Source organism: Spea bombifrons, chromosome 6 (assembly GCF_027358695.1).
Source record: "Spea bombifrons isolate aSpeBom1 chromosome 6, aSpeBom1.2.pri, whole genome shotgun sequence".
Lineage (NCBI taxonomy): Eukaryota > Metazoa > Chordata > Amphibia > Anura > Pelobatidae > Spea > Spea bombifrons.
Genome location: NC_071092.1, coordinates 25326422 through 25380066, shown reverse-complemented (window position 1 = coordinate 25380066; position 53645 = coordinate 25326422). Strand labels below are relative to the sequence as shown.

The 53645-nt window shown below is 38.7% G+C and overlaps 1 protein-coding gene across 2 annotated transcripts; it reads right to left on the bottom strand.

Moving 5' to 3' along the window:
* Positions 1-21119: 21119 nt before the first annotated feature.
* On the bottom strand, positions 21120-41260 carry IFT27 (intraflagellar transport 27). 2 transcript variants are annotated; one of them, XM_053468686.1, is made up of 7 exons: positions 41077-41260; positions 30469-30548; positions 29156-29215; positions 27472-27531; positions 23285-23402; positions 22557-22666; positions 21120-21397 (listed from the first exon to the last, which is right to left on the bottom strand). In XM_053468686.1, the coding sequence occupies exons 1-7, from the start codon at positions 41108-41110 to the stop codon at positions 21299-21301; spliced, it is 561 nt and encodes a 186-aa protein (XP_053324661.1). In that variant the 5' UTR covers positions 41111-41260; the 3' UTR covers positions 21120-21298. The 2 variants fall into 2 exon arrangements, with proteins under 2 accessions (XP_053324661.1, XP_053324660.1); XM_053468685.1 differs by lacking the exon at positions 41077-41260 and having other exon boundaries at positions 30469-30588.
* Between the last annotated feature and the right edge of the window lie 12385 nt (positions 41261-53645).

The following is a 53645-nucleotide window of genomic DNA, read 5'->3' as shown; positions in this document are numbered from 1 at the left end:
AGACACCAAGAAATCTGAAGCACGGGGAGAAGTCTAGGGATGCACTGGTAAGTCGTGGTAGGGTAAGAGTGGCATATAGGGGGTTAAAAGGAATATCAGGGAGGCAGAGTGGCACATAGGGGTTAAAAGGAATATCAGGGATGCAGAATGGCATATAGGAGGTTAAAATGAATATCAGGGAGGCAGAGTGGCATATAGGGGGTTAAAATGAATATCAGGGTGGCAGAGTGGCATATAGGGGTGTATAAGGCATATCTGGGGGCAGAGTGGCATATAGGAGGGTTAAAAAATATATATCTGGGAGGCAGAGTGGCATATAGGGGGGTATAAGGCATATCAGGGAGGCAGAGTGGCATATAGGGGGTATAAGGCATTTCTGGGGGCAGACTGGCATATAAGGTGGTATACGGCATATCTGGGGGGCAGATGTGCATAACTGGGGGTAGGTTGGCAAATAAAAGGACATAAAAACAAAAAATGCATTTTTCTCAATCATAGTTGTATTAAATATGAAAAAATAGTTTACATGTGAATTAATATTTACTGGTAAAACTTTTTTCTTATAGGGTAGTCTTATATTCAGGCTTTTTCTTTTTTTCCTAAATTAATATTCAAATTTTGGGGGGGTCGTCTTATAATCTTATAATCGAGCAAATACGGTATTTTCAATGGTTCTGCTTGTGGAAGCTGCCATGCTCCCTTGCGATTCGCGCGGCAACAGCTGCTGTACGCCGGGGTTTGTTGTCAGATCCCGGCGCACAACACTGAAGCGGCGCCCACCGCTGTCCGTGACCTCTGAACCCGGAAGAAGACAGAAGAACTGAAGAAGAGGAGCGAAGAGGAGAAAAAGGAGCTGTAAGGAGAAAAGAGGAAAGGTAGGAAAGCATTCAGTGAGAGTGACAGTGACAGTGAGAGTGGATTGGTATGTGTGGATTGGTGTATGTGTGGATTGGTATATGTGTGGATTAGTATATGTGTGTGGATTGGTGTATGTGTGGATTGGTATATGTGTGGATTGGTATATGTGTGGATTAGTATATGTGTGGATTAGTATATGTGTGGATTGGTATGTGTGGATTAGTATATGTGTGGATTAGTATATTTGTGGTTTAGCATATGTGTGGATTGGTATATGTGTGGATTGGTATATGTGTGGATTGGTATATGTGTGGATTAGTGTATGTGTGGATTGGTATATGTGTGGATTGGTATATGTGTGGATTAGTGTATGTGTGGATTGGTATGTGTGGATTGGTAAATGTGGATTGGTAAGTGTGTGAGAGTGATGGGTGTTATGCTGTACCATTTCCAATGTATTTTTCATTATATAATTATGCTCTAAAGTACATCATAACTCCCATCACTCTATACTGGTCCATACAGTGGCAGAGCTGGGAGACAGAGGCCTTGCACCAGAGCCGGCCTTAGTCGTTGTGGCGCCCTGTGTGGACTACTCCTCTGGCGCCCCCCCTCACTACCCCTTCAAACTACCCCCCCTCTCTGCCCCTTCAAACTACCCCCCTCAAACTAGCCCTCCCCTCTGCCCCTTCAAACTACCCCCCCTCTGCCCATTCAAACTACACCCCCTCCTGCCCCTTCAAACTACACCCCCCCTCTGCCCCTTCAAACTACACCCCCCCTCTGCCCCTTCAAACTTCACCCCCCCCATGCCCCTTCAAACTACACCCTAACTACGGTATATTTTCATGAAATGCCCGGTGCTTAATCGTATTATATGTCAGGTCTTTAAAGTTAAATTAAAGAAAAAATAATAACATGTAACAAGTGATAGATGGGTTTCAGTGCAATCTGCAGCATACCCCCTCCCCCACCTGCAGAAGTCTCAAGTAGATAACTGTACACGCCAGACTTCTGTTACTATGTTTACTGCCTTGTGGTTATTGTTAAACGTGGAGATTTCCTCCGAAGTAAAGAGACTGGTGCTGACCTGTCACAAGTATTAAAAGGTAAAGTAGCGTTCAATTGGCGCCTTTTCTACATATATTTTGTTCCTTTAGGATAATATGGGTGCCTACCCTGCAATATATTATGTACTATCACATACGTGGGTTTTCTGTGCAATCTACATGTATGTACCACTACATATATATATATATCTGATACATTCACTGAGGGAAAGGGGCGTTTAGAAAAAATTGGTTTGATGCATTTGAGGAAATAGTGGGAAAATGTATTTACTCTGTATTATATCATGTAAATGGATACATGGTTTGCCTTAAACGGAGTATCTATGAATAGAGTAACTTGCCCTGAAAAAGATATAAATCTACAAAAATTAGCCTAGCTTCCCATGAGGAAAAATGTGTCCAGAGCACTGTTACTCAAAGGGTTAACAGTAAACAAATGAATCCCATGTCACTGGCAGTTTCCTTTAATCACTCATTTACAGTGACATGTCACACACTAAAGGAAATTTGGATTATAGTTCTGGCACAGTTAATGCTCAATCTGTGTAACATTATGGAATGTTTTAGTCCGGACTTGTGAGGCTTCTGTCACAGTTATCATTTGTTTCGATAACAATAACGGATGTTCTTGATTTATATCACTATATAACCAACAACATATTTGCATGCTCTTGCCTGAATTTGCCATTTGTTTCTGTGTTTTATTTCCAAATTTACAGGACTCCATTCAGTAAGCCCAGTGATCCAGAAATAATACAGCTAAAATGGGAAATCTTTGAATTATCGGCTATAATAGGAATAGGTTGCTACCCATGGAGCAACTTGGACTTATTGAAATCGTTCATTCAATTAGACCATTCTGAGTTCATTACAGTGGAGTATTATTGTTATTTATTGTTTTAATATGACTTAGAGAAACAAGAAGTGAGAAGGGCCCTGCTCATATGAGCTTACAATCTAGAGGGAGTTAGGGTGTATTACACAAGAGGTAAAAGTGCTACTGTTAGGGATGGACCAGCCACACTAGTGTTAGTATTGCCAGAAGCCAGGATAGGGGCTGGGAAAGGTAGATGGGGAAAGAGTGTTAAGGTGTAGGTTCATAAGCATTCTTAAAGAAGTGGATCTTGAGAGATTTTTTTGAAGGAGGAAAGACGGATAGGTGGCGAAGGCATTGCAGAGGATGGTGGCAGCACTTGAGATATCTTCCAAGCGTGCAGGCGAACTAGAAATCAAAGCACAGGAAAGGAAGGCATTTGGAAACGAGTGAGGAGATGTAAGTAGGGAAACCACTATGAAGAGCATTTGTAGAGCAGCAAGACAGGTATGATGGAGAGCAGACAGGATTACAATAGTAGAATAAAAAGTGAGTAGTGCGCAATAGAATTATATAAATAATATAAGATGCAAATATACAAGCAAAAAAATGTAATAAATAAATAAATGTGAATGTGCTGCTGGTACACCTCAGAACAAATCCCCACTTTGTTAAAGAAAAACTACAAAAACATATATAGGTGACCGCGCCCCTCACACCAAGTGAGTATAAATAATGCAAATGATACCAATTCAATGTAGCTTCAAGGAAATCCGAGCAGTATGTAAAATTCAATCATAAAACAAAGAGAAAAGAAAAAAACATCATAGTGTAATTCATCAAAATAGTTGTGTGTATATATCTAACAGGCAAAATGGACCCTTACGTTTGGTGGGGCTTATTCAAGCCCATAAACCGCGTAGGGGGGTGAGCGGGAGGGATTGTTCGTCTCCCGAATAAATTTCAGTCTCCACCGTAGAATTATTCAAAACTTCGTGATCTCGGAAGAAGAGCGAGAAATCGAGGTAACTACTCCCAAATTCTTCAAAGCACAGATCCGGAGGCGAGGGTGAGATAAAGATGAATACTTTAATATATAAAATAAATAAATAATCGAACTAGCGGCAGTTTTCAAAATCACGGCGTCCCGCGTTCATCCACTGCTGCACAGCCGAATGTATATCCGCAAATAAAAGTCACGTCCTCCTTCTCCTCTGTCACAACGTGCAACGTACGACGCGTTTCGTGCTATACTTCCTCAGGTACGTTGGTGGATCCCTTTCTGTGCTCCTTTATAGCCGTCTTTAATTGATTAGATCAATGGTAAATTGTCCACATAGATTTGTCAATTGTCCATAATTGGGTTCTTCATTATAGTTAAAGTATATGCATTTAATAAATTAATTAAACAGGATCACAATATAGAATCATATTAAAATAGTCCTTAGATATATTCAAAACAATCCTTAATTATATTTGAAATAGTTCTTAATTGTATTTTAAAATATAGGTCTTTATCATTAATACTATAAGGGGATAAATTAGTTAATATATATTATCATAAGTAGTAAATCTATAAGATAACAACTATATAATAGATCATATGTAAATATACAGGATAAGAATATAAATGAATAAATATTCGCGTAATTCGCATATGTGGTATAAAATTATTATCACCATCCACATTAATTGGCCATGTAGTTAGGGGGCTATTTAAACTTCTTGCCTTAAAAATACATTGTCTCCTGAAATGGATTTATAAAAATATAGTAAGAATTCGATAAAGAAAGTACTAATATACCGATAAAAAAACGATAAGAAAAAGGCCTCAAAATCATTTATACACTAGATAAAACAATTTTTATAAAATACATTATAAAATATATATATATATATATATATATATATATATAAAACCAAAGTATTGATATATATATCATAATAAATAATTAAAAAATAACAGTTTAGAGAAAATGACAAAGTTCAAAGTCATTATTCAATCCGTTCGGTATAAGAGTTTTTAAATTATAAATCCATTTCATTTCAGCCTTACCTAACTGGTCTAGAAGGTTGCCCCCTCTCCAAAAGCTATTTATTCTTGCAATCCCTAAAAATTCGAGACATTTTGCATCTTTATTATGATGTGTTAAAAAATGTAAGGGTACACTATGGTTTAATGCTCCTTTTTTAATGTTTCTCATATGTTCTTCTATTCGGATGTGTAATTGTCTCGTAGTGCGTCCTACATACTGTAGTCCGCAAGGACATGTTAGCATGTAGATCACATTTTTTGAATGGCAAGTTAATTGTTGTTTGATGCAGTACTGCTTCTTTGTTACAAATGAAGAGAAAACCTTAACTTTGTTTCTACTGCTTTCTTTAATGGTTCTACATGCTAGGCAGAGACCGCATTTCTGAAAGGCATTGTCTCCCTCCTGTATTTTTTGGTTTGAGATTTTTAAATAACTTCTAACCAGCTGATTTTTAAGTTTTGGTGCACCTCTAAATACTATTTTTGGATGTTGTCCCAAAAGTTCTTCCAGGTATGGGTCTGTTTTTAGTAAATGCCAGTGCCGATTAATTACCCTTTTTATTTCCATCCCTGCTCCATTATAATTAAGGATTAGAGGGATGTTGGTTGGTGTCTGATTTATTAGTTTTTTAGTTGCATTTGTCTGTGTGTATATCATATTTAACCGTTCCTTTTCTGCTACTTCTTGTATAGTTTTTTCTAGACTTTCAGGACTGTAACGTTTTTCTTCAAATAAGTTTTTAAGTTGTTTGGCTTGTCTCTCAAATTGTTTTTTTTCTGTGCAGTTCTTTCTCATCCTTAAAAACTGGCCCTTAGGAATATTTTCCAACCAAGGTAAATAATGACAACTATCTTTTAAAATATAACTATTTACATCCACTGATTTAAAATAAGTTTTCGTTTTTAAGACAGAGTCTTCTATATATATTGTCAAATCCAAAAAATTAACCTCTGAGGTGCTATATTGTGTAGTTAATTGTATCCCCCATTGGTTATCATTAAGTCTAATTAAAAATTTGTCCAAATCAGTTGGAGAACCGTTCCAGATAAAAAACAGGTCATCTATATAGCGTTTATAGATTACTAAATTACCTTCTGGACCTAAATGTTGATGCACAAAAAGGTTTTCCCATGAAGACATAAATAAATTGGCATAACTCGGGGCAAATTTTGTGCCCATGGCTGTGCCTCTTATTTGCAGATAAAATTGGTTGTCAAACCAAAAATAGTTATGAGTTAAAATTAAATTAATCCCCTCAATAATAAAATCAATTTGTTCTTTTTGAAGATCATTTCCTAAAGTCAGTAAATTTCTTGCAGCCTCGCATCCTTTTTCATGTTCAATAATGGTGTAAAGGCTGCTGACATCACAAGTTACTAAAATGTAATCTGGATGCCACTGTACCTTATCCAGTGACCGTAACATATCTCCTGTGTCTTTTAGGTAAGATTGCTGTTTGGTTACTATAGGCTGTAATAAAATGTCAATGTACTCGGAGAGTCTGGAGGTAATAGAGTTAATACCTGATACTATAGGTCTGCCTGGTGGGTTTTTAGTATCTTTATGTATTTTTGGCAATAAGTAGAAGATTGGAATCATTGGATTATCTATTAATATATAGTTATATTCCTTCTTCGTAAGTATACCCAAAAGCAGACCTTTATCCAATAATTTTGTAAGTTCTCCTTTAAATTTACTTGTGGGATCCATACTTAGTTTTTGATATATCTTTGTATCTTCTAATTGTCTCATTGCCTCTTCTATATATTTTTCTCTCTTTAAAATAACGATCCCTCCTCCTTTATCAGCTGGTTTTATTACTATAGAGTCATCATTACTCAAATCTTTAATAGCTTTTTTCTCCCCAATAGTTAAATTAGAGGTATATTTGTGTTTCTTCTCCAATTTTTCTATATCTAACATCACTTTATCCAAAAAAACCTCCATCCCTGGGGATTTCTGTGTTTTAGGATAAAAATTGGATTTGGTCTTCAAATGGGTATGTTTAAAATTTGATTCATATGTGTCTTGTATGTTATCTGCAGGAAACTTTAAAAAGTGTTTTTTTAGACATAAACTTCGAATATATTTATTAATATCAACAAAAATATCAAACTGATCTAATTTAGTTGTTGGAGCAAACTTGAGGCCTTTATTTAATACATTTATATGATCATTAGTAAGTATTTTATTGCTTAAATTAAAAATCCCTGTTGTTTCTACCTTTGGTTTATTCTTTTCGGGAATCTTAATTCCTCTTCCCCTTTTTCCCCTTCTTCTGTAAACCTGTGTCTTTTGTTGGGGATAGGGGGAGTATTTCTCCAGCTCCAATCCTGATCTAAAAAAGTCCTCTGCCTAACCCTTCTAATTGGTGTATCAACCTCAGATCCAGATATCGACGGTCTTACAGGTGACTTTCGCATTACAGGCCGTTTTTCTATGTGATGATGGTAATTAGTTTCATTTTGCTTTTTATCATTATATTCTACTTTACGTTTATTGGGGGGACTATTCCTGTCATATTTTTCTTGGGGTCTGTACTCTTTTGAATATTGGGACTTTTGTTTATACGGGTATGTTCTATTCCTAGTATAATTATTAACCCCATAGGGTCTTTGAGTATATGTAGTATTAGATATTTTTTCAATTTGTCTATCAAAATTATTTCTAGTTTTTTCAAATCCAAAATTTCTCACTCTATCATAATGATAGTCATTTTGATCTCGTATATATTTTTTCTTTTTTATAACTCCTATTTCTTGATCTACTTGTGTTACTTTCTCTTTAATTTTTATTGAAAGTTCCTCAAAGTCCTTGGTTCCTACGAACGGAGAAATTTTTTCTTGCATAGTATTAATTTCTTGATCTAAGATGGTTAGCATATCCGTTCTGTGTTGGATAATCAGTTGCATAAGTGCAATTGTTGATTTCTCTAGAATTAAATTCCACTGATTCATAAAGTGTGTATTGTCTTTTTCAAAGGTGGGGGTTTTGTGTAAACGTAGCCCCCTCGGTGTAATCCCTTCTTTCATATATTTTTCCATTACTGCTACCTCCCATCTTATTTTTGTTTCTTTAATTAGTAAAGTTTCTAAATTTTTCATTGTGATATCTAAATTGTCAGACGTGTTTTCATTTTTATCAAAATCTTGAAAGATATTGTGAACTTTATGTGCAAAATCCTTTCTAAAGTCGAAGAGTGACATATTAGGGATTGCTGCTACTTCTCAATAATAGGGGAAAGTGACAAACTAGAATAAAAAGTGAGTAGTGCGCAATAGAATTATATAAATAATATAAGATGCAAATATACAAGCAAAAAAATGTAATAAATAAATAAATGTGAATGTGCTGCTGGTACACCTCAGAACAAATCCCCACTTTGTTAAAGAAAAACTACAAAAACATATATAGGTGACCGCGCCCCTCACACCAAGTGAGTATAAATAATGCAAATGATACCAATTCAATGTAGCTTCAAGGAAATCCGAGCAGTATGTAAAATTCAATCATAAAACAAAGAGAAAAGAAAAAAACATCATAGTGTAATTCATCAAAATAGTTGTGTGTATATATCTAACAGGCAAAATGGACCCTTACGTTTGGTGGGGCTTATTCAAGCCCATAAACCGCGTAGGGGGGTGAGCGGGAGGGATTGTTCGTCTCCCGAATAAATTTCAGTCTCCACCGTAGAATTATTCAAAACTTCGTGATCTCGGAAGAAGAGCGAGAAATCGAGGTAACTACTCCCAAATTCTTCAAAGCACAGATCCGGAGGCGAGGGTGAGATAAAGATGAATACTTTAATATATAAAATAAATAAATAATCGAACTAGCGGCAGTTTTCAAAATCACGGCGTCCCGCGTTCATCCACTGCTGCACAGCCGAATGTATATCCGCAAATAAAAGTCACGTCCTCCTTCTCCTCTGTCACAACGTGCAACGTACGACGCGTTTCGTGCTATACTTCCTCAGGTACGTTGGTGGATCCCTTTCTGTGCTCCTTTATAGCCGTCTTTAATTGATTAGATCAATGGTAAATTGTCCACATAGATTTGTCAATTGTCCATAATTGGGTTCTTCATTATAGTTAAAGTATATGCATTTAATAAATTAATTAAACAGGATCACAATATAGAATCATATTAAAATAGTCCTTAGATATATTCAAAACAATCCTTAATTATATTTGAAATAGTTCTTAATTGTATTTTAAAATATAGGTCTTTATCATTAATACTATAAGGGGATAAATTAGTTAATATATATTATCATAAGTAGTAAATCTATAAGATAACAACTATATAATAGATCATATGTAAATATACAGGATAAGAATATAAATGAATAAATATTCGCGTAATTCGCATATGTGGTATAAAATTATTATCACCATCCACATTAATTGGCCATGTAGTTAGGGGGCTATTTAAACTTCTTGCCTTAAAAATACATTGTCTCCTGAAATGGATTTATAAAAATATAGTAAGAATTCGATAAAGAAAGTACTAATATACCGATAAAAAAACGATAAGAAAAAGGCCTCAAAATCATTTATACACTAGATAAAACAATTTTTATAAAATACATTATAAAATATATATATATATATATATATATATATATATAAAACCAAAGTATTGATATATATATCATAATAAATAATTAAAAAATAACAGTTTAGAGAAAATGACAAAGTTCAAAGTCATTATTCAATCCGTTCGGTATAAGAGTTTTTAAATTATAAATCCATTTCATTTCAGCCTTACCTAACTGGTCTAGAAGGTTGCCCCCTCTCCAAAAGCTATTTATTCTTGCAATCCCTAAAAATTCGAGACATTTTGCATCTTTATTATGATGTGTTAAAAAATGTAAGGGTACACTATGGTTTAATGCTCCTTTTTTAATGTTTCTCATATGTTCTTCTATTCGGATGTGTAATTGTCTCGTAGTGCGTCCTACATACTGTAGTCCGCAAGGACATGTTAGCATGTAGATCACATTTTTTGAATGGCAAGTTAATTGTTGTTTGATGCAGTACTGCTTCTTTGTTACAAATGAAGAGAAAACCTTAACTTTGTTTCTACTGCTTTCTTTAATGGTTCTACATGCTAGGCAGAGACCGCATTTCTGAAAGGCATTGTCTCCCTCCTGTATTTTTTGGTTTGAGATTTTTAAATAACTTCTAACCAGCTGATTTTTAAGTTTTGGTGCACCTCTAAATACTATTTTTGGATGTTGTCCCAAAAGTTCTTCCAGGTATGGGTCTGTTTTTAGTAAATGCCAGTGCCGATTAATTACCCTTTTTATTTCCATCCCTGCTCCATTATAATTAAGGATTAGAGGGATGTTGGTTGGTGTCTGATTTATTAGTTTTTTAGTTGCATTTGTCTGTGTGTATATCATATTTAACCGTTCCTTTTCTGCTACTTCTTGTATAGTTTTTTCTAGACTTTCAGGACTGTAACGTTTTTCTTCAAATAAGTTTTTAAGTTGTTTGGCTTGTCTCTCAAATTGTTTTTTTTCTGTGCAGTTCTTTCTCATCCTTAAAAACTGGCCCTTAGGAATATTTTCCAACCAAGGTAAATAATGACAACTATCTTTTAAAATATAACTATTTACATCCACTGATTTAAATGTATCAATGTATTAAATAAAGGCCTCAAGTTTGCTCCAACAACTAAATTAGATCAGTTTGATATTTTTGTTGATATTAATAAATATATTCGAAGTTTATGTCTAAAAAAACACTTTTTAAAGTTTCCTGCAGATAACATACAAGACACATATGAATCAAATTTTAAACATACCCATTTGAAGACCAAATCCAATTTTTATCCTAAAACACAGAAATCCCCAGGGATGGAGGTTTTTTTGGATAAAGTGATGTTAGATATAGAAAAATTGGAGAAGAAACACAAATATACCTCTAATTTAACTATTGGGGAGAAAAAAGCTATTAAAGATTTGAGTAATGATGACTCTATAGTAATAAAACCAGCTGATAAAGGAGGAGGGATCGTTATTTTAAAGAGAGAAAAATATATAGAAGAGGCAATGAGACAATTAGAAGATACAAAGATATATCAAAAACTAAGTATGGATCCCACAAGTAAATTTAAAGGAGAACTTACAAAATTATTGGATAAAGGTCTGCTTTTGGGTATACTTACGAAGAAGGAATATAACTATATATTAATAGATAATCCAATGATTCCAATCTTCTACTTATTGCCAAAAATACATAAAGATACTAAAAACCCACCAGGCAGACCTATAGTATCAGGTATTAACTCTATTACCTCCAGACTCTCCGAGTACATTGACATTTTATTACAGCCTATAGTAACCAAACAGCAATCTTACCTAAAAGACACAGGAGATATGTTACGGTCACTGGATAAGGTACAGTGGCATCCAGATTACATTTTAGTAACTTGTGATGTCAGCAGCCTTTACACCATTATTGAACATGAAAAAGGATGCGAGGCTGCAAGAAATTTACTGACTTTAGGAAATGATCTTCAAAAAGAACAAATTGATTTTATTATTGAGGGGATTAATTTAATTTTAACTCATAACTATTTTTGGTTTGACAACCAATTTTATCTGCAAATAAGAGGCACAGCCATGGGCACAAAATTTGCCCCGAGTTATGCCAATTTATTTATGTCTTCATGGGAAAACCTTTTTGTGCATCAACATTTAGGTCCAGAAGGTAATTTAGTAATCTATAAACGCTATATAGATGACCTGTTTTTTATCTGGAACGGTTCTCCAACTGATTTGGACAAATTTTTAATTAGACTTAATGATAACCAATGGGGGATACAATTAACTACACAATATAGCACCTCAGAGGTTAATTTTTTGGATTTGACAATATATATAGAAGACTCTGTCTTAAAAACGAAAACTTATTTTAAATCAGTGGATGTAAATAGTTATATTTTAAAAGATAGTTGTCATTATTTACCTTGGTTGGAAAATATTCCTAAGGGCCAGTTTTTAAGGATGAGAAAGAACTGCACAGAAAAAAAACAATTTGAGAGACAAGCCAAACAACTTAAAAACTTATTTGAAGAAAAACGTTACAGTCCTGAAAGTCTAGAAAAAACTATACAAGAAGTAGCAGAAAAGGAACGGTTAAATATGATATACACACAGACAAATGCAACTAAAAAACTAATAAATCAGACACCAACCAACATCCCTCTAATCCTTAATTATAATGGAGCAGGGATGGAAATAAAAAGGGTAATTAATCGGCACTGGCATTTACTAAAAACAGACCCATACCTGGAAGAACTTTTGGGACAACATCCAAAAATAGTATTTAGAGGTGCACCAAAACTTAAAAATCAGCTGGTTAGAAGTTATTTAAAAATCTCAAACCAAAAAATACAGGAGGGAGACAATGCCTTTCAGAAATGCGGTCTCTGCCTAGCATGTAGAACCATTAAAGAAAGCAGTAGAAACAAAGTTAAGGTTTTCTCTTCATTTGTAACAAAGAAGCAGTACTGCATCAAACAACAATTAACTTGCCATTCAAAAAATGTGATCTACATGCTAACATGTCCTTGCGGACTACAGTATGTAGGACGCACTACGAGACAATTACACATCCGAATAGAAGAACATATGAGAAACATTAAAAAAGGAGCATTAAACCATAGTGTACCCTTACATTTTTTAACACATCATAATAAAGATGCAAAATGTCTCGAATTTTTAGGGATTGCAAGAATAAATAGCTTTTGGAGAGGGGGCAACCTTCTAGACCAGTTAGGTAAGGCTGAAATGAAATGGATTTATAATTTAAAAACTCTTATACCGAACGGATTGAATAATGACTTTGAACTTTGTCATTTTCTCTAAACTGTTATTTTTTAATTATTTATTATGATATATATATCAATACTTTGGTTTTATATATATATATATATATATATATATATATATTTTATAATGTATTTTATAAAAATTGTTTTATCTAGTGTATAAATGATTTTGAGGCCTTTTTCTTATCGTTTTTTTATCGGTATATTAGTACTTTCTTTATCGAATTCTTACTATATTTTTATAAATCCATTTCAGGAGACAATGTATTTTTAAGGCAAGAAGTTTAAATAGCCCCCTAACTACATGGCCAATTAATGTGGATGGTGATAATAATTTTATACCACATATGCGAATTACGCGAATATTTATTCATTTATATTCTTATCCTGTATATTTACATATGATCTATTATATAGTTGTTATCTTATAGATTTACTACTTATGATAATATATATTAACTAATTTATCCCCTTATAGTATTAATGATAAAGACCTATATTTTAAAATACAATTAAGAACTATTTCAAATATAATTAAGGATTGTTTTGAATATATCTAAGGACTATTTTAATATGATTCTATATTGTGATCCTGTTTAATTAATTTATTAAATGCATATACTTTAACTATAATGAAGAACCCAATTATGGACAATTGACAAATCTATGTGGACAATTTACCATTGATCTAATCAATTAAAGACGGCTATAAAGGAGCACAGAAAGGGATCCACCAACGTACCTGAGGAAGTATAGCACGAAACGCGTCGTACGTTGCACGTTGTGACAGAGGAGAAGGAGGACGTGACTTTTATTTGCGGATATACATTCGGCTGTGCAGCAGTGGATGAACGCGGGACGCCGTGATTTTGAAAACTGCCGCTAGTTCGATTATTTATTTATTTTATATATTAAAGTATTCATCTTTATCTCACCCTCGCCTCCGGATCTGTGCTTTGAAGAATTTGGGAGTAGTTACCTCGATTTCTCGCTCTTCTTCCGAGATCACGAAGTTTTGAATAATTCTACGGTGGAGACTGAAATTTATTCGGGAGACGAACAATCCCTCCCGCTCACCCCCCTACGCGGTTTATGGGCTTGAATAAGCCCCACCAAACGTAAGGGTCCATTTTGCCTGTTAGATATATACACACAACTATTTTGATGAATTACACTATGATGTTTTTTTCTTTTCTCTTTGTTTTATGATTGAATTTTACATACTGCTCGGATTTCCTTGAAGCTACATTGAATTGGTATCATTTGCATTATTTATACTCACTTGGTGTGAGGGGCGCGGTCACCTATATATGTTTTTGTAGGATTACAATAGTCAAGGCGGGAGATATGAGGGACTTAATGGTATCTTGTATTAGGAAGAGATGAATGCATGTTTTTAAGAAAGAGCACTTTTTTAAAGATAGACTGGTGGTGGGGGTGAATGAGAGGTTAAGGATGACACTGAGGCAGTGAGAGTGAGGGGACAGGGAGACAATTGCACCATTGACATAAGGGGATATTGCTGAGGAAGGAAAGATGAGAAGTTTTAAGAATCATGCAGACATCCAGTTAGAGACAGATGCAAGGCAGTTAGTTACATGATCTAAGACAGAGGGAGACAGATCTGGAGAGGATAGGTAGATCTAGGTATCATCGGCATACAGGTGGTATTGAAAGCCAAAGGTTGAGATTAGTTTGCTAAGTGAGGTAGTGAAAAGTGATAACAGAAAGGGGTACTAGAACATATCCTTGGGGTACACCAACTGAGAGGGAGACACTGAAGGTATGATAAGAAGCATTTAAAAGGAGAAAAGGGTGGTTCACAGCAGGCACGGACTGGGACAAAAAATAGGCCTGGGCATTTCAGACTGAGCAGCCCATTTGTATGAAAAAACATATATGTCCATACACATACATAATACTTGGTCATTCAACATGGGAAGCCTGTAGCCACAATTTAGTGTGACTAATCCTTGAAAAAAATATTATAGAGTAAATAACACAATACCTTATCTCTTCCACTAAATGATTTCAGGGCCTTGAATGTTTTGTCCCCTGAAGTCACTACAAATTCAGGAGGGCGTTTTATCTCTGGATAAGTAAAAATAAAATAGTTCCTACTGTAAATTAAGGAAACAGATAACCAAACACACACACCAGGACAGGCTTTTCCACACCGACACCCAGACACACACCCCATGACATGCTCTGCCACACCGACACCCAAACACACACACACACACCAGGACAGGCTCTGCCACACCAACACCAGACACACACACCAGGACAGTTAAAAAAGAAAAAATGGTTCAGCACTCCCAGGAAGCTGGGTGCTAGCAGGAAAAAAGTGACAGCATAAACCCTCTTGAAGTATACGAACACAGAAAAAAATCCCAGTACTCCAATCAGCTTCCAATCCTTAGGTTACTTTATTCAGAGAAAGCATAACAAAAAAAGCAACGTTTCGGCCAAACAGGGCCTTTTGAGCTTGAGCTTGGCGGAAACGTTGCTTTTTTTGTTTTGCTTTCTCTGAGTAAAGTAACCTAAGGATTGGAAGCTGATTGGAGTGCTGGGGTTCTTTTCTGTGTTCGTACACACACCAGGACAGGCTCTGCCACACCAACACCCAAACACACCCCCCAGGACAGGCTCTGCCACACCGACACTCAAACACACACCCCAGGACAGGCTCTGCCACAATGACACCCGAACACACACACTAGGACAGGCTCTGCCACACTGACACCCAGACACACACATCAGGACATGCTCTGCCACACCGACACCCAAACACATACACCAGGACAAGCTCTGTCACACTGACACCCAAACACACACACCAGGACAGGCTCTGTCACACCAACACCCATACACACACACACCAGGACAGGCTCTGTCACACCAACACCCATACACAAACACACCAGGACAGGCTCTGCTACACTGACACCCACACACACATACACCAGGACAGGCTCTGCCACACCGACACCCAAACACACACACCAGGACAGGCCCTGCACACCGACACCCAAACACACACACAACAGGACAGGCTCTGCCACACTGACACACAAACACAAACACCAGGACAGGCTCTGCCACACTGACACCCGCATCCGGAGGGTTTCCACGGACGGTTTCACTTTGGTATTGATTTATGTGATGGTCGCTGCCCCCAAAACAACCTGCCTGTGGCATCTTTGCCCCCAAAACAACCTGCCTGTGGCATCTTTGCCCCCAAAACAGCTTGCCTGTGGCATCTTTGCCCCCCCTTACACATCCATACTATCACACACACATATTCATTCACTCGTTCACAAATATTTATTCACTAATTCACAGATTCATTCATACATTAATACTCATTAATTCCCTCATTCAGATACCCATTTACATATACTCATTCATAAACATTCACTCACTCACTCAATCTCACATACTCCTTCATACAGTCCGGTCCTGACTGGCCCTATTTTAAGGTAGGGGCCTGGAGCTGCAGCTCCATCAGCCCCTAAGTCAATCCGGCCCTGCCGCCGCCCGGCCCACAGGGCATTTGCCCGATGGCCAGTCCGGGCCTGGTTCACAGTGTCAAAAGCAGTAGAAATGTCCAGCAGGACATGAGCCCCTGAGTAGGTTATTAGTAACTTTAGTAAGGGGTGGTCTTAGTGGAATGTCAAGAGCAGAATTCAGGTTGAAGAGAGTCAAGTGCCTCTGTAGGGTTCAGAGTGTCCCGCGCAGTAGTTTGGGAGATCTCGCCTCACCTCGATCGTTTCTCAGCCTTGGGGTACAGTTCTGTTACTTGTACTGTTTTACATATATTTACTCATTTCTCATTATGATTCTCATTTACGCTGCAATGGCTGTCACTATGTATCCATGATCTGGCAATGTACAACATTCCTTGCACAGCTCTATTACATGCATATTTTGATCTGATTTATCTGTGTATGTCTTTAATGCTCATCTGGATGTATCTTGCTGTACCATTGTGACTATGCTTCATTGTATTATTATAAATAAATGAGACTTGATAAAAAAAAAGAAGAGTAAAAAGTTGGAGTAAAGACACTTAGTTGGGTGTATACAGGGAGGTTTTTTTAAAAAAATATTGGATGCATGATAGCATGCTTAAAGGAGGATAGGACAGGTCCAGAAGAGAAGAAAAGGTTGAAGATATAAGCTAGTATAGAGACAATAGTAGATTAGAGAGACTGGGTAAGGTGAGAAGGGATAGGATCAAAGGGGCATGTGGTTGGACAAGAGGAAAGAAGAAATGTGCAAACCTCATCTTCAGTGACAAGAGAGAATTGGTTTAATGTAGAAGAGGAAGGTGAGTTCAGTGTATGGGAGGATGCAGAGTCAAAGAGGGAGCAAGAGCAGCAGGAAGACTGTGAAGAAATTCCACACCTGGCAGTTTCAATTTTATTATTGAAGCATGTGGCAATAAGGTTAGTGGAAGGAGTAGTTAGAAGGGAATAACAAGTAATGAGGAAGCATTCATTGTTATGAGATAGGGAAGAGGTAAGTAGTGGCAGGGTATGTAGATAAGATTATTAAGGTTCCTAAAAGCTAGAGCTGCAGAGGAAAGGTAAGGGAGCAATAAAGGAGGCACAGGATTTGGTCAGATATCACCAGCTGGCAAAAGTACAAGAAGACAGAGGGAGAGAAGGTGGGGATAGGATTTGTGGAAACAAGATTACTGAGAGCTGGTAGTGGGAGAAGGGGGAGAGAGATATAGTGAAGGTGAAAAGTGTCTGGGATGAGAGAAGACAGTAGTGAGGGAGCAATAAAAATAAAGTGTGGTAGTGCTGGTGACTGGAGAGATAGAAAAGTTATATTGGCAATAACGGAAATTGCGAAACGCGACAATAGGATTGTGGACATGGTACTAGAAGAATAATGGTGATCGGAGTGAAAAGGTTGTGGAGAAAAATGGAGTGGGACAAACACAATAAACTAGTATGGTATCGGTTAATGATGGATCAGTGGAGCATTAAAGGCGTGCTTCCAAGTTCCTCTATAACATTAATTACATTATTAATATATGTGTGCCAAAAATGCTTTACCATTGGATGTGTTGCAATTCTACAATATGTACAATGTTGCTGCAAGATGATTTAGTACATTAATTTTTTCTCTTACCATTTACTATATTTCATGTTTTTTACACATGCCTGCACTGTATTGCATGTTGCAGTGACATACATTAGGCTACACTAGATTGCAGAGTGTGTATAGGACAACATGACAAAATAAATGTTGTAATTTACTATAATCCATATTAAAATTATTTTTTGCTTGTAGCTTTTTTGTTTAAGAATCATAGATTCCCCACCTTTCTGTTTGGCTTGGTATATTGCTAAGACAGGCTCTCTGCCATTTTTCTCTCCCCTCCCCCAGCCATTTTGCTGTATGTTACAGGATGAATGGGCCTTGTCAGGAAACAATTCCATGAGGTTCTGGCTGAGGAAGCTACAGCCTAATGTCCCGGTCCCAAGATGCATTATAATTAAAGGATGTCACACGTTGCTTGTCAGGGATAGTGCAATGCCGTAATTGGAGATGGAACACAATACTTCAGACATATCTCGATACATGTAAGATTGTCACAAATTATTAAATAGGAACCATGTATAAAAAGCAGTGTAAAAGTGGTGCCATCAACCATAGTTGCTCAACTTTTATCAAAGCTGCTTTTCATACATTGTGTCTGGAGAAGCAGTAGAAACATTCAGAATTCATGTGACCCATTATCATTCTCCACTGCTTATCACATAACAGGCCACTTTACAGATGTTTTGTGTTCCAACAGGGATATCCGTTATATCTGGGCTGCTGGTACTACCGGACGATTAATTTGGTAACCAAATCAGTAGACTTCCCTATCAGGATTAGCATAGAAACCACAGCCAGCAGATTATGCATCTGTAGCAGGGATTTAAGTATTGCTCTTTTATAACATCCTTTACAGTATGGTTGTGTTTATAGTTCAACATTCCAATCTTCACAGCATTCTTCTTAGCACGTTCTTGGAATCTACATGTATTTTATTGATACAGTTGGAGGTTAAAAGACAAGTTTCACAGACCACTAATGTGCATCATTTGTCCATCATAAAAACTAAGGTGTTTTCAGGAATTTTGTAATACTCCATTTTTGTTATCTATAGGACTTTTTTTTATTTTGTGGCACCTTATTTCCAAACCAATGAGTAGGTTATACACAAATAAAAAATAAAGAGTGAAGTCATCACAGGTTTTCAATAAGCAGTAAACATCTTGCTTAGTTAGATATTATTCTTCAACAGATGCTTTCACATTCTCCATATGTGAGAATACTTCTACAGCATATATCACTCTAGGACTAGTATGTTGTGTATGTATCATTTATGAGTTGATGATATTGTGTAAGAGTACTAATACCTTAATAGTTTAATATTATACACCACATGTTATAACCTACATCAGAATAAACCATTTTATGCAAACTTGGAATTCATATGGTTATGGATTTATACAAACAATAGACTAAGGTGGTGCAGTAGACATTGCATTATTTAGATTTCCGAACAGAAACTGCAATCTTTGAGTTTGGATTTCAATATTGTTGAATGGAGGCAGTGGCTGAGTGACAGACTTGATGCTCCTGGAGGGAGAAGCCAAATGGCAAATAATTTAGGTCAACTGTAAAAATGGTCAGAGCTGTGGCAACTGATATTTAATGTGTATAAGTGCAAGATAATGTACCTAGGGCTTAAAATCCCAAAGGCAAAGTAAATAATATTTGATACAGTCCTAACCTTAAGATGTGAGGAAAGGGATTTAGGGGTAATTTTTCCAGAGGACCTAAAGGTAGGTAGACCTTCAGTAGGTAGGTCTACAATGAAGCAGCAGGAAATGCTAGCAGAATGTTTAGCTGTATAGGGAGAAGTATTAGCAGTAGAAAGAAGTACACATTAGAGCCCTGCGCGGGACTGCTTTTTTAATCCCACTCCCGCCCGCTCCCGCTGTTTTTAATCCCGCTACCGCAATGTGGGTGTTCCGCTCCCGCCACATTTGTGGCCAATGACGCCCGCCTCCTTACCTGATTTCCCGCGCAGTCTCGCAAGGCTGCCCTCGAGTTGTTCCCTCACAGCGTCTCTTCTCTTGCTCCGCCCAGGAACAAGGACGGAGTCACGGGAAGTGACGTCACATCACGTTTTGTTCCTGGGCAGAGCAAGATAGGAGACACTGTAAGGGAGCAGCAAGAAGGCAGCCTTGCGGGACTGCGCGGGATTACCGGGACCGCGCGGGATTACGGGGACCCGCAGGTACAGTGCCTGACGGCCCGCTCCTGCCCGCAGCCCCAGCAAGACCGCCCGCGCTCGCAGTCCTCTAGTACACATACCATTTTACAGAGCACTGGTGAGATCTAAGTTTTGTGTACAGTACCGGAGACAGTATCTTTAGAAGAATATAGATAGTTTGGAAAGAGTTCAGAGAAGGGCTACTAAACTGGCTCATGTATTGCAGGATAATGTTAAACAATCTTAACATGTATAGACTGAAAGAAAGAAGTGACAGGGGGGAATATGATTTTTTTTTTAAATACATAAAGGGAATCAACAGTATTTCTAACTACCTCAACAGGAGGAAATAGTCTTAAATTAGAAGGACAATGGTTTAAAAGTAATATTAGGAAATATGCATCCAATACCCTCTCAGTAGAGGTTAATACAGTGAAGGAGTGTAAGCATGTATGGGACAGGCATATGGCTATCCTAGATATAAGATACGGCCAGGGACTAAGGAAAGTATTCAGATATTGGGCAGAATAGTTGGGCCGAATAGATCTGCTGACACATTCTATGTTTCCATTAAATGTATACATTGGGATGCTCCAACCCACCCTAGACTCCCATCTTTTATAAATGTGTCATCGCATAAACGGTTAGTGTGACACTGAGAAGGTGGGTCACTCCATCTTCTGACACTGTGGCACACTACAAAAAAGGATTTGTAATATCAGGGAGAGAATGAGTCCACGTGTCATTCTGTTTCAACATCATAAATCCGAAGGTGTACATCATGCTATGAAGTGAGTATCTCAATTTGGCACTACCTATATATCATTACATCTGCTGAGGTCTGAGACTAAAGAAGTCATTCATTGTGCTGGAAGTTTGACACTGCATATGTCATTCACATGTTGAGGGTCTGACACTGTATTTATGTCATTCAATATGTTGCCAGCCTGTCAATGTGCATAAATAATTCAATCTTAACCAGTGACACTATTTTTATTTTTTTAAGTGAAATAATCACCTTCTTTCAGTGAAACAAGGCAATGCTAGAAATACAGATTGCGCTCTCCTTGCAAACAACGCTGCTTGTCTAGCAACAGTTGTCAAAGGATCACTTCTAAACGATCTTGAGCATTTAGATAAATTTCATGTCCTGCCAATATCTATAACAATACTTAAACAAGCCAAAGAAGCTATCTATTAAATTAAGACTCTTTTTGATAAGAAGAAAAAAAACATTTATTTGTCACCAATGAGCATTAATAACTTCAGGACCAAAAGGTGCTGTTTTTTATATGTAACAGTATGCACCACTTCAACTTAATTGAACTTCAATCTAAGGGCTGAATTGTAATAAATTGATATTTATTTCAAGAGCATGTCGATCAACATGTTACACCAAGGATTTGAAGTTCTCCACTCTTTCATGGTACATATGGTAAAATGCCTTAGCCAGCGCCTGAAATGGTTGCTCGAAGTTTTCCAACTCCTTCTGCAAGAAAGTCAAGAAGCAGCAGGTCACACACAATCTTATGCATTTCATACAATCACATAGAGTAGAGACTCATGAGGAATAGGGGGGTCCTGTTTAACCAACAAAATCCCAGAATTAAAACATATACATTTTCTTATTAAATGGGACACTCCATCCATCATATGTAATTTAATGCATATTATAGCTGCATGGGTCCTTTAAATTTTTATAGTCTTCTTTTTGAAATGCATGGGGGGGGTTCTGCAGACCCCCCCCCACACACATATGCTTTCCCCCTTTTCTCACTCCTATGCTAGCCGCAATGCAGGAGATCGGGGCTTTCCTCTAAGCCAACCATGGAGGAGGATGACAATGGCAGCCAGAGGGCTGCAGTATCTGTCTCGGGTAAGGTTTTTTAAAGCTTTTTTTGTTTCTGAAGAATGCATTTTAAAGTACCCACATATTATTTTAATATGCATTCTTCTTTACAGAGGTGTCAGGGACAGGATACTGTAACTGAAATGTTAGCAATACCAATAGTGTGGTTATCTAGACATCTCACACAGTGTTCTGTGAAGTATTCACACTAAAAGCCTGCTCGTTTCCCATGATCAAGTACTGTTCGTAGAGAGCCTTGCAATAAGCTTTACATAGAATGTTATGTAAAATATATTAATAAATACAAAAAATATCAAATTAAAGTCAGTTTGCTGTTATCACCTCATTCATTAGCAATGTGAGATGGGAAGGAACTGATACTTTAAAGAACTGTTATCCTCCAACTGCATGGAAACCATATCTTACTGGCAAAAATGTATTGGGTTTTATTTTTCTTATTAATCAAAGTATGGTTTCTAAATGTAAGCAGTCAATAGCTACATTAAGCAATTAAAGAAATATCATCCTTGATCTACAGTGTACATACATTTTGGGGTTTGGCTTGGATTCTAAACTACTTTTACCATACAGCAGATGTTTATTCTCGAACTTTCGTTGCTTGACTAAAATCTCCATTATCCTACTTTGGAAGAGGTTGGCATTCTAAAAAGACCTATTAAAGAATGTACGCTTATAGGAAGTTGCACCTTCAAGACTGTAATCTCACAAGTCCTTATTTATTGTATTAGATCTTTGTTAATAATACTAATATTACACAATATACATCTAAAACCATTACCACAGAAGTCTCGAAATACTCCAAACCATGTTTCATTGCCAATTCCTGAGCCTCTGTCTTTGTCACGGTTCTGCAGGCAGACAGATCGGTTTTGTTACCCACTAGCACCCCTAACAGTGAAACAAAACAGAAATCAATTTCAAATAAACAGAAAGGCAAAAAGGGTCTGAAAAGTAATGACATTGAGTATAGCTATGGGGAACAATAGAGATAATGAGGGAAATCTTGGGGAGGAAAACGTATATAATGATATGGAAAAGAATGAGGGAGAAAGCTTCAACAACTGTCATAAAGAACAGATCTAAATAGAGCTGAAAACATAGAAGGGAGCAAAATTAACCTAAGAGAGTGAAAGATTTACTTCAGCATAAAGAACAGCAGGAGATGTGTTTAGAAAAAGTAATAAAGGATGCAAAAAAATAAAACAGACATGTAGAAAATTAGAAGAATGAAACAGGAAATAGACAGAATCTGAAATACAGATAAGCAGGCTGTGAAGTGGTTTCCTTGCACTGCGGTACATTGCACTGTACGTGTATATGAATGAAGCACACATGTTTAAACCAGTGGGGAGCTACAGGAAGAAGGAAAGAGTCCTAAGACACGGTCAGGTATTATAGTACAGTCGGGGTTGCCACCTCAGTAAGAGGTAAAGCGCAAAAGCAAGAAAAGAAAAGTGCCACGGCTGTGTGTGGGCCATAAGTCAAGAATACTTCTCTGTCACCAACCAGGTACATGAGGGGTGGAGGTCTTGGTCTTTACTTTCTGCAACCACTTAATGCAGTTACTGAAGGAGATCTCATTTGTGATGTCAAACACTACACAAAGAACACCAGGCTGGTCCCACTAAAGGCAAGAAAATATGAGTTATCCAAAGAGCGTGTTATTATTTGAGAGAGGGCTTCATGAGGAGTAGTAGTAGTGGAAGTAGTTGTAGGAAGGAACCAGGTCTGATCAGTATAATGGGTGGCCAATCTTTAGCAAGGTACTAATCCCATGATACGACAAAACAAATGGCTACATATGGCACCCAGTAGCGTTCCCACTTCCATTGCCCTATGTTCGACTTAATGGTGCTGGTCTACTCAGAACATTAATTGTATGTTAAGCAAATAAATCTAAGCCGACCAGTCAATGTTATTATTTCATCTGGACAATTTAAAAACACAAACTTTTAAGAAGCTTTTTCTGTGTCACATGACAATTAAGGGGTCCTGGCAAAAGGCAAAAAGTGTTCCAGGAAACGTCTTGGCATTTAAAGGTAATAAGAATATATGTTTCTAACAAAAGTGTTAAAATCAGTAGAGTAGGTCTGAACAGCACCTCTAGTACAAGACAAAAACAGAAATTATGGAATGAAGAGATATCTCTAGGCTTTCGGGTTAAAAAAAAAAAGTTTTCAGAACAAAATTACTTCCATTCTCAGAGCATTCAAATGAGCAAATTGCATATTCATGCAGTGTTAAACATCATCAGTTATGTAATTGTCATGCAAATGACCAATTATCTTCTCAGTATAAATTCATCCGGTATATACAGTACTTGGACAAGGATTCGGAAGCTGTACTTATCACCAAAATGTGTCTCCCATTCAATGTTGGGGTTAAGACCATATTACAATACTGCAAGTAAGACTTATTTAAATGGTAATGTTATTGAACGGATACCAAACGCCAAAACATGATACAACAATGCATTTTTTTTTTAATAACAATTATGTTATCCCAAATACATCATAGCAAATAAATATGCTTATACTAAAAACAGAATTGTTCACTAAAATGATTGTGACAAGAGGGACAAAGAGGAGACCAAATAGTTGATACTAAGTGCGTCCGATATCAGTTTGTTCTTACTCAGAAAAAGCACAATAGTGCTTCCTTGTTCAATTTTCAGACCTAGAACATACACTACTGTTCAAAAGTTTGGAGTCACTAAGAAATTTCTCACATTTTTTGTTCATTAAAATAACATGAAATGGATCAGAAATACAGTGCAGAGGTTGTTAATGTCGTAAATGACTATTGTAGCTGGAAACGGCTGATTTTTAATGGAATATCTTTATCGGCGTATAGAGGCCCTTGTTCAGCAACCATCACTCCGGTGTTCCAATGGCACATTGTGTTTTCTAATCCAGGTTTAAGTTTATAAGGCTAATTGATGATTAGAAAACAATTTTGCAATCATGTTACACAGCTAGAAAGGTCCTTGTTTTCCATGAAAACAGCTAAGCAGCTCAAAACTTTCGAACGGTAGTGTACAATTAAATAAAGTAATTTCCTTTTGATCGCATGCTTTATGTTCAGGAAAATAAAGGCTTTTTGTATTGCTGCAAAAAAAAGATGCCATTTCTGTAAAGTTCTTTCAGTGTTGTGGCAAAGGTGCCTCAACAAGGTTTGAAAATGTGGGATAAACTTGTTCTTGGACCAGGTAGGACACTTAGCAAAAAAAATATATTGGATGTGTTTGGTCAATGGGAACGGAATGTATAAGAAATATTATCTGCGTGGTTTGAATATATATAAGTGAACTGGATGCAGACCCAGTTGCAGGTCATTCTGTCACAATAAGTATAGTAAGTATCAACCTACAATATAATTCAGGTGGCTTTTGGTACCTTGAGACCCGGAGCAATCTTGCCATTTTTGCCATATGTCAATTCAACTATTTTTCCTCTTTACTGTGAATAGTGTACCCATGCAAACTATATACATTGTACAATATATATACAGTATCTCACAACCCTCACATTTTTGTAAATATTTTATTATATGTTTTCATGTGACAACACTGAAGAAATCACTCTGCCTCAATGTAAAGTAGTGAGTGTACAGCCTGTACATATAACAGTGTACATTTGCTGTCCCCTCAAAATAACTCAACACACAGCCATTAATGTCTACACCTTGGCGACAAAGTGAGTACACCCCTAAGGTGGAAACGTCCAAATTGGGCCCAAAGTGTCAATATTTTGTGTGGCCACCATTATTTTCCAGCACTGCCTTAACCTTCTTGGGCATGAAGTTCACCAGCGCTTCACAGGTTGCCACTGGAGTCTTCCACTCCTCCATGACCACATCACGGAGCTGGTGGATGTTAGAGACCTTGCGCTCCCCCACCTTCCGTTTGAGAATGCCCCATAGATGCTCAATAGGGTTAAGGTCTGGAGACATGCCTGGCAAGTCCATCAACTTTACCCTCAGCTTCTTTAGCAAGGCAGTGGTCGTTTTAGAGGTGTGTTTGGGGTCGTTATGTTGGAATACTGCCCTGCGGCCCAGTCTCCGAAGGTAGGGGATCATGCTCTGCTTTAGGATGTCACAGTACATGTTGGCATTAATGGTTCCTCAATGAACTGTAGCTCCTCAGTGCCGGCAGCACTCATGAAGGCCCAAACAATGACACTCTCACCACCATGCTTGACTGTAGGCAAGACACACTTGTCTTTGTACTCCTCACCTGGTTACCGCCACACACGCTTGACACCATCTGAAACAAATAAGTTTATCTTGGTCTCATCGGACCGCAGCGCATGGTTCCAGTAATCCATGTCCTTAGTCTGCTTGTTTTCAGCAAACTGTTTGCGGGCTTTCTAGTACATCATCTTTAGAAGAGGCTTCCTTCTGGGACGACAGCCATGCAGACCAATTTGATGCAGTGTGCTGCGTATGATCTGAGCACTGACAGGCTGACCCCCCACCCCTTCAGCAGCAATGCTGGGAGCACTCGTACGTCTATTTCCCAAAGACAACCTCTGGATATGACGCTGAGCACATGCACACAACTTCTTTGGTTGACCATGGCGAGGCCTGTGCTGAGTGGGACCTGTCCTGTGAAACCGCTGTATGGTCTTGCCCACCGTGCTGCAGCTCAGTTTCAGGGTCTTGGCAATCTTCTTATAGCCTAGGCCATCTTTATATAGAGCAACAGTTCTTTTTTCAGATCCTCAGAGAGTTCTTTGCCATGAGGTGCCATGTTGAACTTCCAGTGATCAGTATGAGACAGTGTGAGAGCGATAATACCAAATTTAACACACCTGCTCCCCATTCACACCTGAGACCTTGTAACACTAACGAGTCACATGAGACCAGGGAGGGGAAATGGCTAATTGGGCCCAATTTGGACATTTTCACTTAGGGGTGTACTCACTTTTGTCGCCAAAGTTTAGACATTAATGGCTGTGTGTTGGCTGTGTGTTGTTATACAGGCTGTACATGCACTACTTTACATTGTAGCAGAGTGTCATTTCTTCAGTGTTGTCACATGAAAAGATATAAAATATTTACAAAAACGTGAGGGGTGTACTCACTTTTGTGAGAAACCGTAGCTTCCTTTTAATACCATAGTTATATGATTAGCTAAAAATAGAAACCCCTCCAAATTTGTTGTATACTTTCTTCTCAGAATCCTTACAAAATTACAGAAAGAAACACTAAAAAATGTAACAAATAAAATGTCCCGATTTCGGAAATACCCTACATGCATACGTTTTTTGGTTTTCTGGACATTATAGGGCACAAGTTGGAAAATGCCAGTATATTGGGTTGTAGGGTGTTTTGCTGGGCCTTTACTATATGTGATGCATTTTAGCAGTCTGGATGTGCCAGTACGCCCATAGGGGATTAAAGGGGTTAACATTACTGAGATAATAACAATTCACAAACATCCTTCTCAAGGAGTTTACAGCAATTTTCAATAGAGTTGTATTACAAATAGAGTGGTAAAGAATGAAAGATAATTTTAACTATAGAACAATAGGAAGAAAGAAAGACGCACATTGTTACTTGAATACTTCATGAGTGATTTCCATTAACATGCTTCTAGACGAGATGCTGCAAGTCATACTCTAACAAAGAAGTTGTTATTTTAACCAATTTGGGATTATTTTTATAGAGACAATAGAAGAAAGTGGGCTTACCAACATCTCTGTCATGTCGTAAAACATTGCTTTGCCAGGAGTGTCACAGAGAAACAGTTCCTACAGGGGAAAATTGTAATATGATATACCTTACATATCAGCAGCACAGACCAATTTTTTTTTTATTGATTATACTGAATCCACAGGTTAAGAAGAAGAAGAGTTTAGGTTTCACTTGATTCACCCCTGAACACTGTTTTAAAGGGCAAATTGGTAACAGAAAAGAAGGACTAGTGTTAATTACCCAGGATTTAAAAATAAGCAGGTATTGCAGCGAAGCATCCGAGAACAGAAAGCAGGGTGTCGGGTTATATAGCTAGATGCATTAATTGCAGGAAGACAGCCATGGTTCTGCCGCTTTACAGATCTCTGGTCAGACGTCACCTATTGTGTACAGCTCTAGAGACTCCATTTCCAGAAGGATATTGACATATTGGATAGAGTTCAGAGGGTGGCTACCAAAATAGTGAATGGTTTGCAGGATAAAAAATATCAGGAAAGATTAAGGGGTCTCATATGCACAGACTGGAGGAGGAAAGAGAAATGGGATGTGTGATAGAAACATTTAAATACTTACAGTGTTTTAACAAAGTAAAGGAGGGAAGTTTATTTCAGACGGAGGGGAAATGTTAGAACAATAAGTCATCAACTAGATGTTCAGAGGCTAGATGTAACATAAGGAAACTTTACTGAGAGGGTTATAGATAAATGGAACCCAGCAGAAGTGGTGGAGGCTAATAAAGTAATGGAATTTAAACATGCATGTATCTTGAATCTAAGGCAAGACCAAGGGCTGATTAAGGTCTTTACATCAGGAAAAGTGGGCAGACTAAATGGGCTGAATTGCACAATTCTACGTTGCAGGCATGTTCATTTTCATGAAGCAAACTCCCTGTAATGCCAGCGGGGGTATTTTCACAGAGAAATGCTGCATGGTAACTCGAGAGTCAGGATCGAGGTGGAAACAGTGCAGGTTATCTACACATGCATAGCCATTGGGAGTTCACACGCATGCACACTGCCAGGTGAAACACAGGACAGCTTAATTTTTGTAATGGACACAAAAGACTGGAGTTTCAGTGCGATTAAAAAGTGGAAAAAAACCCAAACAAAAGAAAACTGTTTCCAGTACTCAGAAGCATGCATGGGCTTCAGTATTTTGTAAGAAAAGAAAGATGGCAATTTTTACGCTTTTACTCCTTTCCATAGCAAAAAAAGAAATATTTTAGGGTTTAGTTGCATGGATATAAATAAAACCACTGGGAAAAATACAAGGAAATAATTGGATGGTAGCTGGTCGGTTTATCCCCCCTTCCCTTTGCTAGAAGCACCAATCAATAACAGACTAATACCTGGCTAACTCACACATCAACGTACTTAGCCAGGACAGAAGCCGATGGCTGTTTTATCAGAAGGCAACGAGAAAACAAAGTCAGATCAGAGCAGGGGAAAACAATTTATCCTGGCAATTTGTCCATTACATTTGTTTTTAATGCGTTTGTATAACTCGTACTGTGCTTATACTTGAATAAAATTACAAGTAGTTTGTTTTAAATAAATTACCCTTTTCTGATTGCACAATTTTGGAGGTTTTTTTTTTTACTACCAGGCTGCTACAGCTTCCTGCTTGCAAAAGAAAGAGTGGGCATCCCCCGTAATCATTTTTAAGAAATCAATCACTTACCACACTGTCGCCTGTATCTGGAATAAGGACAGTTTTCATCACAACATCCATGCTTGTGGTCTGCAGGAGACGGGTGATAAGGTCAGCTGCTGGCCACGCCATAAGGATGTGGCAAAGGTATGCAAAATTGACATGGAAGCTTAACAGTAGAGGGGCCTTCATAAAGTCAATGACATCTGAAACTATTTTAAAGCAAGCGCTACACATCTAAAACATTACACAAACATCACAGTGAGAAATATTTGAGTTGTTTCTAAAAATTCACTATGAATGTCATAACATGTTGGTCTTTACATTGTTTTCCTTTCGTAACATGTTTTACTTCCACTGTAATATGTTATGGACAAACGTGATAGGATTCTAGATAACAACATAGCCCTGGGCTCAACAAATCCCGGGCGCCTAGTCCGTATGCCTGGTACTTGTGTATCAGGCCCAGCCACCTCCCTTGGCTACAGGGGGATGCTAAGGCAAGTACCGCAGGCACACAGCACCCAGAAGGCATTGGCAGACAACTTGCACGCAATGCAGACAGGTCTGAGGAAATAAGAGGGCGAATGTTTATGTGTCTGCTATAGTTTAGAGTCGGTCTGTATGTATATGTAGAGCTGGAGTCAGAGTTTGTGTAATGGACTGTAGCATCAGTTTATGTGTATGCATAGTGTCAGAGTCAGTGTTTTGTAAATATATATGAATAGTGTGTGTACAGTGCTAGAGTCGGTGTGTATTGGTGTATGTTGTTGGATAGGGTGTGCATGCGTATAAGAGTGTGGTGTTAATGTGCATGAGCATATGGTGTGTGTTGCTCTGTGACTGTATGTCAGCATATAGTGTGTGTATTAGTGTATGGTGTTAGCATGCATGTGCATTACTGTCTGTTAATGTATGGTGTATGCTAGTTATAATTTGTTTAGCAATTAATATTTATCAATTTATTAGTAGCTTGATTTACTAATAGTTTAATGTATTGATTTATCAGTTTATTAAAAATCACTAATTTATAAATCCTTTATTAAAGGGAATATCATTAATATCTATTTGACACATATTACATGTATTGATCAATAATAGATATATATCAAGGGAAAATATGATGGTGGAGGATTGCCTTAGAAGACAGAAGGGAGAGGGGAGATATGACCAAAACTTTAAATATATTAAAATAAAAACTTAATTGGGAAGGGGTGGGGGGTTGACTAGCTCCTACATTTTTTGGCTGGCTCCTAAATCTAAACCAAAATTTGTCGACCCCTGACATAGCCCATGAACATGTCATATTATATCACTGATATAGAAGAAGATGGGTCCCATACCATGGTGTAATTTTTCAAGAAATGACTGCCATTGCTCCGGAACAGCTGTATCAGCGCGCTCTTTCCTACAGACGAGTCACCTATGAACATACAGAACAGGATTGAACGCAATTTAATCATTCAGTATAATAAATGTGTCTTTCCTTCTACTCTGTAATGATATAGTTAATGATTAAAAAAGCAAACCCTTTTGAGTACCCTAATCCCTTCCAAAAATAATTCAAATATATATTCTATAGTGGGTAAAATTCCTCTCGTTCCTCCCAATGCTCCTCTTTCTTTTACTGATGTTTCAATATATTCAAGTAAATCACAGTATTATAGCCCTAAAAGTACAAGAATCTGTTCATTAACAGCAGAAGTGTTCATAAATTGAATATGTTAAATACATTCTTCTTCTTCTAGATGTCTCTCTCGGTTACACAAATAGCTATCATCAGATATCTATCGGTCCAGCAATGCCGTACAGAATACACGTACATTTGGCATCCTAGTCACGTATGGTGACTTTGAACAGAAGCTGAAAATTCATTGGCTTCCTACAACTTCCTCAACTATCAACTTTATGTTCTCAAATGACCTAGTCTGAATACCTAAATTCACAAAATCTTAAACCTCCTCAGCTGTTACAACTGCTATTTTTGTTCTCTAAGTGATTTTAGCCTGCAAGGTAATTAATGTCTACCATATACATACAGTATGTATCTGTCATATATTAAATAGATATAAAGCCATTAAACCCATGTTTTAGGGGCACAGTAAAATAAAGTAAAAAAAAAAAACAAACCAAATTCAATAGCAAAGGAAATCACATCAAAATTAAGCATTTACTTCCTGGATGACTACTAGATATTCAGTCTCCAGTGAAAAATAAGCCTCTTTCAGCTCTCTCTTTCTCAATGATGATTTGTTGTTCCTTAATACAGAGCAATACACTCTTTGGGGGTCTGCAATTATGGAGAGTCATTTGACCGCACTCTTGTCTGTTTAAAGGCACTCAGAGCTCACACACTCAAGACATGCAATTTTTTTACCAGCGTAATCACGTACCCTGTGGCGTGGCATTGTGCTCTTTATTCACAACATGATAATGTGTATAATCAGAGAGCTGCTACACAACGTGGCTTCATTCTCGGCCACTTTAGACCAATGAGTAGTTGTGATTTTGTGTCACCTAAAACAGAATGCCCTGACTATCACAGAGCTTCGAGCTCTGCCGTCATTCTCCTTAGGTGCACGGGATCATGTGGATTTAGAAAATTCCAGCTTTCAGCTGCAAAATACATGTTTACGATGCAGGTTATGGAGTTAAGCGTGAAGGGGTGAGGGAGTAATAGAAATCATTCAAAGAAAATATAGAAACACTGCTATCGACCGCACTTCAAGTAATTTAATATTTTATTATGATTACAATGATAGCGCATTGAATATTCAGTTATGTGCTTAAGCATATATACATCTCCCAAAGCAAAAAGTAAATGAAACTAATAAAGAAATTTGATCTCTGTATTTTCTCATTTGTGGAAAATGTATTAGGCCTGAGTCTGGATGAAAGTTTAAGAGAGTTGGCATCTTCTACTGTCACTCAAAATGATTCTGTGTATTCATGTCTTGTAAGAGACATCCAGCCTCAGTATTTCTTTTTAAGACGTAGAAGATGCCAACTCTCTTATGTCTACAGCTCTGATATGGGATTCAGGAGTCCTTGAAGAGTACGCCTTTAAGACATTATTGTCCTTTTCTCTCACATATTGTGTATTTTATAGATTAGTTTAGATGAACATTTAACTCATAGGCTTGTGCATTATTGATGGCGCTATATAAAACAATAATAATAATTGGTGAACAAAACATAATAAGCTAGAAGTCACTTAATGGTGTTTTTTGCATATAGTATAACATAATATTACACTATGGAAATATACAAAAAATGTGGAATCTTTAATTCCAGGAGCCCTTCTGCTACTATTGGTCAAGTGCTGTCATTGTTAAACCCTTAAGGACAAAACAGTTTTTTGTACCCTTTATGACAATGACAAAGTTATATATATTTTCACGACAAAAAATAACTTTCTTTTGATACCATTATTTTAATCACATCATATAATTTACTATAAAAACCATATAAAATATGGTGAAATTGTTTTGTGATTTTTATGAGAAAAACTGCTAACGAGATTCTAATATTTGTCCTGTGTTTAGAAATACCCCATGTTTCTATTTTTTTGCAAGTTATAGGGCAATAAGTATAAGCAGTATATTGCCATTTCAAAACCAGTCATTCTGTCCCCATGTGCTATTTGGGGCATCAGTTCAATTTACCTCCATCAAACCATATATGTTTGACACTCCAGGGTAATTCAGATGTTAGTAGTTTAACTCTTTCAATGCATTAATTCTACTACCAGCCTTTGTTAAACTTTGTTGTAGTAATTTTTCCCCCACACATATTTGATCTCAGGTCTCCAATATGTATTCAGCAACATCTCCTGAGTATAGTGATACTCATGGTTATTAGGTTGTTTGGGGCTAAAAGGCCATGCTTTTTTTTGGAATTTTGACATCTGGTCAATCTTTGAAACCTGCCAATTCAATTTTCCTTATCTAATCACACATTTTTGAAAACAAGACACTACATAGATATTTCAAATGCCAGTATTTTAACTCTGTATTTTGTGAAGCTATAGTGCTAATTTTAGGACTTGCTCATAAAAATAAACTAAACAAATTGTGAAGGTTAGACTACTGCACCTCTTGTTGGGTGTTCCCAGTCTGTAGTGGTCAGTGCCAGTTAAAAGTGGTCCAAGGAAGGAAAAGCGGAGAACTGGTCAAAGGGTCATGAGTGTCAAAGGCTCATTGAGGCACGTGAGTGTCAAAGGCTCATTGAGGCACGTGGGGGGCGAAGGCTAGTCCATGTGGTCAAATCCAACATGCAAGCTACTGTAGCTCAATGCTGCAAAAGTTAATACTGGTTCTCATAAAAAGATGTCAGAACACATGGTGCATTGCAGTTTGTTGCATATGGGCTGCGTAGCTGCAAACCAGCCAGGGTGCCCATGCTGACCCTTGTCCACTGCAAAAGCACCTACAATTGGCACGCGAGAACTGGACCACGGAGCAATGGAAGAAGGTGGGTGGCCTGGTCTGATGAATCATGTTTTCTTTTACATCATGTGGATGGCAGGGTGCGTGTCACTTACCTGGAGAGCACATGGCTCAAGGATGCATTCATGGAGGCCCAACCTCGCAATTTACAGGACTTAAAGGATCAGCTGCCAGATACCCCAGCACACCCTGATCAGTCTAGTGAAGTTGATGCCTAAACGGGTCAGGACTGTTTTGGTGGCACCGAAACAATATTAGGTAGGTGGCTATAAAGTCATGGCAGATCGGTATATCTATATATATAAAAATATTATATATATTTGGCCATTTTTTAAGTTTGTTGGAACTGGATGATTCCCCTGATGGTGACATTAGTGGGAAATAGTTTTTACATGTTGCCATATTTTTTAGGCTTTGTAACAATTTTTTTTGCTAATAGCATTGTGATTAGTAAGTTGGGCTCCATTGACTTTAATGGTTGAATGCAGTACCTGTATTTAACCTGCAGGGTGAGCTCAAAGATCTCTTTAGGGTCTGAATCTTGAGAGAGGCAAAATCCCTCATAATGGCACTTGTGACTTGTTCTCCTGAGGTACTTTGATCGCCTCCTAATTTCTTTTAAACAGGTGGCCAGATACATATTTAATATGGCGCACATTGACAGGGCCTCTGCTGCAGATTATGGCATTGCTGAATGCCTTGACGTCAAGGCATTACAGCAATACCGTTTGGGAGAAGAAAGCGATTGTAGCCAGGCAATGGAATATTTTTTATGCCATGACAGGCACTTCAATTGTAGTCAAGGGGTTAAAGGAGCTATTAGAAGAAAAACAACATAACAAAATTGTCTAAATCCCCATTACTGACTCATTCCAGCCCATGTCATCCATTTTATACTCTCTGTTGGAATACCAAGAGAAGAACAAAGAAAAAATACACACACTGGAGTACTAGGGATGTGAAAAGGGTGATTTTACTGGTGAATCTAATTTTTCATAGATTTTTTACTCATGGCTATAATAAAGCTATCAACTGAAATAGTCACTGTGAGCCTTTCAAAGCGACAGTAAAATGTTCTGGACACCTCTACTATAGAAGAATCAAATGAAAGTACTCTGTAAAGCACTTACCTGACACCAGACAGTAGGAGAAGCCCTGTTGCGAAACACCTTCTTCCTCAATGACTTAACATTTCTTGCAACTGATTGGCTGCTTGAAGCTGTCTATCAGTGGCAGGATGGTGCGCCCATTAAAATCAATGAGAAGATTTTACACATGTGCATTGAAGTCTAAACAGACCTCCTGTTCGGGGCATTTAGCAGAGGCACCGCTGGCGCTGACTAAAGGGGAGTATATCATTTGGCTAAATGCATCTCCCGAAGGGCATTTATCTGGGGCAGGGGAGCAGAAAGGGGTAAACTGATATGGGAGGATTCTTCAGAATCACTTTGTGGATTTGCAAAAGGACCACACAAAAATTTAAAGGGACCACACAACTTATGCGGTAAATTGCATATGATGGCTGGAGTGTCCATTTAAGATTTGTATTTTTTGCTTCCAGTAGCTCTGCAAGACCTGGCCCATGGAGGAAATCATGAAGTCTGATAAAAATGTTGAAATATATAGGCACTAAATTGTTCCATAATTACAGAAATTCTGAAATGGAGACACTGTACTGCAAGACGTATTTGTACATGCTAAGATTCACAAAACCCAATCCAATGAACGAAGACAATCCAATGAACGAAGCTTCATAGCCAGAAAAACCTGTCTCATTTAAACCTAATTGAAAAGCCTGTTGGCTACCATGAAGGCTAAACCTGTAAAAATGAACTGGTCAAAGTAATTCTTAACCCTTTATGACCAATGACTTCCCAGGAAGGTCACAAAAGAGATCATTTGTAAATGGTATGCAGCCAGGCAAACTTGTACTAACGTCCCGCTATCCAGCAGTGTCTAAACTGTAGCACATAATTGTTGGCTGCATCCCAGTGAGTATACGCATGACAACCATTATTGTGCAGATCTGATGCGTGTTCAGGAAGACTATTTAAACCTGCCTATGACTCAGAGTAGGTAAATTGCCGTTTTAGCTGGTTCCTATTACTTGCCCTTTATATTCCCATTAATGACATAATACTGATTGTTCATGATAGCGTGATATACGACTTTGATTATTTGAGAACACGACCTTGGCCTGATTTATAATTTATGCAAGAACCCTGTATTCATTTACTACTTTACCAAGGCTTTTGCTCGCTGATCTGGATGTACTAGTGTTGAATTTTGAAATTGTTCTGTATTATAGGTATTCAGTGCTCTAGAGATAAGTGATTGTCTAATCAAAACTGCACTAGTCAGCCACCTCATGGCTGTATATCTGCATAAAATCTTGTTAATCCCTCAAAAAGACCCAAATACCATCCAGAATGTCATCACCCCGCATAACATTAATTTCTCCTTTGTAGATTGCCAGTTTTTTTCCACTCACTATCTCATACCCAAATATCATACCTTCAAACAAATGCTTTTAAGTCATCACCATTTGCAAACAAAATCTTTACTATTTCTTGCCCCATGTACAGCATATCATACGGCTACCTACACTATATTCAATTCTCGCTCTCACAGCCTTTTCACTTTTCCCTAACCTTATCAAATTTCAGCAACTACCTGATCACGTACTTTTTATAGTAAGAGTAGAATTTGTAGATTAGAGATGTGCAATCACCATCTTCCTTCATGAAACACCTGGTTAACACAAATAATTTCTAAATCGTAATAGGTCTTTTCTATGGTGATCTCTGCCCTTCACATTTTGAGGGTAAGGTCTTCCAACTTTAAAATGGATGTTTTAACTTTCTTAGCCTACACTGAATTAATCCATATAGGGCTGGATTGGCATTGACAGTTTAAGGCCAGGGGCCGCCTGATGACGTAGGTGCTATCAACATCTGCAAATACTGTGCTGTGAGTGTGTGCCTCTGTCGGTTAGCATCCCACTGAATCCATATAATAACAATAAGTGTATATACATATCAAAGAGTCTTTATACTTCTACAACAGATGGCGCATTGAACCCCCCCCCAAAAAAAAAGTTTATTTTAACTTTACTGGCACTTTAAATCCCACCAAATGTATATACCACTTCCTGTTCCCTATATGATTATTGCTCCCTGTTAACATTTCTCTAACCGTCCTTAGGTTGCGGATTGGGTCACAAGGCATTTGCAAGTATTGAATGAGGAGATTGGAAGTTCCAGAACTTCCTGGTCCTGCCCCAGGCCTCTGAGCTGAACTAATCACCCTAGTCCAGGAGCCTCCAACATGCTGCCCGCAAGCCAAATGCGGCCCGCCGGACTTCGAGGTGCGTGAGCAGGGCCGGACAGGCCTCCGGAAGATTTTCCAGTGAGCTGGCCTGTCCGTGGGCTGGCACAGAGATGCCATTGCGGCTGCGAGTTGTAAATCGGCCGCGTGGCCGCCTCCGCTGGTCGCTTAATGATTTTGAAACGGATGCGATGTGGCGCTCAAAGGGGCGGGCTTACGTGGAAGAGTTCCTCGTGACGGGGAGAAGAGCATGTCGGAGGAGAGCAGTCTGCAGGGGAAGGAAGCCAGCAAAAAAGTATTAAAAAAAAAAAAAAGGTGGATTGGTGAACCCATATACAAAGGGGGGCTGCCTTGAGTCAACATTTAAATAATATCAAAAGGGGGTGACTGAGGGATATAAGCACACACCAGGGTGGTTGGGGCATCACATAAATCAATACAAAAAGGGGGTTGGTGGGTGGCTGTTTACAATATACATGGGTATGGGGGGCATTACATTAACCAGTACAAATGGGGTGGGGGCATTACATAAACATCAAAACACAAGGGTGTGGGGGCGTATATGCACAAAGGGAGCTGGCTGGGGACACAAATACACATGGAGCAATACACAAGGGTGTGGGGGGACTATAGTAATACCAAAGGGGAGCCTGGCTGGGGCATCAATACACAAGAGGCATACACACAAACAACAAAGCAGTGTGGAAAGCATTTTTTATGCTTTGTGTAGCTTAACCCATCCTGATGCAGGTGTGTGTGTTTTGTTGTCTGTGTGGCAAAGCCTGTCCTGGTGTGCGTGTCTGGGTGTCGGTGTGGCAGAGCCTGTCCTGCTGTGTGTGTCTGGGTGTCGGTGTGGCAGAGCCCGCCCTGGTGTGTGTTTGTGTGTCGGGGTGGCACAGCCTGTCCTGGTGTGTTTGTGTGTCGGGGTGGCACAGCCTTTCCTGCTGTGTGTGTTTTTGGGTGTCGGTGTGGCAGAACCTGTCCTGGTATGTGTGTGTTTGGGTGTCGGTGTGGCAGAGCCCGTCCTGGTGTGTCTCTGGTCATCTGTTTCCTGGCACTTTACTTTCTGTAGGAATATATTGAACTATTTAATTTTACTTATCTGGAGATAAAACACCCTCCTGAATTTGTAGTCGCTTCAGAGGACAAAACTTTCTAGGCCCAGAAATCAGTGAGAGGAAAAGTAAAAGTTTTGTGTTATTTACTCTATTTCAATCTGCGTATTTTATCAAAAAGAATCAGTGGTACTAAATTGTGGCTTCAGGCATCCTGTGTTTTATTACTTTTTTTTTTTAGTGTACTGATGGACTCCCAATCCCATCACATACGATTCTATCTTATACTATCTGCCTCGCACTGATGTAATCTTTATCCAGTACACATCAATGCCGAGGAGTAAAGATTCCATCTATTTTATTTCCATAAAAAGACCACCAAAATTCTCAGCACCAGGCCCATGATGTTCTAAATCTGGCTCTGCCCCAGTCAATCCAGCCTGTACTCACAGCCTGCTCCAGCCTTGTGCAGTTTTATTTGGCTAAACTTGTTTTAAATGGTTTGTGGACTGATTTTGTTTTGCTGTTTAAGTAATTTAGTATTGATAGAATGACATCTAAAAGTTGATCAAAAAAAAACTTTGTCAACTGCTTTTTTCTTTATTGCTAAATTAACCCTGTATTAATATGCTTTATAAACCTAAAAGGCCATATTTTCCCTCTGTAAAAAATAAGTGCGGCCCACGCACACATACTTTTCTGATGAAGTGGCCCACTGCAGAAAAAACTTGGACTAGTCCATTAGTAAAAAGCACAAACCATAGGTAGGTTTAATTAATGCACTTGGTTATAATAAAAGTTGTGACAGCAAGTTTGATACTGCAGTAGGATACTATACTGTATCTTATACATGTAAGATACAGTAGCATTTCACCACATACTGTGGAATTTGTTTCTGCTACATGATTAAAGAAAATAACTAGGATAAAATAGGATTTTTGCTTAACCCCTCCAGGACATAGACTGTACATGTACGGGCTCACAATGCATTGTCATCAATGGGTTTAAGGACAACCCTTTGTACTTCTTAAGGGGGTTAAGCTGTAAAACAGCATTTCAGCTTCCAAAATGATGTTCCATATTAGTGAGTAAGTCTGGTAAACTGCAATAAGTACTTTTGTATAACTGACTGGTAGGCAGAAATGCAATTTTATCAACAATTAAGGGGAATGCTGGGCCAAAAGCAGGAGCCAGGTAGCCATGACAACTAAAGTTTTACTGCTGGAAATGAACTCATTCTATTAATTTATATGGATCTGTATGAATTCATACATCCTTAAAAGGAACAAAATACCAGCTCACTAGTATTTATAAATATTACACAATTAGCATCATTACAAATAAGTTTCTTGCATTATTATTGTCTGCATAGGTGGCTCTGTCAAAAGGACAACAGTACAAACCACGTTTACAACGTTGAAAAGGGATAATAATTAGGGATGCACCGATATATCAGTGGGCGAAAAGTGCATTATCAGCAAAATGCTGAAATAAAAAAAAAGGCAGAAAATAACTGTCCGCAGGGGCCAGGCTGCTTTCCTGTGCGTTGGTCGCACAGTGTGCGAGCAGTGTCTCTTGTACCGTCCAGGAGAAGCAGGAACTCAGCGGAATGCACGTCACATGACTCTGCTCCGTTCTTTCTTCCCCTGGGGGCGGAACAAGAGAAGCGAGCAACACAGAGGGAAGCAGCAGTCTGCGAGTGAGAGATCTGCAGTTCAGGTAAGGGGGTGGGGGAGGGTTTATGAACAAGTATGCGTGATAAAGGGAATGAATATGAGTATGTAAATGAGCGAATGTTTGTGAATGAATGTGTGCATGTGATAGCATTGGTGTGTAAGTGTGTGTGTGTGGAGGGGGTAGCATGGCATCGGGAGGCTCTAATCACACTCCTATCATGCCTAGGTTCTAGCATGAACTGGCTATCTGGGCATGATAGGAGTGTGATCACTGTTAGCAATCATATATAATATTGTTATTGATTTTTTTTTTGTCCAATTTTGGTATTAAAAGTAAGTAACACACCAAAATTGGACAGAAAAAATCAATAACAATATTAATTATATGATCGTTAACAGCAATCACACTCCTGACATGCCCAGGCAACCAGTACATGCTAGAACCTAGCATGATAGGAGTGTGACAGCATGACAGGAGTGTGATTGCTAACAGCAAAGTCAGACAGTACATGCTGGAATTTGGGTATGTCAGGGCATGATATGAGTGTAATTGCTGTTAACAATTATATATATATTAATATTGTTATCGCATTTTTTTGTCCAATTTTGGTGTGTTACCTACTTTTGATAAAAGTTTGATTATTTATCTATTTTTTTAACGGAGGGGGGGTCATTTTCAGCCAAGTGAATTCTGAATTTTCGGTTTTGGTCCAAAATTTTCATTTCGGCGCATCCCAGAATAATCATTTTGAATTACGGGTAGATCAGACAAGCCAGGGCCTGTCTCAGTGCCAGCAAAGTAAGGGAACAATAACCTCAGAAAACACCTTGAATGCATTGGAGAAATGCACAAGAGAGCTATACCTACACCAGCATCCTAAATTCCAATGAAGAAGACATGGTTGGTACATGGTTGTGACAATGGGGCTTTCTGCCAGCGGTGCTATTTGGCCAATCACTGGCCCTGACGTAAGCACTTATTTCTTTTTTGTACAAGGGAGATCGCTTTGACTGGTCAATGACATATTCCTCACCTGCTCATTAATAAATGTAAAACAGAACATCCAAGAAAATCACGTTTAAGCTGGGGGGGGGGTAGCTACCACCATTAATATGGTTTGTTTTATTTTTTTAAGACATTTTAATTTCATAATACTGTAAAAGCAGTACATGGCACAATAGTAGTGTCCCAATTCACAATTTAGTCTCCCACTTCCCCGACAATCAGCTTTAGGGCGTCTCTCCATGGGGACACAGGGGAGAAACCTGGCTTTCCCCTGTGTCCTACTGGGGGAAGAATTAACATAAAAATACATATAAACCATAAATAATAAATTTACCGCCTCTATATAGCATGTAGCCAGCACCACTTTGACACTTCCTTCCCAAGACAGCTAAACAGTACTGTAAGACTAGTCTACAGGGAGGGTCTTTTGGCCACTCACCTGTCACTATGCACTTGGCAGACAGCTTCACCATGACGTCCCAAGCTCCTCTCAAAGAATACAGGCACAAGTAAACTTCTAGCCAACCGATAGTGTGTCCTGAAACAGCCAAGGCTTATGAAGTCAACAGTGCTTGTATAGTTCCCACGCTGACGTTCACAACGAATGGTTCCTACATGCCCTCCTAAGCAGATACTACCCACTAAGCCATACACGACATATACTGCCTATAGGGTACACGCTTCAGTGCATATTACTCCTAATTTCAGTTTGCTCGGTAACGGTGTACGCAAGCGTTGCTAAGGACCCTTATCTTCGGTTGATAACGGCTTCCGGATAACGCACAATTCCCCTAGAAACGATTCTTTTTGTTTCCATGACAACCAGAGAACGTTACCAGCGGATTCCACGGCTACCATTACTCATTGGTCAAGCCGTCTGTCAGTTAACAAAATCAAGGCTATAATTGGTTCATTGCTAAACTCTACTTATTTTACATCCGGAACGTTTGCCTAACGGGCTATGTAGAGTTTTGATTGGCTAATTAAGACGTATCCTTCTATCAACACCAACTTCATTGGCTGTGAATTTATATACCGGTTTGCTGAGAATAAATTTCACTGTACGTTGGTTGACGCGTTTAAGTTAGTGGAGTTCAAAACACAAGAGCTGTAATCAATTTATTTTTTAATGTACGAATCATGAGATATGGCACATGTCTCATAAACTGAATAAAGCTGGGTAAGAGTTCTCAGATACATGGGCATAAGCAACCTAGGTTTCCCAAATGTCGCAGTTGACTTCATATTTTATACCTTACAAGTGGTTTGGGGGGAACTCTGCCCAGGTACATCTTTTCAGGGACATACCACTCTAGCCCAAATCCTATCATTTTTATTTCCTCCCCAATATCGCTATTTTCAAGGAGCTCATAAATATTTGCTGTATGTATATCCCAACGTTCCGCATCCTGAGCGATCGCAGTAATATGCACCTAAACAGCTTATATATATATATATATATATATATACTTATATATATATACCTGGGAACTCTCCGGGTTTGCCCAGAGATTGCTGGGTCTTCTGGTCGCGGGAGCAGGGTCTTGAGACGCCCCGCTCCCTGTCCATTTTCTATTTATAATATTCATACCAGGGCCCTGGTATGAATATTGCCCCTTAGCCCCCCAACTTCACCAAGCAACATGTCCCGCAGTGCCATCTTGCTCCCAAACAGCTTGTGAGTACCTCCTTTGCACTCAAATATATTGTGAGTGCCACCTTTTCCTCAAGCAGCTTATCAGGGCCCCCAAATAGCCTGCCTGTGCCATCTTTGCTCCAGCTTATCAGTGCCCCAAACAGCTTATCTATGCCATTTTTTGCCCCAAACAGCATGTCTGTGCCATCATTGCCCTTTGCCCCATCTCCAACATACACTATTGCACACATATGTAAACATACACAAATTTACACATGCTAACACACAGACTTATACATAGGCATGCACGCTCACACGCACTTATACATAGACATGCATGCTCACATGCACCTTCTAATACAGTCTATCGTGGCTGTGCTGAGTCAGTACAGCCTTCATAGTGAAAAAATCAGCCATCATAGTGAAAAAAATCAGCCATCATAGTGAAAAAAATCAGCCATCATAGTGAAAAAATCAGCCAGTTGGGGAGATAAAAGATCTTCCTCAAAGTCTCAGATGAGGACAGCGTGGAAGGTAAATACATCTCTGGCCCTCCGGGTACCTTCCCGCAGTACTTCACAGTAGAGGACTGTATTGGGATGCGGGTCCTGGGCGGAGCAAGAGAAGAGACGCTGTGAGGGAGCAACGCCAAGGCAGCCTTGCAGGAGTGCAAGGGAGAGCCTAAATGCTATGTGATTGGCTGATTAGCTACTTGCGTTAACAAGCAATAGGACAGGTGTACCTAATCTAATAAAGTGACCAGTGAGTGTATATGTTACATATATTTCTTCTATTAAAAGGGTTGGCTATGGAGATTCATAGTGTGGTTTTTAGTATTTTTTTTAACCCTTTGAGTGTCTTATGGCAATGTAGCCCTGATTATACACTCGGTGCATTTAGCCACATGCACATTTGTTTATTCATTATTGTTTCATTTCATTCATTTATTTTTAGCTTTATGAATTAAAACATATATATTATATAATTTATATCTTGGTAACAGTGTAAAAATGCTGAAAATGTCTCAGTAAAGAAGGAGGTTAAAGTATACTACAAGTATATGCATTCTTTAAAAATGAAAAAAATTACCATAGAGAGAAGCTGCAGCTCCTTTCCTCCTCTTCGATCTGAAGTATCCAATCAGTGGCAGGAAAGTGCTTCCATTCTGTGTGCACACGTGGAGTCTCATTAGGACCCCCTGCAACATTTGCTGAGCCAGCAGTGGAACTGATCGGTGGTAAGTATTTCACATGGCAGATGTTTTTCGCTGTGGAGAAAGGGGCAAATGCGTTTGGGGAGATTCTGCAAATAATTTAAACGGATAACTCATCAATCACATGCATTAAACTGCATATGATGGCTGAAGTGCCCCTTTCATTTAAAATCAGATCACCTGAAAAGGAACCTGAAAGGGATCCAGGGCTGCATGTGTGTAAAAGAGCTTGAGTTGTTACAGGAAATGTTTCTATCCTATAACGAGCCTGTCTCAAGGCTTTCAGGGGGCTTGTGGTGTTATACGAAAGCTAGAAGAAGGAAGATGTTAACAATAATCTGTATAGAATAAGCAGATGTGTTGATAAATGCAATTGTGTAAACATTCATTCTTCTTGTAAATGCCTTACCCAGGTCATTTAAAAGTCATGTAAAGCCCTGCACCTAGCCACACACTGCTAACAAAATCCCCTACTCTTTGGCGTTTTAAATGTTGGACGGTATGGTCGCGCAACATAGTTCTTTTACAGGAAAGGCAGTTTAACTAATCAAACATAAGAACATCACCTAATAATATGATAAATTGCTAATGCTTTTTTTTTTACAGCAAGATTAATTTTTCTTGGCCCTTTGGGTAAGGATGTTGTCAGGAGGATAATGTGCAGCATCAAGGACTGGTCACAATTCTGCAATGCTTACCATGCAAAACAAGTCTAAAGAATAATGCATACTGCACAGGCTCAAACCGCCTCGGAGCTGGATGACCTCTGCACTGGCAATCAGTGTCAAGGACAATGTCTTCCAATCCAAACCAATATGAACTAATTAAAGTAATTCCCCTGCCTCCCAACCATGGAGTGACGCATACTGGGCAGGGGAGCCACAGTGACATGGTTCCACGTACCCCCTATAATCAGCTGTTCCCTTAGCTGCAAAAAAGGGAAATAGCGTGAAACTCAGCAAATGTAATGAAAGGTGCTACACTATAGTCTGGCACACAGATGGTTAAGAAAATATATACACTTATGGTATATGAAAGCTACAAATGTGGTGGGACCCAGAATGACAGCTATGCAAAGTGCACCTTGATGATAATGCTTCTTGACAGCTGAACCAGATTTGTTCCACAGTAAGGTCTGGTTACCATTCTTTAGAGTCAATGCTTAGAATTAACCAAAATCCAATAAGGGCCTGCAGTTGAGAAAATGTGAGTGATTATTCAAGTGCAAAATATCTTCTTATGTCATAAACAGTAATCGCTGCTTATCTATCACTTTTATGTATAAAGACACTCCAGACAGCCATCATTATCCATGGGTGAGACAATGTCAACTTGTCCTAATTGATGGTTCATTGCTAACATACATGATTCTGGTGGAATTAGCTGATTGAGTTAGCTCACACGGCTTGAACCAAGCTGCGCTGAGACGAGTAGATGAGAGTAGTGCGCGAACAGCAAATCTGGAAATGGCAACGCAGACTGGCTTGCTGCCTAGGATATAATCTTGTTTGTATGCACAGGATAATGTGCAGACATACACCCTTAGGTAACAATGAGGCTCTACAGAATCAATGCATGCATTCAGAGCACACACACACACACATACACATATATGTAGAGAGAGAGCGAGAGAGAGAGAGACGAAGAGCTTTATCTATATTAACTTACCAATATTTGAACATATTGCTCCATCATCTACAAAAACAAACCAACAATTCCAACAAGCACAAAGCTTAAAAAATAAAATAAATATTCCAGTGTATATTTTAAGGTTTGCAGATTTCCCCTGTCAGCTGTGAATGTATATGGACAGTAAATACTGTTTAGCTGGTTAAATGCATCATGCAGTTTTAAACCTATCCCCAGATAAAAAGCCCCAGAGCTCAAGGCACCTCAGCGTATTAAAGATTGAAAATTCTCTCCCTTTGTTTAAGGCAATGGATTAAATGTGACATTAATACCTTTCTACATACACTACCTCTTCAGTGTTCATGGTTTTGAATGCAAATGGTAAAAATGCCAAGTGGGCTTCATTGTCTTAAAAGAAATATGGAAAGATTAATGCAAATTAAGATGATTTATAAGGAATGCGAACATTGACAAAGCATCGATTATGCATGGCAGCAATGTTTTTTAATGCACCCATGCAAACCGGATTTTGTGTAATCATTGTCATGTACTAATGATTCCTCTCTGAATATTCTTGCTGCAGTTTCCCACTTGCCAGTACAATACCCATGTATTTTGTTATGTGTGCTTATCTCTTGGCTTTGGTCTTGTTTGGCCCTGTCCTGTATGTTTGACTCACACGCCTTTATGTCTAATGTGTCTCTAATGGGCAACGGTATTTATTGTATCCTCTTCTTGTTTCTTACTTCCAATCCAGCTCTGTAACCTATGTACCGCACTTTCACCTTAGTCATTTTCACCAGAATCTTATACCTCATCCTTTTCTCCTTCCAGATACCTAGCAACCGTAATTCACAGTAAATTCCCATTAACACCCCTTCTTTTTTTATAGCACCTTTATTTCTCATAATACCCTTCCTCCTACTCCTCCTCCTTTCTGGTTCCTCATCACTTCACTAATGAGTATTACTGGCCAGAGCCAGAACTGAAACATCAGCAAAATAGCATTGGTGTGTTGAGGCAAGCTGATGGGGGAAGAGAGCATTTGAGACTGGTGGGTTAGGATCGGTAGGGAAGGTTCCTGATTGTGTATATAGGCCGGACAGAAAACATGGAGAAGGTTTTAGAAAGCATGGCCCTTGTCCACCATATTTTAAGAAAGCTTTGTGACCCTATTGTTTTTTGCTTTCTCCATTTCCTCAGTAGTTAACTACATATCTGCAAAGCAGATGTCATTACACAGTGTGATCACAAGAGGGCAGTGCTGTATTAAGTTACATCTACTTAATTTCAATGTATGGCGCTGACACTATCGGATTTGCAATATAATTTATTACATGCTGTATGCCTACTGCATTTTAACTCATGTGAGGCATAATTAGAAATTCTACCCCTTACGAAAGACTCACCGTTCAATGGAATAAACACCCGTATCAAATTAAATGGGTCGCATGCAGAGAAATTTATAGGATAAAGGAAATGTCAGTTTCGCTGAATATAAATGTACTACCTAGGAAATTACAAAATATTCACCACTTACATACTATACTTATATAATTGTGATGTGATCGCATTGGTGGTACATATAATGTATGTGGTGATTACATTCTGAATATATTCCGCAGTGCATTTATATCTTTGCACCATATTTCATCTGCAGTTCAGTTGCTCCTGAGTGTTTTTTCACTTTTATCCCAGTGTTTAAATTTTTTTTTAACAGGTAGAAGGGCTTGTCAGATGGTCATAAAATGGCCAAGAATAGGGAGAAAGTGTGTTTGGGTACAGAGCCATATCTGCGTGCTGCCATAGCCACCCTCTACTACCTCCACAGTCACAGGCCTTAATGCTGAATGCTAAAAACTGATGTCATATCAAGCATGCCCCGTAACTGTCACGATTTACTGATCCCTAATCACTATGCGCAGGCAACTGATGCAGAGAGCAGGAATATGACATCATCCCCGCGCTCTGCATCAATAGCCGGCATGTAGCGATGAGGGAGCAGTAAAGTGACAGACCTCGCGTTCCCACCACAGGATGGAGGAAGAGGTAAGAGATGGAGAGAAAGGCGTGTAAAGGCAGTGTATGTGTATATGTGTGTGTAAAGGCAGGTGTATGTATGCAGTGCATTTGTATGTGTGTGTGTAAGGGAAGGTGTGTATAAGGGCAGTGCATGTGTATATGTGTGTGTGTGTGTAAGGGCAGTGTATGTATATATGTGTGTTTATGAACAGGTGTGTGTGCGTGATTATGGGCAGGTCTGTGTAAAGGCAGTGTGTATGGGCAGTCGTGTGTAAGGGCAGTGTCTGTGTATATGTGTGTTTATGGGCAGGTCTGTGTAAAGGCAGTGTGTACGGACAGTCGTGTGTAAGGGCAGTGTATGTGTATATGTGTGTGTTTATGTACAGGCGTGTGTAAGGGCAGTGTTTGTATATGTGTGTGTTTATGGGCAGGTGTGTGTGTGTAAAGGCAGTGTGTAAGGGTCCTGGGATTCCTGGGAGTGAACATTAGGACAATCACACATATTGCAGCCCCTTTGGGTAAATTGAATGGTAATAAGAATTGATATGATATGAATCCTAAACTGGTACAGTGACCATGGCTTCAGTGACATGGTACAGTTTAGTTATTGGTTCAGTACAAACATACATAACATTCTTCCAATCTGGGGCAAGAAGTGCCAGTAAGTTTTTCTGACTGGTACTGGTTAGGTCCCTTAAGAAGTGAAAGAATGCTTTTATTGGATAGATAAGCTTGATTTCTTAATGTATTGGTTGGTGAAATGCATTGTGTGTAAACTATGGAGGAGCATAAACTGTTAATCAATAGACAATGTTTGAGTTTGGTAAGGTATAGAGTGAGATTTCTACCAATAACACCAGTGATTTTCCCACCGGGTCTGAGCCCAGAGTGTTTCAGTAAACCTCTGGACTCTTCAGGTATGCATAGCTTTACAACAAGAGTACTCAATAGCAAAGAGGTAAGTAGAAGCATAGTAAGGAGGGTTCACATGGATTAGAGATAGCAATCCCCCCCCCCACAGTAATCTTACATTGAGAGCTTCCCAGTATAGCAGGGGTGTCCAAGTTTTTTCTGCAGTGGGTCACTTCATCAGAATTGTATACGTGCGCGGGCCGCACTAATTTTTCACTGTGAGAAAATATGACCTCAATAATAAAATATGCAGATTAAAATAAAGTAAATGACACAAAACCTCTCACTGATTTCTGGGCCTAGAAAGTTTTGTGACTACAAATTCAGGATTCAGGATAATTAAAAATGAAATAGTTCTATTTATTCTAGGGATGCACCAAAATGAAAATTCAGGGTTCACTTAGCCGAAACCAAAAATTACCCCCCACACTTTTATTAAAAGTAACACACCACAAGTGGACAAAAAAATCAATATGACTTGGCATGATAGGAGTGTGATTGCTAACAGCAATCACACTGCTATCATATAACCAGTAAATGCTGGAACCTAGGCATGATGGGACTGTGATTGCTAACAGCAATCACACTCCTATCATGCCAAGTCAGCCAGTACATGCTGGCACAGGGTGGCTGTAAGTGATGTGCAGACCCCATACTGCTGGCAGCATCAATACACAAGGGAGGCAGCTAGCCAGGTTTCAGCATGTACTGGCTGACTTGGCATGATAGGAGTGTGATTGCTAACAGCAATCACAGTCCCATCATGCCTAGGTTCCAGCACTTAACATCCATGCTATCACACACACTCATTCATTCATTCCCACAATCATGCATACTCATTCAGACATCCTCCTCCACCCCTTACCTGCACTGCAGCTCTCTCGATGCCGCTCACAGACTTCAGCAGGGGGCGCGGCCTCACTCTGCGTTCTCTTGTACTGCACAGAGGAAACAGGACTGGAGCAGAGTCACGCTTCCTCTGTGCGGTACAAAAGACCCTCCCACAGGTAAGCAGCAGGGCTCTTGTGATCTCGCTGGCCGCATTTGGCCCGGGGGCCGCATGTTGGACGCCCCTGCAGTATAGCATAATATACAGTAGTGTAGGTTAGCATTGACAAAAAAATAGATTCCTCTAATTTTCTTCCTAAAACTTTTATTGACAAACTTGGAGGATGTTGTCAGTCACTTGATATTTTGAGTAACTTTCTCAAACTTGCTCATACACCACACATCTATGTGCTTATTCTTTAACCCGATAGATTCTCATTAGTCACAGTATCCGTCTGGGTGATTAAGACTGAGCCATTGTATTGTTTAATACTGATAAGGGTATTTTTCTAGAAGGTAGCGCTAACACATTAAAGTAGCTAATAAGCAACTACCTGAACATTATGCAAAGACTGGAACTGTTTAAAAAATAAAAAGTACATTTCTTTGAAAACATATTTTTTAATTACATTTTTATAACACGTTTCATCTAAAAAAAAAAAAAAAAATGTTTAACAGAATGGAGTCAGTAGGTTCAGTTCTGGTTAAAGTCCAGACACATAGCAGCATCTGATAGCAAGCCAAATGAACACTGTCTGGACTTGTACTATTGGAAGAAGGCTTGGCTATACAAGTACCAAAGTACCTTCATAGTAATTCTCAACCTGTTTTAAGATTTGTGTAGACGCGTATTTCTGTCTTTAGAGACATTTCTGTAGGTTATGGTGGCATCCCCATATTACAGAGAAACAGCTTGTGAGCAGAAGTCAGAGAAGACTTTGTTAGGGGTACAGGGTGTTGGATAATGGTTTATTTTCTTATAACCTTATTTCTACTATTAATATATTGCCAGACTGCAGGCATTTGATGATTGATATCAAGAAATGTGATTGCAGAGGGTGTCGTGTTACCTGGCACAAGACCACTATTAGATGCTCTATGTCTGCCAAAAGACTCTGCAGAGTGAGTCTGGTTAAGTCAGAACAAGGATATCTAGCAGACTAGATTCTGCTTTATCAATAAATTTAAACTGTCGTCAAAACTGAAGAGATCAGATTCTGTACGCAATAAAATACATTGTTTCTAAAATGGATAATTTGGTTCATGTAATCCATCTCTCAGAGACAAATAAATCAACTTATAATGTCAGATTGACTATGGAGGGGCTAACCATGTGATCTATCAGTGATATGAATTTCTATAACTTTTGGTATTTTGTGACAGAAAAATAAGTTAACACAGTTATTCTTTCTCTTCGCTTCCATATGCTATTCAAAATTGTAATAAAATTGGCAAGGGAGTTAAATTAAGTTTCATATGTCTGTTATTAAGTACCATTCCAAACAACTTACTAAAAAATGTTGTATCATAGGATACTGGTCCTTTAACTATTTACTACAATGTGTGTTGGTGTAAGGGAAGATGAACTACCTTAATGCATAGGCACCCCACTGAAACCTAGGATCAAATTAACTGTTTGCACCCTGCATATTGTAATAAGTGCTGACAATGAGTACTGTGAAATGTGTCAAATGAGCCATATCTCAGGAACAATGTTATTCACAATGTGATTACACAGTGCATCACAGTTTGTTGCGGATGTGGGGTTCATTCAGGGTACCATGCTGACCCCTGTCCACTGCCAAAAGCACCTACAATGGGCATGTGAGCATAAAAACTGGACCATAGAGCAATAGAAGAAGGTGGCTTGGTCTGATGAATCATGTTTTCATTAACATCACGTGGATATTTGGGTGCGTGTGTGCAGGGCCGGCCTTAGGGGTGTGCTACCTGTGCGACTGCAACAATAATAATGTATGGAAACATAGCATTGCAGGTATAGATCAACAGAACACACAAACCCAGCATTGGAGGTATAGATCAACTGGAAATAACACGTAAAGTCAGCACTGAAGGTATAGCTTAAATAAACAACACATGGAAACAGCACTGCAGGTATTGATCAACTGAATAAGACATACAAACCCTGTATTTGCAGGTATACATAAATAATGTATGGATCAACAGAATGACACACAAACCCGGCTTTGCAGGTATAGATCAATTGGAATTCACATAAGGGTATAGATAAAAACCCCTAAATTATAGGCATAGATCACAGGTTGCACACCCCAAAGCCAGCCCTGGCATCCCCACTGCCCACATAGAACCTGACCAGCAGACAGATTACACGTATAGGGAATGCCATCTTTGTCCCTAAACAGCCCAGCATGAGTCAACTTTGTCCCTAAACAGCCCTGCCTGTGCCATTTTTGTCCCATAAACACCCTGTCTGTGTCATCTTTGCCTTTCCACCAATCAATTATACATCTATGATACACACAAACACTTTTACAGTCACTCACCAATTCACACTTTCATTCACATAATCACTAATTCTCTCACTCATTCACACAAATCATTTACACAATGCATTCTCACAAATTCATTCAGTCTCTCACTCATGCACATAATTCATCCACATTAATTATTTCATTCTCTCACCCATTCACACAATGCATCCACACATTAATTAATTCACTCATTCGCACTCTTTATTTGAATATTTTTACTACCCCCTTTCTCACTATCTCCCCCCTCTCCCCCCTTCTCACTATCTACTCCCTCTCCCTCCCTTCTCACTATCTACCCTCCCCCTTTTCACTATATACCCTCTCCCCCCTTTGTAGTTCACTTACCTTGTAGAGGTCCTGTGGTGGGAGCGCAGGACCTAGAGGCCTTGCGGAGGAGACTGAGGGGCACTGAGCAGTTGCTGAAAACGTATTCCTGAGCGACCTCTTGGCGCCCCTCTTTCTCCACTGCGTAAAAAAAAAAGGACGGCGTTTCAATTGTCCCAGATTGAGGCTGCTCAGGACCCAGGACTTAAAGTCCCATTGCGGGACTGTCCTGCCCAGGGTAAACAGTCCAGCTGTCTGCCTGGTGCCTTTCCCCTTGCGTCCTGCTATAAAATGTCCGGATGTACAGAAAACAGGGTTCCCCATGTCTCTAATGGGGCAACTCCAAATCCTGTATAGCCCTGGAAGCCTTTTATAATCGTCTCCCTCATGCCAAAATATCATATTGATTGGAGGCCTTTTTGATGGAGCAAAAGCCACTCAAAGTTTTAGTGGACTGCAGCCGATTTGTGGTCTGTCCGATAGCTAGACTGGTGCTAGGGTCCCACAAGGGCCCTCTTTACGCCAGTGTCTCAGAGCAGGGCATTCCTTACTGGTACACAAGTATACCCCCCTAATGGCAGCCCTGGCTGCAGCTGCTCGACTCGTCTTCACGCACCTAATCAGTGAAAGAAAAGCTCTCTTATTGAAATAAATCAGATCACTTTACGTGCTTGGGGGGTCTCATTAGACACCCTCATGCAGTTACTTGAACCTGGAGCTGACTGACATTAAGTATATCATGTGTCATGAGATAGGTTTAAGCTGCATGGAAAATTGCTGGAGATGAGGAAAGGGGCAAATATGTACAGGAGAATTCTACAGAATCCACCTATCCATTTCAAAGGTGGACATCACAAGAAAATGTGAACCTTTGGTTACCATATAGATTAAAGTGCATATGATGACTGGAGTGTCCTTTTTAATATAGTCATAGAATATTTGAATGATTACATTAGAAGTGTCTGATGATAGTGTCACTTACTGAGTTTTTAGAAATGGTTATGCGGATACAGTATGTAAGGATTTATTCTGCACTTCTTGTGTTTCTGCACTCCTTACATTCATTTAGACCATTCATGCAATTCAGAAAAATTACATATGGGAATTGAGTATTAAAGGTTTATGCAGAACACACAATGTAATTATTATAGTCTACTGACTACAAGCAAGAAAAAAATACGAAACAAGGCAATTTTCCAGGATCAGCTTCTATTAAAATAGTGTGACCCATCCATTAATTTTGTTCTTGAGAACTGTGCCGCACTGGAGAGTTGCTCATTGAATCTGATGTAAGTATGCGTGCGACGTAGAATCATCACAGCATAGAGTAAAATATAAATATTACAGTAAAACAAACTAAATATGGAATTGTCAATAGCAGCTACACCAGGTTCTAATATTCTAAGGCCATTCATTCTGCTCTCAAATGGTATTAGTAGATAATATATTAAAGATCATTTGTAAGCCACGAATAAAGCTTTCAAAAATGGGAAAATTTACCTAATAAATTGCATGTCTGTTTTTCATTAAGCTGTGGCAAACATGGGAAATTCTCAACCTCAGAAAGTAATGGATGCAAAACAAGGCACCATTAATATTAAAGTGAATTTGAATGAAAGAACTTTCCTTTATTTCAGTGAAAACTATGCTTAAGGACTGCACCTGGGGTGGGTGCAATGATCAGCTACCCTAGACCCATACAAAGTGGGTAATGGGCAGATTATTCTGTGTCGTCGCACGCAATGGAAGTAAGTTATATCTTTCCCTCAGCCTCAAAAAATCTTCAGACACCTTTATAGGGATTTTTGAACTGGTACAGTTCTAATTACAATTTAGTAAGCTTTGGAATTTATATTAGGTTTTACTGGTCTTCCACAGTGCTCGGATCAACAATGGTAAGTAAACTTTGTAGTTTATGTCCAAACATTATT

Excerpts from the sequence above, each read along its gene's own strand:
- IFT27 (XM_053468685.1), bottom strand. The coding sequence starts at position 30,588 with ATGATTAAATTGCGTTCAATCCTGTTCTGTATGTTCATAGGTGACTCG. Across the intron at positions 29,216-30,468 it reads TCTTGAAAAATTACACCATG|ACCACAAGCATGGATGTTGT; the intron begins GTATGGGACCCA and ends CGTCTCCTGCAG. Across the intron at positions 22,667-23,284 it reads CTCCACCCCTCATGTACCTG|GGGTGCTAGTGGGTAACAAA; the intron begins GTTGGTGACAGA and ends TTTCACTGTTAG.